Source organism: Lethenteron reissneri, chromosome 52, assembly GCF_015708825.2.
Source record: "Lethenteron reissneri isolate LAM-NWPU_2019-01 chromosome 52, ASM1570882v1, whole genome shotgun sequence".
Lineage (NCBI taxonomy): Eukaryota > Metazoa > Chordata > Hyperoartia > Petromyzontiformes > Petromyzontidae > Lethenteron > Lethenteron reissneri.
The window spans coordinates 6,761,669-6,821,637 of record NC_083830.1 but is presented as its reverse complement, the minus strand read 5'-3'; the positions used below and the strand labels follow the sequence as shown (position 1 = coordinate 6,821,637).

The 59,969-nt window shown below is 51.5% G+C and overlaps 1 protein-coding gene across 2 annotated transcripts; it reads left to right on the top strand.

Annotated features, from left to right (window-relative positions):
• Positions 1–4,092: 4,092 nt before the first annotated feature.
• LOC133355817 (interferon regulatory factor 8-like) lies at positions 4,093–40,792 on the top strand. 2 transcript variants are annotated; one of them, XM_061573214.1, is made up of 9 exons: positions 4,093–4,176; positions 5,269–5,324; positions 16,714–17,243; positions 20,015–20,204; positions 24,586–24,647; positions 34,534–34,600; positions 38,019–38,414; positions 39,083–39,195; positions 39,919–40,792. In XM_061573214.1, exons 3-9 carry the CDS (start codon positions 17,058–17,060, stop codon positions 40,069–40,071), a joined length of 1,167 nt encoding a protein of 388 aa, XP_061429198.1. In that variant the 5' UTR covers positions 4,093–4,176; positions 5,269–5,324; positions 16,714–17,057; the 3' UTR covers positions 40,072–40,792. The 2 variants fall into 2 exon arrangements, with proteins under 2 accessions (XP_061429198.1, XP_061429197.1); XM_061573213.1 differs by lacking the exon at positions 4,093–4,176 and adding an exon at positions 4,259–4,915.
• Positions 40,793–59,969: the final 19,177 nt, after the last annotated feature.

The following is a 59,969-nucleotide window of genomic DNA, read 5'->3' as shown; positions in this document are numbered from 1 at the left end:
TACGTCTGCACAGTGTCCCCATGTCTCAATTGTATGTCTACATGTACGCATAAGGGTTTTGTCTGCCTGCCTACCTGCTCGTCTGCATCTACGTCTCAATCTGCGTGTCTCGCTGCCTGTCCAACCTACCTGACCGTCTGCATCTTATTCAACACATTCCTGCGGAGGGAGCTGGTAGGAGCGTTGGGTTGCTCGGTCAATGGCCAGGGTTAACGGCGGCGTGGTGTATTCCGCAAATATTCCCGACTGTGAGGGCGGGCACAAGCCGGCGTGAGTAGGTTAAACGTTGAGTTTTATAAGGGCACCACAGGGTGACCAGTCCCTCCCCACCCAGCCCCACCCCTCCCACCACCCACCCAGCCCCACCCAGCCCCTCCCTACCCAGCCCCTCCCCACCCTCCCCACCCAGCCCCTCCCCACCCTCCCCTCCCCACCCAGCCCCTCCCTCCCCACCCAGCCCCTCCCTGCACGACGGACGGACACAATAATCCCCTGTGGGCTGGTGGAACCAGGAGGTTCCTACCAGTACAAAGGGTTTCGGGTTAGATCTTTGTCTTCTGTTGTGACGTAGGGGGCACGTGTTGATATATCCACTCGATGCCCTGTGTCTGAGGTCAATATTTGGTGCTGAGCAGTGCCGGACTAAGCTAGTGCGGGGCCTGTAGCAAATGTTATGAAGGGGCCCTAAATAAAAAAAAACACATAAATATTGAAACAATGTTTTGTCTTGCATCGTAAAGTAATTGTATTTTTTAATTTGCTATACAGCCAGATAATACGACAAATAGCTAACCTTAAATACCCAGTCGTTCATAAAAGTCGAAGGCGGTATAGTACTATAGTAATAGAGCAAGTGCAGAATCACTTAACCGGAATTGATAGCTTGAAAGCATTTAGCGCGGGGGCCTTGAAAGTGCGAGTTCGATGTAGCTACTTTACCGAAAGACCCAAAGAATATGAGTGAGTTACATGTTCGGTGAAAGGGTGGGTGAGTGAATGAGTGAGTGAGATAGTGAGTGAGTGAGTTACATGTTGGCTGAGATGGTGAGTGAGTGAATGAGTGAGTTAGATATTGGGTGAGAGTGTGGGTGAGTGAATGAGTGAGTGAGATGTTGGGTGAGTGAATGGGTGAGTTAGATGTTGGGTGAGATGGTGAGTGAGTGAATAAGTGAGTTAGGTGTTGGCTGAGATGGTGAGTGAGTGAATGAGTGAGTTAGATGTTGGCTGAGATGGTGAGTGAGTGAATGAGTGAGTTAGATGTTGGGTGAGAGTGTGGGTGAGTCAATGAGTGAGTTAGATGTTGGGTGAGATGGTGAGTGAGTGAATGAGTGAGTTAGATGTTGGCTGAGATGGTGAGTGAGTGAATGGGTGAGTTAGATGTTGGGTGAGTGAATGAGTGAGTTAGATGTTGGCTGAGATGGTGAGTGAGTGAATGGGTGAGTTAGATGTTGGGTGAGTGAATGAGTGAATTACATGTTGGGTGAGATGGTGAGTGAGTGAATGAGTGAGTTAGATGTTGGGTGAGAGTGTGGGTGAGTCAATGAGTGAGTTAGATGTTGGCTGAGATGGTGAGTGAGTTAGATGTTTGGTGAGAGTGTGGGTGAGTGAATGAGTGAGTTAGATGTTGGGTGAGATGGTGAGTGAGTGAATGAGTGAGTTATATATTGGCTGAGATGGTGAGTGAGTGAATGAGTGAGTTAGATGTTGGCTGAGATGGTGAGTGAGTGAGTGAATGAGTGAGTTAGATGTTGGGTGAGTGAATGAGTGAGTTAGATGTTGAGTGAGATGGTGAGTGAGTGAATGAGTGAGTTAGATGTTGGGTGAGTGTGTGGGTGAGTGAATGAGTGAGTGAGATGTTGGGTGAGATGGTGAGTGAGTGAATGAGTGAATTAGATGTTGGGTGAGTGAATGAGTGAGATGTTGGGTGAGATGGTGAGTGAGTGAATGAATGAAATGTTGGGTGAGATGGTGAGTGAGTGAATGAGTGAGTTAGATTTTGGGTGAGTGTGTGGGTGAGTGAATGAGTGAGTGAGATGTTGGGTGAGATGGTGAGTGAGTGAATGAGTTAGATGTTAGGTGAGACGGTAGGTGAGTGAATGAGTGAGGGAGATTTTGGCCAGCACCACGCCCGGCCGCCTTTGTCTCCCCAGTGGCGATGTTCACCCACCGCACCAGGTACTCATTTGAGGCTGAGTCGTCCTGGGGAAGGAGGCCCAGGACCGGTGCAGATAATCGTCACTGGCGTTGGTCCAGAACCTAACACACAAACACACGCACACACACGCATGCACGCACGTACCGGTCACGAAGCATGCGGAAATTTGACTCCGCCTGTTGTAAAGTTTCACTCTGACGCCCTAAATTTGCATTCACTTCCTCCATTTCGTCTATTTGTACGTATGTAGGGTGTGTGTGTGTAGATGTGCGTGTGTAGATGTGTGTGTGTGTAGAGGTGTGTGTGTAGAGGTGACAAAGACCCCCGTGTAGCCTTAAGAGACTGTAGGGGCAAGTGGTGTTAGCGAGCACTTATGAAGGCCGGTACGGCACACGAGGGGGTGGGTGGCCAGCACCACGCCCGGCCGCCTTTGTCTCCCCCAGTGGCGATGTTAACTACGCACCAGGTACTCATTTTAGGCCGAGTCGACCTAGGGGAGGCCCAGGACCGGTTCAGATAATCGTCACTGGTGTGCCGTGCCGGCCTTCATAGGTGCTACTCGCTAACAGCACTTGCCCCAGCAGTCTGTTTAAGGCTATACGGGGGACCTTTGTCTTTGTTATATGAACGAAGAGCGGTGGCGCAGTGGTTAGCGCAATGCACTCCTAACCCAGCGAGCCAAGTTCGATTCCCGCTCACGACCGCCAACGCAATCGGCGACGATCATCTCTGAACCGGTCCTGGGACGCGCCTCCAGGTCGACTCAGCCTCAAATGAGTACCTCGGGGAGACAAAGGCGGCCGGGCGTGGTGCTATCGCCCTCGTTGCGCCGTACCCGGGCCCTTAATAGGCGCTCGCTAACAGAGCACTTGCCCTGACAGTTTGCAAAGGCTACGCTTATCGGGGGACCTTTGTCTTTGGGGCGGTGAAGCCTCGACAATAATTTGTCGACATTGGCCTTCAAATGAGTTAAAGAGTCCGGCGGGGGACTGTCTGTTTGCTTAAACGCGTTAATATTATAGTCTATGGTTCTTTCGGTAAAGTCACGTAGATAGAAAATATAAAAAACAATAAAGTAAGAAAAATAAAGTGACAAAAAAATAACAATGAAATAACAAGAATAAAGTGACTAAAAAATAACAATAAAATAAGAAAAATAAAGTGATTAAAAATTACAATAAAATAAGAAAAATAAAGTGACTAAAAATTACAATAAAATAAGAACATTTAAGTGAATAAAAATAACTATAACATAAGAAAAATAAAGTGATTAAAAATAACAATAAAGTACGAAATCTAAAGTGATTAAAAAATTACAATAAAATAATAAAAGTAAAGTGACAAAAAAAATCACGCCGTTTCGTCCGCTTGTTTTGCGATCGAAACGTCGTGATATTTATTATTATTTTTTATTCACTTTATTTTTATTATTTTAATATTATTTTTTCTATCGATGCGACTTGAAAGAAAGAACCAGAGAAAATGAATCCCTGCAGTCACGAAAGTTCTAAGTCACGTCAATATATTTAAATCCTTGATCGTTTCTGCGTAGATTAAACATCGGCCGTACTATAGGATTTGGAGAAAGGGGGGGGGGGTGTAAAACGTCCGCGTGCCCGACTCCTTTGCCTGATAACGACCGCTGGTGTTGCGATCGAAACGTCGTGAATTATTTCATTTTATTTCTGTGACTTTACCGAAAGAATCAAAGAGTATAGAGTAGGGGGGGGGAAGAGATCAAATTGTGACAGATTGATGCGTGTCAGTCATCTCAATGGGTGGCCCCTCACTCACAGGCGCGCTCGCTAAAAACTTCCACTTGCCCGCAGCATCCTGCGCAGGCTACCTGGGGCACCTTTGCCTTTGTAACCTCCTCCTCCACCTCCACCTCCTCCTCCACCTCCACCTCCACCCCCCCAACACTCCCCACGACCCTGCTCAGTTTCCTGACAACGTCCACAAGTGCAGGCGTGGCGACTCGGAGCCACCCCCAATCACCACCACACCTGTACAGGTGCCAGGTGTGTGTGTGTGTGTTTTATTAGTGCAGTGCCTTGTCTCTCTGTGTGTGTCTCTCTCTCTGTGTGTGTTTGTGTGCTTTATTAGTGCCTTGTCTCTGTGTGTGTGTGTGTCTCTCTCTCTGTGTGTGTTTGTGTGCTTTATTAGTGCCTTGTCTCTGTGTGTGTGTTTGTCTCTCACTGTGTGTCTCTCTCACTGTGTGTGTTTTATTAGAGCAGTGTCTTGTCTCTCTGTGTGTGTCTCTCTCTCTGTGTGTGTTTGTGTGCTTTATTAGTGCCTTGTCTCTGTGTGTGTTTGTCTCTCACTGTGTGTCTCTCTCACTGTGTGTGTTTTATTAGTGCAGTGCCTTGTCTCTCTGTGTGTCTCTGCCTCTCTCACTGTGTGTGTTTGTGTATTTTATTAGTGCAGTGTCTTGTCTCTCTGTGTGTGTCTCTCTCTCTGTGTGTGTTTGTGTGCTTTATTAGTGCCTTGTCTCTGTGTGTGTGTTTGTCTCTCACTGTGTGTCTCTCTCACTGTGTGTGTTTTATTAGTGCAGTGCCTTGTCTCTCTGTGTGTCTCTCCCTCTCTCACTGTGTGTGTTTGTGTGTTTTATTAGTGCAGTGTCTTGTCTCTCTGTGTGTCTCTCTGTGTGTGTGTTTTATTACAGCAGTGCCTTGTCTCTGTGTGTGTCTCTCTCTCTCTGTGTGTCTCGACACACGAACGCAGATCTACGCTTACATCGACAGATATATATACACTCTGGTGTGTTTACCAAACACACACTCACTCACACACACACACACTCACGTGTGTTTACCACGCACACACTCGCTCACACACACTCACACACACACACTCACGTGTGTTTACCACACACACACTCACACACACACACTCACGTGTGTTTACCACACACTCACGTGTGTTTACCACGCACACACTCGCTCACACACACTCACACACACTCACGTGTGTTTACCACACACTCACGTGTGTTTACCACACACACACACTCACACACGTGTGTTTACCACACACACACACCACCGAATTGGGTGTGTGTGGGGTAACAGCATAACCAACCACGAGTGGCGTTTTGTCGTCTTTCGTCTCAGCCGAGTGGGTCCAGGAAGACTTCGCCTTGACTGCACAAGCCACATTACTGTGCAAGGTGTGTTTTACCACACACACACTCACGTGTGTTTACCACACACTCACACACTCACGTGTGTTTACCACACTCACACACTCACTCACGTGTGTTTACCACACTCACACACACTCACGTGTGTTTCCCACACACACACACTCACTCACGTGTTTACCACACACACACTCACGTGTGTTTACCACACACACACTCACACACGTGTGTTTACCACACACACTCACGTGTGTTTACCACACACACACTCACGTGTGTTTACCACACTCACTCACTCACGTGTTTACCACACACACACTCACGTGTGTTTACCACACACACACTCACGTGTGTTTACCACACACACACACTCACTCACGTGTGTTTACCACACTCACACTCACGTGTGTTTACCACACTCACACACTCACTCACGTGTGTTTACCACACACACACTCACGTGTGTTTACCACACACACACTCACACACGTGTGTTTACCACACACACACTCACTCACGTGTGTTTACCACACACACACTCACTCACGTGTGTTTACCACACACACACACTCACTCACGTGTGTTTACCACACACACACACTCACGTATGTTTACCACACACACACACACTCACTCACGTGTGTTTACCACACACACACTCACGTGTGTTTACCACACTCACACACTCACTCACGTGTGTTTACCACACACACACACTCACTCACGTGTGTTTACCACACACACACACTCACTCACGTGTGTTTACCACACACACTCACTCACTCACGTGTGTTTACCACACACACACACACTCACGTGTGTTTACCACACACACTCACTCACTCACGTGTGTTTACCACACACACACACTCACTCACATGTGTTTACCACACTCACACTCACTCACGTGTGTTTACCACACACACACTCACTCACGTGTGTTACCACACACACACTCACTCACGTGTGTTTACCACACACACACTCACTCACGTGTGTTTACCACACACACACACACTCACTCACGTGTGTTTACCACACACACACACTCACTCACGTATGTTTACCACACACACACACACTCACTCACGTGTGTTTACCACACACACACTCACGTGTGTTTACCACACTCACACACTCACTCACGTGTGTTTACCACACACACACACTCACTCACGTGTGTTTACCACACACACACACTCACTCACGTGTGTTTACCACACACACTCACTCACGTGTGTTTACCACACACACACACTCACTCACGTGTGTTTACACACACACACACACTCACTCACGTGTGTTTACCACACTCACACTCACTCACGTGTTTACCACACTCACACACACTCACTCACGTGTGTTTACCACACACTCACACACGTGTGTTTACCACACTCACACACACTCACTCACGTGTGTTTACCACACACTCACTCACATGTGTTTACCACACACTCACACACTCACTCACGTGTGTTTACCACACTCACACACACTCACTCACGTGTGTTTACCACACACTCACTCACTCACGTGTGTTTACCACACACACACTCACACGCGTGTGTTTACCACACTCACACACACTCACTCACATGTGTTTACCACACTCACACTCACTCACGTGTTTACCACACACTCACTCACGTGTGTTTACCACACTCACACACACTCACGTGTTTACCACACACTCACTCACGTGTGTTTACCACACTCACACTCACTCACGTGTTTACCACACTCACTCACGTGTTTACCACACACTCACTCACGTGTGTTTACCACACACACACTCACGTGTTTACCACACTCACACTCACTCACGTGTTTACCACACTCACACACACTCACGTGTTTACCACACACTCACTCACGTGTGTTTACCACACACACACTCACTCACGTGTGTTTACCACACTCACACTCACTCACGTGTTTACCACACACTCACTCACGTGTGTTTACCACACACACTCACACACGTGTGTTTACCACACTCACACACTCACTCACGTGTGTTTACCACACTCACACTCACTCACGTGTGTTTACCACACTCACACTCACTCACGTGTGTTACCACACTCACACTCACTCACGTGTTTACCACACACTCACTCACGTGTGTTTACCACACTCACACACACTCACGTGTTTACCACACACTCACTCACGTGTGTTTACCACACTCACACTCACTCACGTGTTTACCACACTCACTCACGTGTTTACCACACACTCACTCACGTGTGTTTACCACACACACACTCACGTGTTTACCACACTCACACTCACTCACGTGTTTACCACACTCACACACACTCACGTGTTTACCACACACTCACTCACGTGTGGTTTACCACAACACACTCACTCACGTGTGTTTACCACACTCACACTCACTCACGTGTTTACCACACCTCACTCACGTGTGTTTACCCACACACACACTCCACACGTGTGTTTACCACACTCACACACTCACTCACGTGTGTTTACCACACTCACACTCACTCACGTGTGTTTACCACACTCACACTCACTCACGTGTGTTACCACACTCACACTCACTCACGTGTGTTACCACACTCACACTCACTCACGTGTGTTTACCACACACACACACACTCACTCACGTGTGTTTACCACACACACACTCTCACGTGTGTTTACCACACACACACTCTCACGTGTGTTTACCACACTCACACACACTCACGTGTGTTACCACACACACACACACTCACTCACGTGTGTTTACCACACACACACACTCACGTGTGTTTACCACACTCACACACACTCACGTGTGTTACCACACACACACACTCTCACGTGTGTTTACCACACTCACACACACTCACGTGTGTTTACCACACTCACACACACTCACGTGTGTTACCACACTCACACACTCTCACGTGTGTTTACCACACTCACACACTCTCACGTGTGTTTACCACACTCACACACACACTCACGTGTGTTACCACACTCACACACACTCACGTGTGTTACCACACTCACACACTCTCACGTGTGTTTACCACACTCACACACACTCACGTGTGTTTACCACACTCACACACACTCACGTGTGTTACCACACTCACACACTCTCACGTGTGTTTACCACACTCACACACACTCACGTGTGTTTACCACACACACACACACTCACGTGTGTTTACCACACTCACACACACTCACGTGTGTTACCACACTCACACACACTCACGTGTGTTTACCACACACACACACTCACGTGTGTTTACCACACACACACTCTCACGTGTGTTTACCACACTCACACACACTCACGTGTGTTTACCACACTCACACACACTCACGTGTGTTTACCACACACACACTCTCACGTGTGTTTACCACACTCACACACACTCACGTGTGTTTACCACACACACACTCACTCACGTGTTTACCACACACTCACTCACTCACTCACGTGTGTTTACCACACTCACACACACTCACGTGTGTTTACCACACTCACACACACTCACGTGTGTTTACCACACTCACACTCACTCACGTGTTTACCACACACTCACTCACTCACGTGTCTTTACCACACACACACACTCACTCACGTGTGTTTACCACACACTCACTCACGTGTGTTACCACACTCACACTCACTCACGTGTGTTTACCACACTCACACTCACTCACGTGTGTTTACCACACACACACACACTCACTCACGTGTGTTTACCACACACACACTCTCACGTGTTTACCACACACACACTCTCACGTGTGTTTACCACACTCACACACACTCACGTGTGTTACCACACACACACTCACTCACGTGTGTTTACCACACACACACACTCACGTGTGTTTACCACACTCACACACACTCACGTGTGTTTACCACACACACACACTCTCACGTGTGTTTACCACACTCACACACACTCACGTGTGTTTACCACACTCACACACACTCACGTGTGTTACCACACTCACACACTCTCACGTGTGTTTACCACACTCACACACTCTCACGTGTGTTTACCACACTCACACACACACTCACGTGTGTTACCACCCTCACACACACTCACGTGTGTTACCACACTCACACACTCTCACGTGTGTTTACCACACTCACACACACTCACGTGTGTTTACCACACTCACACACACTCACGTGTGTTACCACACTCACACACTCTCACGTGTGTTTACCACACTCACACACACTCACGTGTGTTTACCACACACACACACACTCACGTGTTTACCACACTCACACACACTCACGTGTGTTACCACACTCACACACACTCACGTGTGTTTACCACACACACACACTCACGTGTGTTTACCACACACACACTCTCACGTGTGTTTACCACACTCACACACACTCACGTGTGTTTACCACACTCACACACACTCACGTGTGTTTACCACACACACACTCTCACGTGTGTTTACCACACTCACACACACTCACGTGTGTTTACCACACACACACTCACTCACGTGTTTACCACACACTCACTCACTCACTCACGTGTGTTTACCACACTCACACACACTCACGTGTGTTTACCACACTCACACACACTCACGTGTGTTTACCACACTCACACTCACTCACGTGTTTACCACACACTCACTCACGTGTCTTTACCACACACACACACTCACTCACGTGTTTACCACACACTCACTCACGTGTGTTTACCACACTCACACACACTCACGTGTGTTTACCACACACACACTCACTCACGCGTGTTTACCACTCACTCACTCACGTGTGTTTACCACACTCACACACACTCACGTGTGTTTACCACACACTCACTCACTCACACACGTGTGTTTACCACACACACACTCACTCACGTGTGTTACCACACACTCACACACTCACGTGTGTTTACCACACTCAAACACACTCACGTGTGTTTACCACACACACACTCACTCACGTGTGTTACCACACACTCACACACTCACGTGTGTTTACCACACTCACACACTCACGTGTGTTTACCACACACTCACACACTCACGTGTGTTTACCACACTCAAACACACTCACGTGTGTTTACCACACACACACTCACTCACGTGTGTTTACCACACTCACACTCACTCACGTGTGTTTACCACACTCACACTCACTCACACACTCACATGTGTTTACCACACTCACACTCACACACATGTGTTTACCACACTCACACACATGTGTTTACCACACTCACGTGTGTTTACCACACACACACACTCACTCACGTGTGTTTACCACACACTCACTCACACACACGTGTGTTTACCACACACACACACTCACTCACGTGTGTTTACCACACACTCACTCACACACACGTGTGTTTACCACACACACTCACTCACGTGTGTTTACCACACACTCACTCACACACACGTGTGTTTACCACACTCTTCTATCGCTGCTGCTACGACGCCTCCCAGACAATGGGTTTCACTGTTCGCGTGAACCTCCACTCGTGAGATTCACATCCTCGTCTTGTGTCGGAGCACTCGGGGTTCGAGCGGATACTCACAACCCTGTGTTCAACCACCACAACCACAACCACCACACTGTGTTCCACCACCACCACAACCACACTGTGTTCAACCACCACCACAACAACCACAACCACACTGTGTTCAACCACCACCACAACAACCACCACAACCACAACCACCACCACCACCACAACCACACTGTGTTCAATAACCACCACCACCACCACACTGTGTTCCACCACCACAACCACCACCACCACACTGTGTTCAACCAACACCACAACCACCACCACCACAACCACCACCACAACCACCACCACCACCACACTGTGTTCAATAACCACCACCACCACACTGTGTTCCACCACCACCACAACCACCACCACACTGTGCACAACCACCACCACAACCACCACCACCACCACAACCATCACCACAACCACCACCACACTGTGTTCAACCACCACAACCACCACCACAACCACACTGTGTTCAACCACCACCACAACCACCACAACCACCACCACAACCACCACCACAACCACCACCACAACCACACTCTGTTCAACCACCACCACCACCACACAGTGTTCAACCACCACCACACTGCAGGTCACAATAACCACTCACTCACTCACCCATCCACTCACCACACTGCGGGTCACATAACCACTCACTCACTCACTCACCCATCCACTCACCACACTGCAGGTCACAATAACCACACACCCACTCACCCATCCACTCACCACACTGCAGGTCACAATATCCACTCACTCACTCACCCACTCACCCATCCACCCTCTCACCACTCTGCACGTCCACCCCACGCCTCTCTCTCCCTGCTTCTTCCTTCGCAACCGCTCACCTCCAGAATCCCCTTCTCCCGACACCACCATCACTCGTCTTCGTGTCTTCCCCCCCCAAGCTCTTAGAACAATCACCCGTTGACACGTGCTACACCCTCCTTATTCACGACTTCGATGACAGCGCTGTTCTGCCCTGGGCTGTTCGACGTCTTTGGCCTCAACAAAGTTCACGTTGCCTACACAGTGCTGTGTATATACGTCTGCCCGGTGCTGATATTGACACAACGCACCGGGTGCTGCTCATTTGAGGCCGAGTCAACCCACGAGAGGCCCAGCCCAGCACTGCCATTGGTGGTCGTGAGTAGGGGTTCGTAGCGCAGTGCGCTAACCACTGCGCCACAGCTGCGCATACTGACTCCTTATATAGCTACACACCCTGTACTATAGAGTCAGTAGTTTCTACTCACTCTATAGTAGTATCTACTGACTCTATATACAGCAAAACCTCGGAGATCGAACGCACCAGAACTCGAACAAATCGGTGTTCGAACGATATTTCCGAACATTTTTTTGTCCCGGAAACCGAACGAAACTCGGAGGTCAAACGGGCAATTTTGAAAAGAGCTGTACGGCTGAGACGCGTATGGCCCAGCGTGCATGACGCTTGCCCAGACAAAGGGGAATCCCCTTCCAAACAATAACACCGCCACCACCACCACCTCCTCACCACCTTCCACTCAAGCCAACAACTCTTCTTACTACAGGTAAAGTTCAATGTTAATTTATTTAATTTATTCCATATATTCATTTATTCCATTTATTGTGTTTCTTTTTTTATTTTATGCATGTAATTACTGTAAACTTCGCGTACAAATGCTTTATAACGAGAGATTTCTTGTGTCTGGAACCAATGTAATTTACATTAATTCTTATGGGGGAAATTAATTCGGTGTTCGAACAAATCGGTGTTCGAATGGCCTTCTGGAACGATTTAAGTTCGATCTCTGGGGTACCACTGTACCTACACAACCTATATACAGGATGTTTCAAACAAATTGACCCAATTTCAAAGCGGTATATTTCACGATGGCAACATTTTAGAATTACAGAAAAAGTTACAAACGGTTTAATGAGTCATCACGTTTTACTAACTATTTTATAAATGCTCTATGTGCCCTCCACCTGCTGTACGGACAACATCGAGACGACAGTTGAATTCGTCGAAAACGCCTCTCTTCTCTCACGTGTTCCCTCTGAGTTGCGTGGTCGCCCTGTGCTCTTCCCCTTACACAAACAGCCTGCTTCCTCAAATTGTCGGTACCAACGACAAATGCTCTTTGACATTGGCGGATCAAGGCCAAAACGCCGTTGAAACGCACGCTGCACCGCAATTACGGATTCAGTCTCGCTGAACTGCAGAATGCAAAACGCCTTGTGTGTTGCGGGGTCACCATCTTGCGAATGACTGAGGCTAGGGGCTGTTTGTGCGCTGGGAGAGGCATCTAGCGGTGATCGTTTAAAAATCTATGCCCCGCCCTCTCTCTATGCCCTGCCCTCTCTCTATGCCCCGCCCTCTCTATGCCCCGCCCTTTCAAGTGGTAAGAGTTTCATTCATGGGCGGTTCGTGGTTGCAGAGATATAGCGATTTCAAATGGGGTCCGTCTTTTTCAAACACCCTGTACTATAGAGTCAGTAGTTTCTACTCACTCTATAGTAGTATCTACTGACTCTATATATGCCTACGCACCCTACATACAATAGTCAGTAGATATCTACCGACTGACTCTGCACACAATAGAGTCAGTGGATATCTCGCTGTATTTTGTGGCCATGTATATTTCTCTTAACCTTTTTCATTCAGGCCTTGTGAAGGGCTCTCATCATTTAGTTGACAAACAAACGTGCAAACGGAACGCCGGGCTTCAATACTAGGCTGGTTCATTGAGGGATGTCTTCGCCAGGCAGAAATTTTCAATAAATATGTAATAATACTCTCGGAGACGGCTTGTGGAATCGGTCCTTTTATTTACTTATCTCAGTTCACAAGCACTCCCCGTTGCTGGCAGGCAACGGGGAGTGGGCAGACAGATCGCAAGAGACGCACCGCCACGCGGCACTCGGAGCCCCACTCGCGCGTGGCCCCTCTCTCTCTTCGTTCCTCGTCTGACCACGTGTCCCTCGGCTCTTCCCTTATTTAACGCCTGGGTCACGTGGTACGCTCCAGCCAATCCTTAATAGCCTGCGCTGAATGTTCCAGATTCCCCATCAACTCCCGGGACCACGCCCCTGACTTGTCTTCCCATTGGCTGAGGCCAAGACCAGCAGAACCAATCATCCTAGCTGACATCCCTCGATCACGCCAGGGCTATGCTCCCAGGCTCTCCCCCCATTGGCTGTAGAGCAGGACCGGCAGAGCCGATCACCACGTGAGCCGGACATAGGCTCTCATTACAAATATAATAATTAACCTGATATTATTTTTGTTTACAATGTTTATCTACGATCAGACACGAACAACCATTTGTATTTTTCCGCCAAAAAAACCCACAACAATTGTTGACGACTTGATTCAACTTCATCAGGTGTTACTGCTCCAGTAAAATTACTGTAGCTATTACACCTGATGACGGAGGCTTGTGTTGCTTCCGAAACGTCGTGATTTAATTTAGTTTTTCTCATTTATTATTATTTTAATATTATTATTATTTTACCTACGTGACTTTACCGAAAGAACCTAAGAGTATGAATCCTTGCAGTCACGAAAGCTTCAAATCTAGAATTGATTCAACTTCTTATATTTAAAGACGTTCCCGTCTGGAAACTTTCTCAATTTAAAGATTTCGTAATTTTTTGTATGAGAAAGAACAAAAATGCAATGAACTTAATACTCTACGAGAGGAGTTTAACACGCGGGCTTGAGGTTGTAGCTCTTATCTTTTATCGTTTTAGAATTAATCAGATTTGAACATCACAAAATGCGTATTTTTTCATTCAAAACCGCTAGAATCCAAAATATAAAAAAAAAACAAAAGATACAACAATGGTCCTCTCTTAAATTTTATTTGCTGTTTAACGCTCCACCAAACGTAAACCACACGCACAGACACGTTTATGGGGCACTTAAACTCGAGATTTGTGGCTTTTAAAACATCTCGGATTTTCAGATCGTTCCTGTTGTCTGTGTCCTAAAAGCCACCTGACGTACCAGATTTCATCTTTATACCTCGTCGGGAAGTACCCTAGGGGTTTCTGAGACACACATACAGATTGAAGTCGTCATTGATATCGATATATGACGAACAGCAGTAGCAAATCGTCGTCACCGTCACCACCATCACCACCTCGCTCCACTAACTAAGACCTTGGCAGGAGCTTCCTGACGAAAAGCCACGTGAGACTGAGTGAGGCTCTTTGCTGCGTTAAAAAGTCTCACTAATGAACTCAGCCGCATCGAACCTCACAAAAATTATATTCCGGGCCTACCTTGGCTCCTCCCACCCTCAACCAGTATATATACAAATACTGTTTTCTTGGAATTTCTCTCACTTGATACAGCTATCGTGCTGTGACGGTTCCACCTGAAGACGGAAGCTTGTGTTGCCTCCGAAACGTCGTGATTTTTATTTTATTTTTATTTTACTTTTATTAATTTTAATTTTTTACCTACGTGACTTTACCGAAAAAAACCTAAGAATATCTAAAACTCTCTATGTTCAATGTTACCAGCTAAGGCCCGCTGAGCTCAACGAAGTGGCTAATCATCATCATGATCATCATCACCACGTGGAAATGTATAGCAGCCAAATACTCTGAACGCACGTTTCTATAACAACAACTTAGTGGCGGGGACGTCACCACGGTTGCCTGTGCCAGGATAGGTGTCGAAGGCTCGCCGATGGGCACGAGGTCACAGGACAGACCCAGGTTGCCCATGGGTTGATTGACTGAGATGACTGGCAGATGCACCACCGGTGCCCACCGACTGTGCCACACACACACACCAAGACAAATATCCCCCATATAGCCTGTAACAGACTGTTGGGGCAAGTGCTGTTTGCGAATAGCATCTATGAAGTCCGATACGGCACACGAGTGGGTGGGAGCCAGTACCACGCCCGGCCGCCTTTGTCTCCCTAGCGGTGATGTTTACACACCACACCAGGTACTCATTTGAGGCTGAGTTGACCTAGGAGAGGCCCAGGACCGGTTCAGATAATCGCTATCACTCGTGTTGGCCGTGAGCGGGAATCGAACTCGTGTCGCCGGGTTCATAGCGCAGTGCGCTAACTGCTGCACTATCGTTCCCCACGTGTATGTAATGGGTTCCGGAGACACTTGTAGAGGTAGCTTCTTTATTACAATACAACACTCCAACACTCCTGATACTCTGTTACAGCCTAGGTACACAGCCTAGCGACACAGCCTAGATACACAGCCTAGGTACACAGCCTAGATACACAGCCTAGGTAGACAGCCTAGGTACACAGCCTATGGACACAGCCTCGGAACACAGCCTACTCTGGCTACGCTCTGGGGTCCTCCGGCTACAATTACCCTAGGGGAGGCTAATCTGACCCGACCCAGTCAAGGTGCGGGTCTGGACTCTGGCTTCCTCGGAACTCGCCCTTACAGGGACGTAGAGCCGGGAGTCGCAGAGTCCCACCACTGGCCCTCACAGCGTCCCGGCCCTTACAAGGACAAGTGGGACGAGGGGGTCCAGGGTCCTACTCTGGCTGGTCTTGGGTCTTGAGCTGCGACTGCCCTTTTATGCCTCGTCCCCAACGAGGGGTGGGGTTGTGGGCGCCCCCAGATATCCCACAGAGCACACACAGCCCCCCCCCCCCCCCCGTTGGTGGCGCCAAGGGGCTTAACTGTCTGGGGTGCCTGGGATCCTAGCGCCTGGCGCCAAGGCTTATCTGCCTAGGATCCCAGAGCCCCCAGCAGCCCCTCCCCTCTTATGGCACTACATATACACCACACACACATACACACACACACCATCATACACTACACAGACCACTTGCCAGCATCGCACGCTCAACCTGTGCTCGGGGTGTGGAGCGCAGGCGACAGCAGGCGGCGTGGTGCTGCTGGTGGTGCTGCTGCTGGTGGTGCTGGTGGTGCTGTTGGTGGATCTGCTGGTGGTGCTGGTGCTGGATCTGCTGGTGGTTCTGCTGGTGGTGCTGGTGGTGGATTTGCTGGTGGTGCTGCTGGTGGTGCTGCTGGTGGTGCTGCTGGTGATTCTGCTGGTGGTGCTGCTGGTTCTGCTGGTGGATCTGCTGGTGGTGCTGGTGGTGCTGCTGGTTCTGCTGGTGGTGGATCTGCTGGTGGTGCTGCTGGTGGTGGTTCTGCTGCTGGTGGTGCTGGTGGTGCTGCTGCTGGTGCTGCTGGTGGTGCTGGTGCTGGTGCCATGCAGAGGACACACGCGGCTGGCTGTGCCGCCTACCGCCTGCGCCACTGGATCACGGACCAGGTGGACGGCGGCAAGTACCCGGGCCTGGCGTGGGAGGACGAGGCGCGCAGCACGTTCCGCATCCCGTGGAAGCACGCGAGCAAGAAGGAGTACAGGCACGAGGAGGATGCCGCCGTCTTCAAGGTGGGGGGCGTGAGAGGGGGGGGGGGGGGCGGGGGCCGGCGGGGGGGGGGGGGCGAGAGGGGGGGGGGGGCGAGAGGGGGGGGCGGGAGGGGGGGCCACGGTGGCGTGGATGTTAAGTTGATGTGAACTAGCTCGCCTGGTATGAAGGAGGTTGTGGGTGTCTCTTTCCTCTCGTCCCCCCCTCTCGTGCCCCACTCACCCCCCGCTCATCTCCCACGTGTCTCCCCTCTCACCACCCACGTGTCTCCCCACTCACCCCCTCTCACCCCCCCTCTCACCCCCCACGTGTCTCCCCTCTCACCCCCCACTCACCCCCCCTCCCACCCCCCCTCCCACTCCCCCTCTCACCCCCCCTCTCACCCCCCACTCACCCCCCACTCACGCCCCCTCTCACCCCCCTCTCACCCCCCTCTCACTCTCATCTCATCCCCCCTCTCACCCCCCCACTCACCCCCCACTCCCCCCCTCTCACCCCCCTCTCACTCCTCACTCACCCCCCTCTTCACCCCCTCTCACCCCCCACTCACCCCCCACTCACCCCCCACTCACCCCCTCTCACCCCCCCACTCACCCCCCTCTCACCCCCACTCACCCCCCCTCTCACCCCCCTCTCACCCCCACTCAACCCCCTCTCACCCCTCCTCTCACCCCCATCTCACCCCCTCTCAACCCCCCTCTCACCCCCCACTCACCCCCCTCTCCTCTCCTCTCATCCCCTCTCACCCCCCCCCCACTCCCCCCCACTCACCCCCCACTCACCCCCCACTCACCCCCCACTCACCCCCACTCATCCCCCTATCACCCCCCCTCTCACCCCCCCTCACCCCCCTCTCACCCCCCACTCACCCCCTCTCACCCCCTCTCACTCCCCACTCACCCCCCTCTCACCCCCCTCTCACCCCACACTCACCCCCCTCTCACCCCCCTCTCACTCCCCACTCACCCCCCTCTCACCCCCCTCTCACCCCACACGCACCCCCCCTCTCACCCCCCCTCACGCCCCACTCACCCCCTCTCATCCCCTCTCAACCCTCCACTCATCCCCCTCTCCCCCCCTCTCACCCCCCCTCACACCCCCCCTCACACCCCGCTCACCCCCCACTCACCCCCCCTCACCCCCCTCTCACCCCATCTCAACACCCCACCTCTCAACCCCCCTCTATCACCCCCACTCACCGCCCTCTCACCCCCCCTCACCCCACTGCACCCCCACTCACCCCCCACTCACCCCCCTCTCACCCCCCACTCACCCCCCTCTCACCCCCCACTCACCCCCTCTCACCCCTCCTCTCACCCCCATCTCACCCCCCTCTCACCCCCCTCTCAGCCCCCACTCACCCCCCTCTCACTCTCCTCTCATCCCCCCCACTCCTCCCCACTCACCCCCCACTCACCCCCCTCTCACCCCCTCTCACCCCCCACTCACCCCCTCTCACCCCCACTCACCCCCCTCTCACCCCCCTCTCACTCCCCACTCACCCCCCTCTCACCCCCCTCGTCACCCCACACTCACCCCCCTCTCACCCCCCTCTCACCCTCCACTCATCCCCCTCTCACCCCCCCTTCACCCCCCACTCACCCCCCTCTCACCCCCCACTCACCCCCCTCTCACCCCCCTCTCACTCCCCACTCACCCCCTTCGTCACCCCCCTCCTCACCCCCTCACTCACCCCCCTTCTCACCCCCTCTCACCCCCACTCATCTCACCCTCACACTCACTCCCTCTCCCCCCTCTCATCCCTCACACCCCTCCTCAACCCCCTCCACTCTCCTCTCATCCCCCCTCTCACCCCCCACTCACCCCCTCTTCCCCGCCCTCTCAACCCCCCACTCATCCCCCTCCTCACCCCTCCTCTCACCCCCCTCATCACCCCCTCTCACCCCCCGCTCACCTTCCAACGTGCCTCCCCTCTCACCCCCCTCTCACCCCCACCCCACCTCCTCCCTCCCCACCCCCCCTCCCACCCCCCTCCACCTCTCACCCACCACTCACGCCCCTCACCCCCCACTCACCCCCCAACTCACCCCCCACTCACCCCCCACTCACCCACCACCTCAAGCTCACCCCCACTCACCCTCCACTCACCCCCCTCTCACCCCCCCTCTTCACCCCCCACGCAACCCCCCTCTCACCCCCCAATCACCCCCTCTCACCCCCCACTCACCCCCCACTCACCCCCCCTCCACCCCCCTTCTCATCCCCCCTCTCACCCCCCCCTCTCACCCCTCTCACCCCCACTCACCCCCCCCCTTTCACCCCCCCTCTCACCTTCCCACGTGTCTCCCCTCTCACCCCCCCTCCTCACCCCCCCCACCCTCCTCCCTCCCACCCCCCCTCCCACCCCCCCTCTCACCCCCCACTCACTCCCCTCACACCCCCACTCACCCCCCCACTCACCCCCCCACTCACCCCCCACTCACCCCCCACTCACCCCTTCTCTCGCCCCCTCTCCCCGCCCCTCCCTCCCACCCCCCCTTCCACCCCTCCTCCCTCCAACCCCCCCTCTCACCCTCCACTCATCCCCCACGTGTCTCCCCCCTCTCACCCCCCCCTCTCACCCCCCACTCACCCCCCTCACCCCCCCTCTCACACCCCTCTCACCCCCCACTCACCCCCCACTCACCCCTCTCACCCCCACTCACCCCCCTCTCACCTCCACTCACCCCCCACTCACCCCACTCTCACCCCCCACTCTCACCCCCACTCACTCCCCTCACCCCCCCTCTCACCCCCCCCCTCTCACCCCCCCCCCCCCCCCCGCCCTCTGCAGGCGTGGGCCATCTTCAAGGGCAAGTACCGAGCGGGCGAGGACCGTGCGGACGCGAGCACGTGGAAGACGCGTCTGCGCTGCGCCCTCAACAAGAGCCCCGACTTCCAGGAGCTGAGCGACCGCAGCCAGACGGCGAGCGGCGACGCGTTCAAGGTGTACCGCATCCTGCCCGAGGAGAGCACCACGCGATGTGAGTGTGTCTCTCTGTGTGTGTGTCTCTGTGTGTGTCTCTGTGTGTGTCTCTGTGTGACTCTGTGTGTGTCTGTGTGTCTCTGTGTGTGTCTCTGTGTGCCTCTTTGTGTGTCTGTGTGTCTCTCTGTGTGTCTCTGTGTGTGTCTCTGTGTGTGTCTCGGAGTGTGTCTCTGTGTGTGTGTGTCTCTGTGTGTGTCTGTGTGTGTGTGTCTGTGTGTGTCTCGCTGTCCTTGTGTGTCTCTGTGTATGTCTGTGTGTCTCACTATCAGTAATGTGTCTCTGTGTGTCTCTGTGTGTCTCACTGTCAGTAGTGTGTCTCTGTGTGTCTCTGTGTGTCTCACTGTCAGCAGTGTGTCTCTGTGTGTCTCACTGTCAGTAGTGTGTCTCTGTGTGTCTCTGTGTGTCTCACCGTCAGTAGTGTGTCTCTGTGTGTCTCTGTGTGTCTGTGTGTCTCACTACCAGCAGTGTGTATATGTGTGTCTCTGTGTGTGTCTGTGTGTCTCACTGTCAGCAGTGTGTCTCTGTGTGTCTCTATGTGACTTTGTGTGTCTCGCTGTCAGTAGTGTGTATCTGTGTCTCTGTGTGTCTCTGTGTGTCTCACTGTCAGCAGTGTGTCTCTGTGTGTCTCTGTGTGTCTCGCTGTCAGTAGTGTGTCTCTGTGTGTCTCTGTGTGTCTCTCTGTGTGTCTCTGTGTGTCTCACTGTCAGTAGTGTATCTCTGCGTGTCTCTGTGTGTCTCTGTGTGTCTCTGTCAGTAGTGTGTCTCTGTGTGTCTCTGTGTGTCTCTCTGTGTGTCTATGTGTGTCTCACTGTCAGTAGTGTGTCTCTGCGTGTCTCTGTGTCTCTCTGTGTGTCTCTGTGTGTGTCTCACTGTCAGTAGTGTGTATCTGTGTGTCTCTGTGTGTCTCTGTGTGTCTCACTGTCAGCAGTCTGTCTCTGCGTGTCTCTGGGGTGCCACGGTGCTGATATGGTGAAACCGGTCTTGAGTGTTTCTTTGCGTTGCCGCACAGCGCCGTCGAACGTGATCGCTCCCAAAAGAAATGTGTCCGTGTTGATCGGATGCGAAAATTAGTTTTTAATATGTATCTGTTTACTTTAAATGTCTTCATGTTGAGAGACAAATATGGGAGACATTGCTGATCTGTTTCGTGTTCCGATACCAAGGACACTGTGGTGGCTAGGAGATGTTAACTCCCTCGCCTGGTACACAGGAGGTCGTGGGTTCGATCCCGACCCTGATGCCTGCTGCTATAAATTAGGAGTTTGCGTGTCTCTCTCATCATCATCACGGTGGCTAGAAGATGTTAACTCCCTCGCCTGGTACGCAGGAGGTAGTGGGTTCGATCCCGACCCCGACGCCTGCTGCTGTATATTTGGAGTTTGCGTGTCTCTCTCTTTCATCATCATCACGGAGGCTAGGAGATGTTAACTACCTCGCCTGGTGTACAAGAGGTCGTGGGTTCGATCCCGACCCTGACACCTGCTGTATATTTGGAGTTTGCGTGTCTCTCTCTCTCATCATCATCACGGTGGCGAAGAGATGTTAACTCCCTCGCCTGGTACACAGGAGGTCGTGGGTTCGATCCCGACCCCGACGTCTGCTGCTGTATATTTGGAGTTTGCGTGTCTCTCTCTCTCTAATCATAATCACGGTGGCTAGGAGATGTTAACTCCCTCGCCTGGTGTACAGGAGGTCGTGGGTTCGATCCCGACCCTGACGCCTGCTGCTGTATATTTGGAGTTTGCGTGTCTCTCTCTTTCATCATCATCACGGTGGCTAGGAGATGTTAACTCCCTCGCCTGGTATACAGGAGGTCGTGGGTTCGATCCCGACCCTGATGCCTGCTGCTGTATATTTGGAGTTTGCGTGTCTCTCTCTCATCATCATCACGGTGGCTAGGAGATGTTAACTCCCTCGCCTGGTACACAGGAGGTCGTGGGTTCGATCCCGACCCCGACGACTGCTGCTATAAATTTGGAGTTTGCGTGTCTCTCTCATCATCATCACGGTGGCTAGAAGATGTTAACTCCCTCGCCTGGTACGCAGGAGGTCGTGGGTTCGATCCCGACCCCGACGCCTGCTGCTGTATATTTGGAGTTTGCGTGTCTCTCTCTTTCATCATCATCACCGTGGCTAGGAGATGTTAACTACCTCGCCTGGTGTACAAGAGGTCGTGGGTTCGATCCCGACCCTGACACCTGCTGTATATTTGGAGTTTGCGTGTCTCTCTCTCTCATCATCATCACGGTGGCGAGGAGATGTTAACTCCCTCGCCTGGTACACAGGAGGCCGTGGGTTCGATCCCGACCCCGACGACTGCTGCTGCATATTGGAATTTGCGTGTCTCTCTCTCTCTCTCATCATCATCACGGTGGCTAGGAGATGTTAACTCCCTCGCCTGGTGTACAGGAGGTCGTGGGTTCGATCCCGACCCTGACGCCTGCTGCGGTATATTTGGAGTTTGCGTGTCTCTCTCTCTCATCATGATCACGGTGGCTAGGAGATGTTAACTACCTCGCCTGCTATACAGGAGGTCGTGGGTTCGATCCCGACCCCGACGCCTGCTGCTGTATATTGGAATTTGCGTGTCTCTCTCTTTCATCATCATCACGGTGGCTAGGAGATGTTAACTACCTCGCCTGGTATACAGGAGGTCGTGGGTTCGATCCCGACCCCGACGCCTGCTGCTGTATATTGGAATTTGCGTGTCTCTCTCTTTCATCATCATCACGGTGGCTAGAAGATGTTAACTCCCTCGCCTGGTATACAGGAGGTCGTGGGTTCGATCCCGACCCCGACGACTGCTGCTATAAATTTGGAGTTTGCGTGTCTCTCTCATCATCATCACGGTGGCTAGAAGATGTTAACTCCCTCGCCTGGTACACAGGAGGTCGTGGGTTCGATCCCGACCCCGACGACTGCTGCTATAAATTTGGAGTTTGCGTGTCTCTCTCATCATCATCACGGTGGCTAGAAGATGTTAACTCCCTCGCCTGGTACGCAGGAGGTCGTGGGTTCGATCCCGACCCCGACGCCTGCTGCTGTATATTTGGAGTTTGCGTGTCTCTCTCTTTCATCATCATCACCGTGGCTAGGAGATGTTAACTACCTCGCCTGGTGTACAAGAGGTCGTGGGTTCGATCCCGACCCTGACACCTGCTGTATATTTGGAGTTTGCGTGTCTCTCTCTCTCATCATCATCACGGTGGCGAGGAGATGTTAACTCCCTCGCCTGGTACACAGGAGGCCGTGGGTTCGATCCCGACCCCGACGACTGCTGCTGCATATTGGAATTTGCGTGTCTCTCTCTCTCTTTCATCATCATCACGGTGGCTAGGAGATGTTAACTCCCTCGCCTGGTGTACAGGAGGTCGTGGGTTCGATCCCGACCCTGACGCCTGCTGCGGTATATTTGGAGTTTGCGTGTCTCTCTCTCTCATCATGATCACGGTGGCTAGGAGATGTTAACTACCTCGCCTGCTATACAGGAGGTCGTGGGTTCGATCCCGACCCCGACGCCTGCTGCTGTATATTGGAATTTGCGTGTCTCTCTCTTTCATCATCATCACGGTGGCTAGGAGATGTTAACTACCTCGCCTGGTATACAGGAGGTCGTGGGTTCGATCCCGACCCCGACGCCTGCTGCTGTATATTGGAATTTGCGTGTCTCTCTCTTTCATCATCATCACGGTGGCTAGAAGATGTTAACTCCCTCGCCTGGTATACAGGAGGTCGTGGGTTCGATCCCGACCCCGACGACTGCTGCTGTATATTGGAATTTGCGTGTCTCTCTCTCTCATCATCACGGTGGCTAGGAGATGTTAACTACCTCGCCTGGTACACAGGAGGTCGTGGGTTCGATCCCGACCCCGACGCCTGCTGCTGTATATTTGGAGTTTGCGTGTCTCTCTCTTTCATCATCAACACGGTGGCTAGGAGATGTTAACTACCTCGCCTGGTATGCAGGAGGTCGTGGGCTCGATCCCGACCCCGACGCCTGCTGCTGTATATTTGGAGTTTGCGTGTCTCTCTCTCATCATCACGGTGGTTAGGGGATGTTAACTCCTTCGCCTGGTGTGCAGGAGGTCGTGGGTTCGATCCCGACCCCGAAGCCTGCTGCTGTATATTGGAATTTGCGTGTCTCTCTCTGTCTCCCCGTGGTCTTGTGGATTTTTCTCCGGTTTTTCCGCCTCCACATTTAGGATGGGCGTGCGCTCAGAGTCTTTGGCCTCCACTCGAAATGTCCACGTGACGAGCCACTTTCTTGAGCTGTCATTTGTGGCCACGTCGCTTCTGAATAATGTTGCGACACCTCAGTGGGCCTTCACTTGGTGAAATGGAAATAGTTGATCGACGCTCCGTGACCGTTCTCTTCACAGGTGACTGTGCCCGTGACAGCGATGAGATCATGCCGCCAGAAGAACCTGAAGAGAACCAGGAGGTACAGGTGCTACATCATCATCGTCGTCAACATCATCGTCGTCATCAACATCGTAATCATCATTGTCGTAAACATCATCGTCGTAATAATCATCATCATCATCGTCGTCAACATCATCGTCGTCAACATCATCGTCGTCAACATCATCGTCGTCATCAACATCGTAATCATCATCGTCGTAAACATCATCGTCGTAATAATCATCATCATCATCGTCGTCAACGTCATCGTCGTCAACATCATCGTTGTCAACATCATCGTCGTCATCAACATCGTAATCATCATCGTCGTAAACATCATCGTCGTAATAATCATCATCATCATCGTCGTCAACATCAACATCGTCGTCAACATCAACATCATTTTCGTAATCATCGTTGTCGTCATCAGGACTCTTTTAGGAGGGTCCTGCTACGTGGGGGCGTGTGGGTGAGCGTGTGGGTGAGTTGGTGAGCGTGCAGGTGAGTTGGTGAGCGTGTAGGTGAGTTGGTGAGCATGTGGGTGAGTTGGTGAGCGTGTGGGTGAGTTGGTGAGCATGTGGGTGAGTTGGTGAGCGTGTGGGTGAGTTGGTGAGCGTGTGGGTGAGTTGGTGAGCGTGCGGGTGAGTTGGTGAGCGTGCAGGTGAGTTGGTGAGCGTGTAGGTGAGTTGGTGAGCATGTGGGTGAGTTGGTGAGCGTGTGGGTGAGTTGGTGAGCGTGTGGGTGAGTTGGTGAGCGTGTGGGTGAGTTGGTGAGCATGGGGGTGAGTTGGTGAGCATGTGGGTGAGTTGGTGAGCATGTGGGTGAGTTGGTGAGCGTGTGGGTGAGTTGGTGAGCGTGCGGGTGAGTTGGTGAGCATGTAGGTGAGTTGGTGAGCGTGTGGGTGAGTTGGTGAGCATGTGGGTGAGTTGGTGAGCGTGTGGGTGAGTTGGTGAGCGTGTGGGTGAGTTGGTGAGCGTGCGGGTGAGTTGGTGAGCATGCGGGTGAGTTGGTGAGCATGTGGGTGAGTTGGTGAGCATGTGGGTGAGTTGGTGAGCATGTGGGTGAGTTGGTGAGCGTGCGGGTGAGCATGGGGGTGAGTTGGTGAGCGTGTGGGTGAGTTGGTGAGCATGTGGGTGAGTTGGTGAGCGTGTGGGTGAGTTGGTGAGCATGTGGGTGAGTTGGTGAGCGTGCGGGTGAGTTGGTGAGCATGCGGGTGAGTTGGTGAGCGTGTGGGTGAGTTGGTGAGCGTGTGGGTGAGTTGGTGAGCGTGCGGGTGAGTTGGTGAGCGTGCGGGTGAGTTGGTGAGCGTGCGGGTGAGTTGGTGAGCATGTGGGTGAGTTGGTGAGCATGTGGGTGAGTTGGTGAGCATGCGGGTGAGTTGGTGAGCGTGCGGGTGAGTTGGTGAGCGTGCGGGTGAGTTGGTGAGCGTGCGTGTGAGTTGGTGAGCATGTGGGTGAGTTGGTGAGCGTGCGGGTGAGTTGGTGAGCGTGCGGGTGAGTTGGTGAGCGTGCGGGTGAGTTGGTGAGCGTGCGGGTGAGTTGGTGAGCGTGCGGGTGAGTTGGTGAGCGTGTGGGTGAGTTGGTGAGCATGTGGGTGAGTTGGTGAGCATGTGGGTGAGTTGGTGAGCATGTGGGTGAGTTGGTGAGCATGTGGGTGAGTTGGTGAGCATGTGGGTGAGTTGGTGAGCGTGCGGGTGAGTTGGTGAGCGTGCGGGTGAGTTGGTGAGCATGCGGGTGAGTTGGTGAGCATGTGGGTGAGTTGGTGAGCGTGTGGGTGAGTTGGTGAGCATGGGGTTGAGTTGGTGAGCGTGCGGGTGAGTTGGTGAGCAAGTGGGTGAGTTGGTGAGCGTGCGGGTGAGTTGGTGAGCATGTGGGTGAGTTGGTGAGCGTGCGGGTGAGTTGGTGAGCGTGTGGGTGAGTTGGTGAGCGTGCGGGTGAGTTGGTGAGCATGTGGGTGAGTTGGTGAGCATGGGGTTGAGTTGGTGAGCGTGCGGGTGAGTTGGTGAGCAAGTGGGTGAGTTGGTGAGCGTGTGGGTGAGTTGGTGAGCATGTGGGTGAGTTGGTGAGCGTGCGGGTGAGTTGGTGAGCGTGTGGGTGAGTTGGTGAGCGTGCGGGTGAGTTGGTGAGCGTGTGGGTGAGTTGGTGAGCAAGTGGGTGAGTTGGTGAGCGTGCGGGTGAGTTGGTGAGCGTGTGGGTGAGTTGGTGAGCGTGTGGGTGAGTAGGTGAGCGTGCGGGTGAGTTGGTGAGCATGTGGGTGAGTTGGTGAGCGTGCGGTGAGTTGGTGAGCGTGTGGGTGAGTTGGTGAGCATGCGGGTGAGTTGGTGAGCGTGTGGGTGAGTTGGTGAGCATGTGGGTGAGTTGGTGAGCATGTGGGTGAGTTGGTGAGCATGTGGGTGAGTTGGTGAGCGTGTGGGTGCGTTGGTGAGCGTGTGGGTGAGTTGGTGAGCGTGTGGGTGAGTTGGTGAGCATGTAGGTGAGTTGGTGAGCATGTGGGTGAGTTTGTGAGCGTGCGGGTGAGTTGGTGAGCGTGTGGGTGAGTTGGTGAGCGTGTGGGTGCGTTGGTGAACGTGTGGGTGAGTTGGTGAGAATGTAGGTGAGTTGGTGAGCATGTGGGTGAGTTGGTGAGCGTGCGGGTGAGTTGGTGAGCATGTGGGTGAGTTGGTGAGCATGTGGGTGAGTTGGTGAGCGTGTGGGTGCGTTGGTGAGCGTGTGGGTGAGTTGGTGAGCGTGTGGGTGAGTTGGTAAGCATGTGGGTGAGTTGGTGAGCGTGTGGGTGAGTTTGTGAGCATGTGGGTGAGTTGGTGAGCGTGCGGGTGAGTTGGTGAGCATGTGGGTGAGTTGGTGAGCATGTGGGTGAGTTGGTGAGCATGCGGGTGAGTTGGTGAGCATGTGGGTGAGTTGGTGAGCGTGCGGGTGAGTTGGTGAGCATGTGGGTGAGTTGGTGAGCGTGTGGGTGAGTTGGTGAGCGTGTGGGTGAGTTGGTGAGCATGCGGGTGAGTTGGTGAGCGTGTGGGCGAGTTGGTGAGCGTGTGGGTGAGTTGGTGAGCGTGTGGGTGAGTTGGTGAGCATGTGGGTGAGTTGGTGAGCGTGCGGGTGAGTTGGTGAGCATGTGGGTGAGTTGGTGAGCATGTGGGTGAGTTGGTGAGCATGCGGGTGAGTTGGTGAGCATGTGGGTGAGTTGGTGAGCGTGCGGGTGAGTTGGTGAGCATGTGGGTGAGTTGGTGAGCGTGTGGGTGAGTTGGTGAGCGTGCGGGTGAGTTGGTGAGCGTGTGGGTGAGTTGATGAGCGTGTGGGTGAGTTGGTGAGCGTGCGGGTGAGTTGGTGAGGCATGTGGGTGAGTTGGTGAGCGTGCGGGTGAGTTGGTGAGCGTGCGGGTGAGTTGGTGAGCATGTGGGTGAGTTGGTGAGCGTGCGGGTGAGTTGGTGAGCATGTGGGTGAGTTGGTGAGCATGTGGGTGAGTTGGTGAGCGTGCGGGTGAGTTGGTGAGCATGTGGGTGAGTTGGTGAGCATGCGGGTGAGTTGGTGAGCATGTGGGTGAGTTGGTGAGCGTGCGGGTGAGCATGCGGGTGAGTTGGTGAGCATGTGGGTGAGTTGGTGAGCATGCGGGTGAGTTGGTGAGCGTGCGGGTGAGTTGGTGAGCATGTGGGTGAGTTGGTGAGCATGTGGGTGAGTTAGTGAGCATGTGGGTGAGTTGGTGAGCGTGTGGGTGAGTTGGTGAGCATGCGGGTGAGTTGGTGAGCGTGCGGGTGAGTTGGTGAGCATGCGGGTGAGTTGGTGAGCATGTGGGTGAGTTGGTGAGCGTGCGGGTGAGTTGGTGAGCATGTGGGTGAGTTGGTGAGCATGCGGGTGAGTTGGTGAGCATGCGGGTGAGTTGGTGAGCGTGCGGGTGAGTTGGTGAGCGTGTGGGTGAGTTGGTGAGCATGCGGGTGAGTTGGTGAGCATGTGGGTGAGTTGGTGAGCATGTGGGTGAGTTGGTGAGCGTGCGGGTGAGCATGCGGGTGAGTTGGTGAGCATGTGGGTGAGTTGGTGAGCGTGCGGGTGAGTTGGTGAGCATGCGGGTGAGTTGGTGAGCGTGTGGGTGAGTTGGTGAGCATGTGGGTGAGTTGGTGAGCGTGTGGGTGAGTTGGTGAGCGTGTGGACGAGTTGGTGAGCGTGTGGTTGATTTGGTGAGCGTGTGGGTGAGTTGGTGAGCGTGTGGGTGCGTTGGTGAGCGTGTGGGTGAGTTGGTGAGCGTGTGGGTGAGTTGGTGAGCATGTGGGTGAGTTGGTGAGCGTGCAGGTGAGCATGCGGGTAAGTTGGTGAGCATGTGGGTGAGTTGGTGAGCGTGTGGTTGATTTGGTGAGCGTGTGGTTGATTTGGTGAGCGTGTGGGTGAGTTGGTGAGCGTGCGGGTGAGCATGCGGGTAAGTTGGTGAGCATGCGGGTGAGTTGGTGAGCGTGTGGGCGAGTTGGTGAGCGTGTGGTTGATTTGGTGAGCGTGTGGGTGAGTTGGTGAGCGTGTGGGTGCGTTGGTGAGCGTGTGGGTGAGTTGGTGAGCGTGTGGGTGAGTTGGTGAGCGTGTGGGTGAGTTGGTGAGCATGCGGGTGAGTTGGTGAGCATGCGGGTGAGTTGGTGAGCATGTGGGTGAGTTGGTGAGCATGTGGGTGAGTTTGTGAGCGTGCGGGTGAGTTGGTGAGCATGTGGGTGAGTTGGTGAGCGTGCAGGTGAGCATGCGGGTGAGTTGGTGAGCATGTGGGTGAGTTGGTGAGCATGTGGGTGAGTTGGTGAGCGTGCGGGTGAGTTGGTGAGCATGCGGGTAAGTTGGTGAGCATGTGGGTGAGTTAGTGAGCATGTGGGTGAGTTGGTGAGCGTGTGGGCTAGCGTGCAGGTGAGTTGGTGAGCGTGTGGGTGATTTGGTGAGCATGCGGGTGAGTTGGTGAGCGTGCGGGTGAGTTGGTGAGCGTGTGGGTGAGTTGGTGAGCGTGTGGGTGAGTTGGTGAGCGTGCGGGTGAGTTGGTGAGCGTGCGGGTGAGTTGGTGAGCGTGTGGGTGAGTTGGTGAGCGTGTGGGTGAGTTGGTGAGCATGCGGGTGAGTTGGTGAGCATGTGGGTGAGTTGGTGAGCGTGTGGGTGAGTTGGTGAGCATGTGGGTGAGCTGGTGAGCATGCGGGTGAGTTGGTGAGCGTGCGGGTGAGTTGGTGAGCGTGCGGGTGAGTTGGTGAGCGTGCGGGTGATTTGGTGAGCGTGCGGGTGAGTTGGTTAGCGTGCGGGTGAGTTGGTGAGCGTGCGGGTGAGTTGGTGAGCATGCGGGTGAGTTGGTGAGCGTGCGGGTGAGTTGGTGAGCGTGCGGGTGAGTTGGTGAGCGTGCGGGTGAGTTGGTGAGCGTGCGGGTGAGTTGGTGAGCGTTTGGGTGAGTTGGTGAGCATGCGGGTGAGTTGGTGAGCGTGCGGGTGAGTTGGTGAGCGTGCGGGTGAGTTGGTGAGCGTGTGGTGTCGCGTGCGGCTGAGTGCGACGTGGGGCTGTCAAGGCCTGCGTCCCGGGTGGGTTTGTGAAACGCCCTCCGGTCCAAAGTTCGCTGGCGTGGGGGGGGGGTGAGCCCAGGACTCGTCACAATTTCGGGGAACTCGTAAAAGAACTCAACACGACGAGACGGGCGCGCGGGGCGAGGGCAACACGGGAGAGACTCGCTCTGACGAGTCTCTCGGCTCTTCTCCAGGAGGGTCGTGTCTGGCGAATCGTTTTCTAATTCGGCTAAATTTTGACCGCGGGCGCCGGGACACACATTGGCCTACTCTTCCTCGACTGACGTCACGGCATCTTTAGCGTCCACGATGAGCGACGCGGAGGGGCGCGTCGTGTGGTTAGTCCACAGTCGGCAGTATTGGGACATTCCACATTCCTATGGCGGGGAGTTGGGGGCGGAGTCTATCCAAGGCACAATCACCGTTGGCATCCCCGCAAAGTGGTAGCCATTTTTCGATTTAAAGCTTTCGTGACTGCAGGGATTCATCTTCTTGGTTTTTTCGGTAAAGTCACGTAGAAGGGAAATAATAAAAATAAAACATTATTTCCATTTTCTTGGTTCTTTCGGTGAAGTCACGTAGAATGGAAATAATAAAAATAAAACATTACTTCCATTTTCTTGGTTCTTTCGGTAAAGTCACGTAGAATGGAAATTATAAAAATAAAACATTATTTCCATTTTCTTGGTTCTTTCGGTAAAGTCACGTAGAATGGAAATAATAAAAATAAAACATTATTTCCATTTTCTTGGTTCTTTCGGTGAAGTCACGTAGAATGGAAATAATAAAAATAAAACATTATTTCCATTTTCTTGGTTCTTTCGGTGAAGTCACGTAGAATGGAAATAATAAAAATAAAACATTATTTCCATTTTCTTGGTTCTTTCGGTAAAGTCACGTAGAATGGAAATAATAAAAATAAAACATTATTTCCATTTTCTTGGTTCTTTCGGTGAAGTCACGTAGAATGGAAATAATAAAAATAAAACATTATTTCCATTTTCTTGGTTCCTTCGGTGAAGTCACGTAGAATGGAAATAATAAAAATAAAACATTATTTCCATTTTCTTGGTTCTTTCGGTAAAGTCACGTAGAATGGAAATAATAAAAATAAAACATTATTTCCATTTTCTTGGTTCTTTCGGTGAAGTCACGTAGAATGGAAATAATAAAAATAAAACATTATTTCCATTTTCTTGGTTCTTTCGGTAAAGTCACGTAGAATGGAAATAATAAAAATAAAACATTATTTCCATTTTCTTGGTTCTTTCGGTAAAGTCACGTAGAATGGAAATAATAAAAATAAAACATTATTTCCATTTTCTTGGTTCTTTCGGTAAAGTCACGTAGAATGGAAATAATAAAAATAAAACATTATTTCCATTTTCTTGGTTCTTTCGGTAAAGTCACGTAGAATGGAAATAATAAAAATAAAACATTATTTCTATTTTCTTGGTTCTTTCGGTAAAGTCACGTAGAATGGAAATAATAAAAATAAAACATTATTTCCATTTTCTTGGTTCTTTCGGTAAAGTCACGTAGAATGGAAATAATAAAAATAAAACATTATTTCAATTTTCTTGGTTCTTTCGGTGAAGTCACGTAGAATGGAAATAATAAAAATAAAACATTATTTCCATTTTCTTGGTTCTTTCGGTAAAGTCACGTAGAATGGAAATAATAAAAATAAAACATTATTTCCATTTTCTTGGTTCTTTCGGTAAAGTCACGTAGAATGGAAATAATAAAAATAAAACATTATTTCCATTTCTTGGTTCTTTCGGTAAAGTCACGTAGAATGGAAATAATAAAATAAAACATTATTTCCATTTTCTTGGTTCTTTCGGTAAAGTCACGTAGAATGGAAATAATAAAATAAAACATTATTTCCATTTTCTTGGTTCTTTCGGTAAAGTCACGTAGAATGGAAATAATAAAAATAAAACATTATTTCCATTTTCTTGGTTCTTTCGGTAAAGTCACGTAGAATGGAAATAATAAAAATAAAACATTATTTCCATTTTCTTGGTTCTTTCGGTAAAGTCACGTAGAATGGAAATAATAAAAATAAAACATTATTTCCATTTTCTTGGTTCTTTCGGTGAAGTCACGTAGAATGGAAATAATAAAAATAAAACATTATTTCCATTTTCTTGGTTCTTTCGGTAAAGTCACGTAGAATGGAAATAATAAAAATAAAACATTATTTCCATTTTCTTGGTTCTTTCGGTGAAGTCACGTAGAATGGAAATAATAAAAATAAAACATTATTTCCATTTTCTTGGTTCTTTCGGTAAAGTCACGTAGAATGGAAATAATAAAAATAAAACATTATTTCCATTTTCTTGGTTCTTTCGGTAAAGTCACGTAGAATGGAAATAATAAAAATAAAACATTATTTCCATTTTCTTGGTTCTTTCGGTAAAGTCACGTAGAATGGAAATAATAAAAATAAAACATTATTTCCATTTTCTTGGTTCTTTCGGTGAAGTCACGTAGAATGGAAATAATAAAAATAAAACATTATTTCCATTTTCTTGGTTCTTTCGGTAAAGTCATGTAGAATGGAAATAATAAAAATAAAACATTATTTCCATTTTCTTGGTTCTTTCGGTAAAGTCACGTAGAATGGAAATAATAAAAATAAAACATTATTTCCATTTTCTTGGTTCTTTCGGTAAAGTCACGTAGAATGGAAATAATAAAAATAAAACATTATTTCCATTTTCTTGGTTCTTTCGGTAAAGTCACGTAGAATGGAAATAATAAAAATAAACATTATTTCCATTTTCTTGGTTCTTTCGGTGAAGTCACGTAGAATGGAAATAATAAAAATAAAACATTATTTCCATTTTCTTGGTTCTTTCGGTAAAGTCACGTAGAATGGAAATAATAAAAATAAAACATTATTTCCATTTTCTTGGTTCTTTCGGTAAAGTCACGTAGAAGGGAAGTGACTTTACCGAAAGAACCAAGAAGATGTTAGCTATTTTATCGACCCCGGACGGACGACGACGATGACGACGATGATGATGATGGGGAGTCAACCACCCAAACCAGGAAGAGGGGAGAAAAAAAGGTGGACGTTGAGACCACGTGGAGACGTGGGGGGGGGGGGGGGGGGTCAGGCGAAATTTCCGAGATTTATTGATGCTTTCAGTACGGAACCACTGACACCCACACACACAATGCACGCAGGTAAAGATACAGATCCCCCGTATAGCCTCGAACGAACTGTGGAGGCAAGTGGTTTTAATGAGCGCTCGTGAATCAAGGCCAACACGGCACAGTGCAAGTGGCAAGTGGGGTGGGCTGACCAACACCCACGCTCGACCGCCTTTAACTCCTAAGTGGCGATGTTTAGACAAGAAAAATTAACCCGTAAAAACAACGTTTTTCACCATAAATCCTTTATATGCGTGGCGGCTAGAGTCCACTCGTCCTCTGGCTTGAGATGGCTGCCACCTATGGGTCAGATGATTGCCTGCCACCATTAAGCAATTGGTAATTAAATAAATAAAAATTTCCTAAAAAGTGTACAATTTTGGAAAAAAATTTTCACGAAAATAAATTGTCTCGCACAACGAGTCTGTGTGCAAAATGTCAGCTCGATTGGATCACGGGAAGTGGGTTAAAAACGACCGAAAGATTTGCACGGTCGTAAGCACGCAAGCAAGCAAGTGAACTTAATATAAAGGATTTAAAAATGGGTCTCTGTGCGAGTCTATGGGTCTCAACGTGAGTCTATAGATCTGTGTGTGAGACTGGGTCTCTTGAGTGAGTCTAGGGATCTGTGTGTGAGTCTGTGGGTCTCTGTGTGAGTCTACGGGTCTCTATGCAGGTCTATGGGTATCTGCGTGAGAGTCTATGAGTCTGTGTGTGAGACTGTGGGTCTCTGGATGAGTCTGTGGCTCTGTGCGAGTCTCTGTGAGACTCTGTGAGACTCTGTGTGAGTCTGTATGAGTTGTTGTGTGAGTTTGTGGCTCTCTGAGTGAGTCTGTGGCTCTGTGCGAGTCTGTGGCTCTGTGCGGGTCTGTGGCTGTCTGAGTGAGTCTATGGCTCTCTGAGTGAGTCTATGGCTCTCTGAGTGAGTCTGTGGCTCTCTGAGTGAGTCTGTGGCTCTCTGTGTGAGTCTGTGGCTCTCTGTGTGAGTCTGTGGCTCTCTGTGTGAGTCTGTGGCTCTCTGAATGAGTCTAAGACCACACTCCGGGCGACTGCATCTTCCGCGGGATCTGGCGGAGGGCAGCGAGCGGTGGCCGTGACGACGACGATGAGACACACGTCGACGTCTCGAGCGCGTTTCGTCAGTCCCACCGCTCCACTCCGTAGTGGTGTTTGACGCGCGGCGTACCAACGCGTGGCCGCCGTGCGGGTCACACGTCTGGGTCACACGTGCGCGTCACACGTGCGCGTCCCGTCTGACTTACAGGTGTCCATGGCAGTGATGGAATCGGCGCCCTGGTGTTACAGCCCTGAAATGCTGCTCGACTTCCCAGGTAATGATGAATCACGCACGCACGCACCGACACAAAGATCTCCCCGTGCCTCCACCGTGTAGCCTGTAGCAAGGAGCACCTATGAAGGCACGGCACACGAAAGGGGTGGGTGGCCAGCACCACGCCCAGCCGCCTTTGTCTCCCCAATGTTTTCGCACCGCTCGAGGTACTAATTTAGGGCTGAAGCCGACCCAGGCAAGGCCCAGGATCAGTTCAGATGATCGCCACTCTGTGTGTCTACGAATGTTGAACTTCTTTTGCACCGTACATAGCCAACCGTGATAATCGTATGTGGGTCGCCGGGTTCGTAGCGCAGCGCGCAAACAGCTACGCACGCTGCAAACCTACGCGCCCCCTGCATGAAAACAAGAAAGCGTTCATCGTATTCATATTCATCACAGATAAAGTTGGGCGTTTTATTCATTATTATAATACAGTGGTACCCCGGAAATCGAACTCAATTCGTTCCAGAAGGCCATTCGAACACCGATTTGTTCGAAAACCGAATTAATTTCCCCCATAAGAATTCATGTAAATGACATGAATTGGTTCCAGACACAAGAAATCTCTTATCATAAAGCATTTTTTACGCGAAGTTTACAGTAATTACATGCATACAATCATACAAAAAAACAAGAAACACAATAAATAAATGGAATAAATGAACAAATATATGGAATAAATGAAATAAATTAACATTGAACTTTACCTGTAGTAAGGAGAGTTGTTGGCTTGAGTGGAAGGTGGTGAAGAGGTGGTTGGTGGTGGCGGTGTTATTGTTTGGAAGGGGAGTCCCCTTTGTCTGGGCAAGCGTCATGCACGCTGGCCATACGCGTCTCAGCCGTACAGCTCCTTTCAAGATTGCCCGTTCGACCTCCGAATTTCGTTCGGTTTCCGGGGCAAAAAAATGTTCGGAAATATCGTTCGAACACCGATTTGTTCGAGTTCTGGTGCGTTCCATCTCCTAGGTTCTACTGTATTGTATTAGGATCCGTAATAATGTCACGATTCGTGATATTATTATTATATTAATTTCCCATCGATTGGCAACATAAAAATTAAAAGAGCGCTCTCAGTTTCATTCTCACAGGGCCTCTACTCTGAAATACGCTTTTTTTCGTACTTGATGAAATGCCTAGATAGTACGCATTGCGGGAAGTTCTTTTAACATCATTCTTTGGGTAGTAGTAGGTTTTTACCCTTTCAACTGGTACAGAAAACTGACACCTTTATACAAGGCATCATGTTTGCAATAACCACAACACAAGCAGTCAAAATGCAAACAAAAAGAAACAACTCTGATGATGATCAGAGTTGTTTCTTCTTGTTATCATCATCAGAGTTGTTTCTTTTTGTTTGCATTTTGACTGCTTGTGTTGTGGTTATTGCAAACATGATGCCTTGTATAAAGGTGTCAGTTTTTGTACCAGTTGAAAGGGTAAAAACCTACTACTATATTTTGTCACTGGTAAAGGAGGTCTCATAGTATAAATTCTTACCCCGAGCTCTCAATACTCTGATAGTGCGCTGTCTTTGAGTTGTACGCCTTTTGGCGTCATCTGGTCCAACACCAATGGAGACTAGGCTCTAAGAAAAGCTGTCTCGGGTGTGGACCAATCAACTTCAAGGACAGTGCATATCATTATCATCATCAGAGTTGCTTCTTTTTGTTTGCATTTTGACTGCTTGTGTTGTGGTTATTGCAAACATGATGCCTTGTATATAGGTGTCACTTTTTGTACCAGTTGAAAGGGTAAAACCTACTACTATATTTTGCCACTGGTAAAGGAGATGTCTCATAGTGTACATCATTCTCTGGGGTTTAAAGAACATTCCAGAGACACAATTGCATTGATAGTAGCAGCAGTTGAAAAAGTTCGAGCAAATTTTAAATGAGCCGTGTGGTCAGTCCTCTGAAGTTGGTTCGCTCCGACCTCTTTTTAAATCCTTTATATTAAGTTCACTTGCTTGCTTAGGACCGTGCAAATCTTTCGGTCGTTTTTTAACCCACTTCCCGTGATCCAATCGAGCTGACATTTTGCACACAGACTCGTTGTGCGTGACAATTAATGTTCGTGGCATTTTTTCCCCAAAATTTTACACTTTTTAGGACAAAAATTTAATATTTAATTACCAATTGCTTAATGGTGGCAGGCAATCATCTGACCCATAGGTGGCAGCCATCTCAAGCCAGAGGACGAGAGGACTCTAGCCGCCACGCATATAAAGGATTTATAGTGAAAAACTTTGTTTTTACGGGTTTTACTTGTTTCTTTTTAACGTCTTCTTCTGCCATTTCAACTCGACGCTTCTTCGTCACACGGAGAATCCCGTGTGGCCAGTTTAGCCGGCTAGTTTCCGGTGTGTTGGAGAGTAAAACCCACGGCATTTACAATTGTGACAACGTTCACAATTGTGAGTTTTCTCTCCGGCACACAACCGGTGTGCTGAACTAGGAACTAATTTGCACGTCAGTTTAACTCATAGCCTTTCGCGACCAAAATCATCCATAATATAGGTTTTTTTTGGGGATAGATGGCGTAAATATAAATGTGTCGTTAAACCTGCCACCACCCGTCACGGCCAATTAGTAAGGTTTGTCACGTAAACGGAACGCGCCGATTCGTTACCAGTACAGCACAAAATTTCGACTTAAAGCTTTCGTGACTGCAGGGATTCATCTTCTTGGTTCTTTCGGTAAAGTCACGTAGAATGGAAATAATAAAATAATAAAAATAAAACATAATAAAATAAAATAAAAATTTCACGACGTTTCGGCCACAACGCCGAAACGTCGTGAAAAAATATATATATTTTAGTATGTTTTATTTTTTATTATTTTATTATTTCCATTCTACGTGACTTTACCGAAAGAACCAAGAAGATGAGTACAGCACTAACCGTTGTGTTGGAGAGCAAATCCACAACATTTACAGTCTCCAACACAGCGGTGTTGCTGTACTCGTAACGAATTGGCATTTTCTGTTGACGTGACAACCCTTACTATCTTCTTGGTTCTTTCGGTAAGTCACGTAGAATGGAAATAATAAAATAAACAAAATTCAACATAATAAAATAATTCTCACGACGTTTCATTGTTTTATTATTTTATTATTTCCATTATACGTGACTTTACCGAAAGAACCAAGAAGATGAATCCCTGCAGTCACGAAAGCTTTAAATCGAAACCCTTCTTAGTTGGCTGCGTCGGGGTTGGTGGTTGCGGGTTTAACGACACCTTTACATTTATTACGATCTAACCCAAAAAAACTCTTACGCATTATTGGCACATTTCGTGTCCGGGTGGTGGCGGATTTTAACGACACGTTTACATCGGTCGCGATAGCTTACCGCGTCTTAAAACGACCTTTCTTCCTCCTCCTCTGACCCACTCCCTCCCCGCCACCGCCACCACCAGGCTACTACATCATCGACGTGCGGTTCTTCTACAAGGGCGCGCTGGTGAGCGAGCAGTGGGCCTCGCGCTTGTGCCGCGTGGGCCACCGCGCGCCGGCGGTGCACGACCCCAGCGTGTACGGCCCCAGCGACGCCGCTCAGCTCCTCTTCCCGCCGCCGGCGTCGGCCCTCGCCGCTCCGGGCGACGCGAGGCAGCGGGCCCACACGGAGACTCTGCTCGCCAACGTGGAGCGCGGCGTGCTGCTGAGCGTGACGGGAGAAGGCCTCTTCGCCCAGCGCCTCTGCCGGGCGCAAGTCTTCTGGTCGGGCCCCTGCGCCGAGACGCCGCCCGGAGCCCCCAACAAGATGGAGAGGGGCCCCCCTGTGCAGCTGTTCAACACGCGGCAGTTCATGGAAGGTGCGTGTGGCGAACAAAGGACGCCAATGGGGGAAGTTGGAGACAGTCGCCCTCCCTGCGACGGCAGAGGAGCGACGCTCACGGCAGCGAGCGGAGCGCCGGGCAGATAAGATGCGGAGCAGGGAGGGCGACGGGTCATCGTGGCTGGGGTCATCATCGCTGGGGTCATCGTCGCTGGGGTCATTGTGGCTGGGGTCATCGTGGCCGGGGTCATCATCGCTGGGGTCATCGTTGCTGGGGTCATCGTCGCTGGGGTCATCGTGGCTGGGGTCATTGTGGCTGGGGTCATCGTGGCTGGGGTCATCGTCGCCGGGGTCATCGTGGCCGGGGTCATCGTCGCCGGGGTCATCATCACCGGGGGCATCGTGGCTGGGGTCATCGTCACCGGGGTCATCGTTGCTGGGGTCATCGTGGCTGGGGTCATCGTGGTTGGGGTCATCGTCGCTGGGGGCATCGTCGCCGGGGTCATCGTGGCCGGGGTCATCGTGGCTGGGGTCATCATGGCCGGGGTCATCGTCGCAGCCATCAACACCTCCACTCGCTCCCGGGGTTGTCTGTGCTCGACCACCCAAATGTGAAATTGTTGCCGTTTGCTCTGCGTCTCGCACATCAGGCGTACGAAAGCAGAGAGAGAGAGAGTTGTTGTTGTTGTTTGCTCTTGTTGCCAGAAATGAATCAGTACGTGACCTGGCACGGTCCGTCACCGCAGTTCGTCACCACCATCTGCTTCGGCGAGGAATTCCCCGACATGGACGGCGCGAAGAAATACGTCACCGTGCAGGTGAGGCGTGGTGTGCCGTGGTGAGGCGTGGTGAGGCGTGGTGAGGCGTGGTGAGCTGCGGTGAACCGTGGTGAGGCTGGGATTGTTGACCCAGAGGAGTCAAATCCCCGCTCTCGTCTTCGCGAGGCTCCTGCCCGACCCTGACCTCCCACGGTGGTGGGTGGGAGCCGGTCATTGCCCTGCGTGAGTTACACCTGGGTCGCAGTGACGGATTATCTGAGTAGCAACAGTAGCGGCATATGCTACGGGCCCCGCACGAAATGCTTTCAAGCTATCAATTCCGGTATCAGTGATTCTTCTGCACTTCCTCTATTACTATAGTACTATACTGCCTTCAGCTGTTACCAACGACTGGGTGTTTAAGGTCAACGATTTGTCGTATCTGGTTGTATAGCAAATGAAAAAATACAATTACTTTACTGTGCAAGTAAAAAATTGGTGTTTTAATATTTTCGTGATTTTTTTTTATTTAGGGCCCCTTTATAACATTTGCTACAGGCCCCGCATTAGCTTCATCCGGTACTGCTGGGTCGGGTATTAAACAACAACAACAAAACACAACACGTGGATTGGTCACGTGACACCAACGCCCTCGGCCCCACCTCTCCCATGAGCCTCTCCCTCCACGTTCCGATAGAACCGGTTAGCGCTTTGACCGGTAACCCCTTTGCCACGTTCGGCCGGAACCGGTGACCGATTGGGATGCGTCGTCGTGGGCTCCAGGTGGAGGCGCGCTTCGCGAGGCTGCTCTACGAGAAGGCCAAGGCGGAGGGCGCCTGCTCCCTGCGTGAGTTCGAGATCTCTGCTCCCAACAAGGAGGACGAGATCCTGGACATCATCAAGAGTCTGTGCGACAGCATCGCCATCTCCTCCTAGCGCCGCAGTTTCCTCTCTCGCCCTCCCTCCCTCCCTCCTCATCGCTCCATTCTTCTACCTTCCTCCTCCCATCCTCCTCCCTCCTCCTCCCCCCTCCCCCCTCCATCATCCTCCCCCCTCCCCCCTCCAACATCTTCCTCCTCCAGCACCTGAACCGGTCCTGGGCCACCTAGGTCGATTCGGCCTAAAATGGGTAACTGGGGCGGCGCGTAGCGAACGTCGCCACTGGGGAGACAAAGGCGGCTCCCGGCGTGGTTTCTGGCCACCCACCCCCTCGTGTGCCGTGCCAACCTAACTCATCGGTGCTACTCCGCTAACAGCACTTGCCCCAACAGTCTGTTAAAGGCTACACACGGGGGAAGGGGGGTGGATCTTTACCTTCGATCCCAATCGAGTAACTTGCATGAAGTGAAATTTTGTTTTCCAACTCGGCACGCGATGGTGGCCCAACTCTTGCGAAGGGCGCCGCGGGGATCATTCAATGTTCCTCGCGAAGTGACGCGCAGGGGCCTCGCTCTTCACCACCACCACCACCACCCGCCACCACCGCCCGCCACCACGGCCAACCAGCCAGGGCTGTCACGTGAACAGAACGTGGCCAATTCGTCACGAGCACAGCACTAAGCGCTTGTGTGTCGGAGAGCCAAGACACAACCATTTATACTGGTAGGAACCTACTGGTTCCACCAGCCCACAGGGGATTATTGTGTCCGTCCGTCCATCGTGCAGGGAGGGGCTGGGTGGGGAGGGTGGGGCTGGGTGGGGAGGGGAGGGTGGGGCTTGGTGGGGAGGGGCTGGGTGGGGAGGGGGGGTGGAGCTGGGTGGGGAGGGGCTGGGTGGGGAGGGGCTGGGTGGGGAGGGTGGGGGGTGGGAGGGGTGGGGGCTGGGTGGGGAGGGGCTGGTCACCCCGTGGTGCCCTTATAAAATTCAACGTTTAACCTACTCACGCCGGCTTGTGCCCGCCCTCACAGTCGGCCATATTTGCGGAATACACCACGCCGCCGTTGACTCTGGCCATTGACCGAGCAACCCAACGTTCCTACCAGTTCCCTCCGCAGGAATGTGTTAATCTGAGTACGATGTTGTGGCTTGGCTCTCCAACACACAACCGGTTAGTGCTGTACTCGTGACGAATTGGCCACGTTCTGTTTACGTGACGACCCTTACTGGTTGGCTGTGTCGGGTGGTGACGGGCTTTGACGACACATTTATACATTTACGCGATCTAACCCAAAGAAATCCCCCAGCTCTCTATTGTGGATGATATTGGTCGCGAAAGCCTCTACGTCTTAACAAAGTGGCTATACTGCCCTCTTGAAAGATCTCACACACCTACCCCGCCATAGGAATGTGTAATTTCCATTTGGACCAGGAAACTGCTGATTTTTAAAAAATATATATATAGAGCACGTGCTTTACGTGTAAACACGTGTCGTGAATTATAACTCAAAATACGTTCTTAAGTGCATGATGAACTATCCACATCCTTACCGGCTTGTGATGACCTTGGCTACTATCACCCGAGACTCGTGATTTTATGATCGTGTAAATTATCGGATGATGATGATGATGATTTTAACATGTTTTGCTAAATTATTGAATGATGCTGATGATGGTGATTTCTCTCGTGACTCTCATCAGGCTCAGGCAGGTTTCACTTCCCTGTTAAATAAAAAAAAATTCACCCTCGTGAGTCGATTGACGTGTTATGGTGATGATTGATTGAATGATTGCATCGTGATCATACTAATAAACATACCGATGATGCTGAAGATACTGATGACGGTCAAATTATTGCACGATAGTGATGATGTTACTGATAATGATTTAATTTTTGGATGAGGATTGAATTATTGGATCTTTGGATGGATGATGATGATTTTGATGTTTGAATCTTTGGATTATGATGATGCTGATAGGTGAGTTATTTGCCGCTGATAATTATTACGACGGAGTGGTTGGCCACAGCACCCACGCCCGGCCGCCTTTGTCTCCCCAGTGGCCATGTTGACACACCGCACCAATAACTCATTTGAGGCTGAGTCGACCTAGAGGATGTCCGGGACCGGTTAAAATATTCGCCACTGTTATTGGTCGTGAGCGGGAAACGAACTCGGGTCGCCGGGTTCGTAGCGCAGCGCACTAACCACTACGCTACCACTCCCCACGTGACATACAAAGACAAAGATCCCCCATATAGCCTTAGACTTGCGGCAAGTGTTGTTAGCGAGCACCTATGAAGGCAGACACGGCACAGCGGGGGGTGGGTGGCCAGCAACCACGCCCGGCCGCCTTTGTCTCTCCGAGTGGCGATGTTTACACATCGCACCGGGTACTCATTTGAGACTGAGTCGACCTAGGGGAGGCCCACGACCGGTTCAGATACCCGTCACCGATGTTTGCCGTGAGCGGGAATCGAACCTGGGTCGTCAGGTTTTTAGCGCTAACCGCTACACTACCGCTCCCCACAACACGCATACAAAGATAAAAAGTTCCCCCGTATAGCCTTGACAGACTGTAGGGGCAAGTGCTGTTAGCGAGCACCTATGAAGGCCAGAACGATACACGAGGGGGTGGGTGGCCAGCACCACGCCCGACCGCCTTTGTCTCTCCAGTGGCAATGTTTACACACCGCACCAGGTACTCATTTGAGGCTGAGTCGACCTAACAACACGCATACAGACACACACACTCCGAATAGATTCACCCCTTGATCTTTGCGCGGCTTGCCTAAATAAATAAAACTACAAACGAAATTTCGATTTAAAGCTTTCGTGACTGCAGGGATTCATCTTCTTGGTTTTTTCGGTAAAAAATTAAAATAAATATTAATATATTTTTTATGTTGTATTTTTATTACTTCATTATTTCCCTTTTACGTGATTTTACCGAAAAAGCCAAGAAGATCAACCCAACACTATAACTCTTTGGTTCTTTCGGTAAGTCACGTAGGTAGATACATTTTTTTCCGCCTGAGCACGACCGCTTGTGCTGCGATCGAAACGTCGTGATGTATATATTTTTGTTGTTTTATTTTATTTTTCTACCTACGTGACTTTACCGATAGAAACCAAAGAGCGTGGATTCCTGCAGCCACGAAAGCTTCAAATCAAGATTCACCCCCAACACCCTCCGTGCGAGTGACACCACCCGGTGCGTGTGGCCTTCATGAACAAAAAAAAACCCCCATAAGTGACATTTTGGGCGATGCCACGTTGCCATATAAAAATAAAGGAGCCATAAATCCGCGTTCTTCGTCGCAAGGCCCACAGGCTACTGACGGCCTCCTGGGGCCTTTAGCGCGGCCCCTGATACGCGGCTCCCGACACAGCGAGTGCCGGATGAAGAAGCGAGTGCAGGGCCTGGAGCAAATGTTATGAAGGGGCCCTAAATTTTAATAAAAAACAAACACGTAAATATTAAAGCACGCACATTTTTTTACTTGCGTAGTAAAGTAATTGTATTTTTTTGCATGTTGCTATACAGTCAGATGATACGAACAAATCGCTAATCTTAGACACCCGGTCGTTCGTAAAAGCTGAAGGCGGTATAGTACTATAGTAATAGAGCAAGTGCAGAAGAATCACTGAACCGGAATTGAGAGCTTGAAAGCATTTAGCGCGGGGCCCTTTAATGTGTGGGGCCCGTAGCTACTACATATGTGTAGTAGCTACTACATATGTGTAGTAGCTACTACATATGTGTAGTAGCTACTACACGAGTAGTAGCTACTACACATATGTAGCTACTACACGAGTAGCAACTACTACACGTGTAGTAGCTACTACACGTGTAGTAGTAGCTACTACATATGTAGCTACTACACGAGTAGCAACTACTACACGTGTAGTAGCTACTACACGTGTAGTAGCTACTACACATATGTAGCTACTACACGAGTAGCAGCTACTACACGTGTAGTAGCTACTACACGTGTAGTAGTAGCTACTACATATGTAGCTACTACTAAACGTGTAGTAGCTACTGCACGTGTAGCTACTACACGTGTATCTACTGCACGCGCAGCTACTACACGTGCAGCTACTACACGTGTAGTAGCTACTACACGTGTTGTAGCTACTAGATATGTAGCTACACTTGTGCTACTGGGATAATGCGGCACTGGACACAAAACAAACGTTGACACCTCCACCATCATCATAATCGTCGTGGCCGCTGTCAAACCCCCAATGGTTTCAAAATAATGCGTGGGGGGCACCCTCAAACACTGCCTTGGCGTCTCATCGGCCAAAGTGCCCCTCCCCACGATCCTCTGCAAACGAGTGGAGAACACCGGCACGAGTAGATGAGTGAGGCTTCACACAGCGCGTCGAGACGTGAAAATCCGCGCGCGTCATCTCCGTGTTGGGCGGTTGCTGATACATTCCCGGAGCTGACCTAGAGGCGACCCACCCCCACCCCTCCACCCCCACCGCACATTTCACCGATTCCCACTTCTGCTCTCGAAGCGCCGCGGGCGACCTCGAGAAGCGACTCGGAGACCGCCCTCTGCAGAGCGACACGTACCGCAGCTCTCAGCGTGACAGCTGCCCATGGAGCACACGCGTAACATGCCACGCTACTCATCCACCCACACACACCCACCCACACACCCACGCACCCACACACACGCAAGCGCCACGCTACCCACCACCCACCCACACGCGCCACGCACGCGCCGCGCACTCAACCACGCACCCACGCTACCCACACGCACCCACCCACGCTACCCACCCACACACCCACACGAACGCGCCACGTCACCCACCCACGCACCCACCCACACGCGCCACGCACGCACCCACACGCACCCACACGCGCCACGCACGCACGCACCCACGCACCCACCCACGCACCCACCCACCCACGCACCAACGCACCCACGCACCTACCAACCATGCACCCACACGCACCCACGCACCCACCCACACGCGCCACGCCACGCTGCCCACCCACCCACCCACGCACCCACCCACCCACGCACCCACCCACCCACGCACCCACCCACGCACCCACACACCCACCCACGCTTCTCTAAACTTGCTCCGGGTCGTGCAGAGTCGTCGTTGCGTGGCTGCCCTCAAGCTGATCGATGGTCGCTCGGCGCGCGTCGCGGTCGTTGCTCGACTCATTCACTCAGAAGATCGGTGACCACTTCCCACGTCGCTCATTCGCCTTCCTCTTCCTTCCACTCCTTCCCCCCCTCCCTCCCCCTCCCTCCCCCCACCCCCCACCCCACCCCACCCCACCCTGTCGTCATTCCGAAGTGTTCCTCTGTCACGGTCGCTCATTCCTCAAACCCTCGCGCGACGCTCCTGTCATCTGAATCATTTCGTCAATTTGTTCATTTCTTTAACACTGTCAAGCGCCTCGAGTGAAGGTACCAGGGTTGACCCAACGTTGACCCAACGTTGACCCAACGTTGACCCAACCTTGACCCAACGTTGACCCAACGTTGACCCAACGTTGACCAAACGTTGCCCCAACGTTGACACAACGTTAATGGAACGTTGACCCAACGTTGACTTAAAGTTGCTCCCAACGTTTGTTCCAACGTTGACCTAATGTTCGCCCAACGTTTACTCAACGTTGACCCAACGTTGACCCAACGTTAACCCAACGTTGACCCAACGTTGACCCAACGTTGCCCCAACGTTGACACAACGTTGCTCCCAACGTTTGTTCCAACGTTGACCAAATGTTCGCTCAACGTTGCCCCAACGTTGACCCAACGTTAACCCAACGTTAACCCAACGTTGCCCCAACGTTGACCCAACGTCAGCCCCACGTTGACACACCGTTGCCATTCTTACCGGGACAACAGCAGCTTCCTGCTGCCTCGACTCGCGATTTGACATCGGACCAATTCGCGGCGAAGATCCCTCGAGTGACGCCGATTGTTGTTGTTATTTTTGTTATTGTTGTTGTTCATCTTCTTGGTTCTTTCGGTAAAGTCACGTAGAATGGAAATAATAAAATAATAAAAATAAAACATAATAAAATAATTCTCACAACGTTTCGGCCACAACGCAAGCAACCGTCCTCAGGTGGAGAACAGGTCTGTCGAGGAGACAGAGTCTGAATGACACACTCCAGGCTTGGAGCGACTATTGTGTGTCATTCAGACTCTGTCTCCTCGACAGACCTGTTCTCCACCTGAGGACGGCTGCTGGCGTTGTGGCCGAAACGTCGTGAGAATTATTTTATTATGTTTTATTTTTATATTTTATTATTTCCATTCTACGTGACTTTACCGAAAGAACCAAGAAGATGAATCCCTGCAGTCACGAAAGCTTTAAATTATTGTTGTTGTTGTTGATGACCTCACTGGGGCGTCAGCGCACGCGTTGCCCCGACCAACCTCAGGTTGTACGCGCGTCTGGCAGGACCGCAGCGCGAGAAGTGAAACCGGCGAGTAAAGGCGCGGCGCTGCAACGGCTCGCCCACGGCACCCTGCTGGTGGAAGAGCCTCAAGCCCGACTGGCCCTCGGGAGGGCAGCTCGAGTGTCAGCAGCCAAAGGCGGAACTGCTGGTGTTAGTCAGAACCACCACCACCACCATCATCATACCTGCTGGTGTTAGTAAGAGTCACCACCAACACATGGTGATGTTAGTCAGAACCACCACCACCACCACCACACCTGCTGATGTTAGTCAGAACCACCACCACCACCACAATCACACCTGCTGATGTTAGTCAGAACCACCACCACCACCACACCTGCTGATGTTAGTCAGAACCACCACCACCACCATCATCATCATACCTGCTGGTGTTAGTCAGAACCACCACCACACATGCTGATGTTAGTAAGACTCACCACCACCATCATCATCATCATAGCTGCTGGTGTTAGTCAGAACCACCACCAACACATGCTGATGTTAGTAAGACTCACCACCACCACCACCACAATCACACCTGCTGATGGGGGTAGAGAGTGAGGTAAGAGGGGGGAGGTAGGAGAGTGCGTGGGAGAGAGGGGGGGTAGAGTGAGGTGAGAGGGGGGGGGGTAGAGTGAGGTGAGAGGGGGGGGGTAGAGGTAGGTGAGTGCGTGGGAGAGAGGGGGGGTAGAATGAGGTGAGAGGGGGGAGGTAGGTGAGTGCGTGGGAGAGAGGGGGTAGAGAGTGAGGTGAGAGGGGAGAGGTAGGAGAGTGCGTGGGAGAGAGGGGGGGAGGGTAGAGAGTGAGGTGAGAGGTAGGAGAGTGCGTGGGAGGGGGGGAGTAGAGTGAGGTGAGAGAGAGGGGAGAGGTAGGTGAGTGCGTGGGAGACAGGGGGGGAGGGTAGAGAGTGAGGTGAGAGGTAGGTGAGTGCGTGGGAGGGGGGGGTGGTAGAGTGAGGTGAGAGAGAGGGGAGAGGTAGGTGAGTGCGTGGGAGAGAGAGGGGGGGGTAGAGTGAGGTGAGAGGGGAGAGGTAGGTGAGTGCGTGGGAGGGGGGGTGGTAAAGTGAGGTGAGAGAGAGGGGAGAGGTAGGTGAGTGCGTGGGAGAGAGAGGGGGGGGGTAGAGTGAGGTGAGAGGAGGGGGGGTAGAGGTAGGTGAGTGCGTGGGAGGTAGGTGAGTGATTGACGTCACCGCACGGCTCTCATCGGCGTCACGACGACTGCTCCCTCGTGGTAACGGGAAGGAAACGGGTCGCGTGGGATGCTGAAAGTGCCCGTGTAGGTCTCTACGGTCTGCTGAGCCGGCGTGCGTGTGGTTCGGAGTGATCGCGCGTGTCACCATCAGAGTGGTCGAGGCAATGTTCCCTTGCCCCCTGCAACTTTGCCTATTTACACACGAGCGGATCGAGGGGGGGCTCCCCCCCCTCTCCTCTTGTCCGTGGAGATGGAGCGAAATGTTTGCGTGAGACGGACACAATCACCTCGCGTGCATCTTCTTCCGACGGCAGCGGCGTGCGCGAGCCATTGCGGGGCTGCGCCTTTAACTTACACTCACTTACGCCCACTCACACAAAGACAAAGACCCCCTAGTTGGGGCAAGTGCTGTTAGCGAGTAGTACCTATGAAGGCCGGCACGGCACACGAGGGGGTGAGTGGCCAGCACCACGCCCGGCCGCCTTTGTCTTCCTCGCGCCGTTACCCGTTTGAGGCTGAGTCGACCTAAGGGAGGGTCCATGATCCCGGTTCAGATAATCGTCACTGGCGGTGTTGGCTGTGAGTTGAACTCGGTTCGCCGGGTTCGTAGCGCAGCGCGCTAACAGCTGCACCACCCCTCCCACTACCCCCGCTCACAAAGACAAAGATCCCCCGTGAAGCCTAAACAGACGGTCGGGGCAAGTGCTGTTAGCTGGCACCTCCGAAAGGCCGGCACGTCACGCAGACGGACACACACACACACCACCAACACACACACACACACCACCAAACACACACACACACCACCAAACACATACACACCACCAACACACACACACACACACCACCAACACACACACACACCACCAAACACACTCACACACACACACCACCAAACACTCTCACACACACACACCACCAAACACATACATACACCACTAAACACACTCACACACACACCACTAAACAAACACACACACACCACCAAACAAACACACACACACCACCAAACACACACACACACCACCAACACACACACACACCACCAACACACACACACACCACCAAACACACACACACACACCACCAACACACACACACACCACCAAACACACACACACCACCAAACACACACACACACGCAACCAAACACACACACACCATCAACACACACACACACCACCAACACACACACACCACCAAACACACACACCACCAAACACACACACACACCACCAAACACACACACACACGCAACCAAACACACACACACCATCAACACACACACACCACCAACACACACACACCACCAAACACACACACCACCAAACACACACACACACCACCAAACACACACACACACGCAACCAAACACACACACACCATCAACACACACACACACCACCAACACACACACACCACCAAACACACACACCACCAAACACACACACACACCACCAAACACACACACACACGCAACCAAACACACACACACCATCAACACACACACACACCACCAACACACACACACCACCAAACACACACACACACCACCAACACACACACACACCACCAAACACTCTCACACACACACACCACCAAACACTCACACACACACACCACCAACACTCTCACACACACACACCACCAACTCACACACACTACCAAACACACACACACACACCACCAAACACACACACACCACCAAACACACACACACTACCAAACACACACACACACACACCACCAACACACACACACACACACCACCAAACACACACACACACACCACCACACACACACACGACACACACACACACCACCAAACACACACACACACCACCACACACACACACACCACCAAACACACACACACTACCAAACACACACACACCACCAAACACACACACACACCACCACACTCACACCACCAAACACACACACACCACCAAACACACACACACACCACCACACACACACACACCACCAAACACACACACACCACCAAACACACACACACACCACCAAACACACACACACCACCAAACACACACACACACCACCAAACACACACACACCACCAAACACACACACACTACCAAACACACACACACCACCAACACACACACACCACCAAACACACACACACTACCAAACACACACACACACACACCCACCAAACACACACACACACCACCACACACACACACACCACCAAACACACACACACACCACCAAACACACACACACCACCAAACACACACACACACCACCAAACACACACACACCACCAAACACACACACACACCACCAAACACACACACACCACCAAACACACACACCCCACCAAACACACACACACACACACCACCACCAAACACACACACACCACCAACACACACACACACCACCAAACACACACACACACCACCACACACACACACGACACACACACACCACCAAACACACACACACTACCAAACACACACACACACACCACCAAACACACACACACCACCACACACACACACGACACACACACACCACCAAACACACACACACACGACACCCCACCAAACACACACACACCACCAAACACACACACACGACACCCCACCAAACACACACAGCCTCCACGAATGGCCGCTCTATCCTGAAGCTTCCTCTGCTGGGAAGTTCTTCCAAATTTCATGGCGGAGTTGATCAAAAGCCCGTGTATTCTTCCGGAGTCTCGTTCTGCTCATCACACAACACACACAACACACACACAGCACACACACAACACACACACAGCACACACACAGCACACACACATACACAACACACAGCACACAAAACACACACACACAGCATACACACAACACACACACAACACACACACACACAGCACAAACACACCACACACACAACACACAGCACACACAGCACACACACAGCACACACACACACACCACACACACCACACACACACAGCACACACACACAACACACACACAACACACACAGCACACAACACACACACACAGCACACACACACAGCACACACACCACACACACACAACACACACAGCACACACACAGCACACACACACAACACACACCACACACAATACACACACCACACACAACACACACAATACACACAGCACACACACAACACACACACAACACACACAGCACACGAACAACACAAGGGTAACGCCGATTTGCTTCGCTTTTTTATCGACCGTGGGGGGCTCATCGTGGGGGGCACGTCGTGGGGGTTTTTTTCGGGGGGGGGGGGCGAGGTGGGGTGGGGGTGCCGTTGGCCGAACGTTGCGCCAACGTCGAGCCCGACGTTTCGCCCCCACACCCACCCACGCACCACCTCTCGATGTCCGACTCCAAAGGATGCCGGTTGCGATCGCGTCCTCGCTGTGTGGGGGTGAAACAACACGGGACGAGCCGCTGGTGCTGCCCGGAGCAGCTTGTCGACAAATATGTGCGTGCGCGTGGGTCCGCGTGCGTGCGCGTATGTGTGTGTGCGTGCGTGTGTGTGGGTCCGCGTCCGCGTGTGTGTGCGCGTGCGTGCGCGTGTGTGTGCGCGCATGCGTCCGCGTGCATGCGCGCGTGTGTGTGTGTGGGTCCGCGTCCGCGTGTGTGTGCGCGTGCGTGCGCGTGTGTGTGCGCGCGTGCGTCCGCGTGCATGCGCGTGTGTGTGTGTGGGTCCGCGTCCGCGTGTGCGTCCGCGTGCGTGCGAGTGTGTGTCCGCGTGTGTGTGCGCTCGTCCGTGCGCGTGCGTGTGCGCGTGCTTTAACGGCTGCCCCAGCGACGGCGTCGTGGTTCGCGCTTCATCGCTCGATAGGTCGGCTCGATCTCCAGGCGCGGCAGTCGAGACTACGGCGCAAGTGGCACCTGGGGGGTGGGGGGGGGAGGGTCTGTCCCAATCCCGTGACCTCCCGCCAGCGGGGCGCACCTAGCCTGGCACAAGCGCCGTGGTGACGTCGTCAATGTTAAACGGCGGCGGTGGTGGTGGTTGTTGTTGTTGTTGTGGTCAAAGCGTGGCGACTCTCACGCTCTTCCGAGCCGTCTGGGTCAAAGTTTTTATTCTAAATTTTCAAAGTTCATGTATTAGGTATAGCCCTGTGAGCCATTCGGCTCTTGAATCGGGTGCAACCGCAACAAACAAAAACAATGTCGAGCAGCGCAGATGGAAGCTTCTAGTGGGGCTCTCCGCCTACCCCCTCCCCTCGTGTGAATCAGCCTCTTCCTGCGACAGGCGGCCTCAGCGGGCAATTGCAGGGCTGCGCCTGCGACCTCGTCAACTCATCGATTAAGTCTGGATTTGAAGCTATCGTGACTGCGAGGATTCATATTCGTAGTTTTTTTCGGTAAAGTCACCACGTAGGTAAAAAAAGAAATTAAAATTAATAAAAATAAAAATAAAATAAAAACAAGTATAACCCGTAAAAACAAAGTTTTTCACTATAAATCCTTTATATGCGTGGCGGCTAGAGTCCTCTCGTCCTCTGGCTTGAGATGGCTGCCACTTATGGGTCAGATGATTGCATTGCACCATTAAGCAATTGGTAATTGAATGTAATATTTTTGTCCTATAAAGTGTTAAATTTTGGAAAAAAATTTTCACGAACATTAATTGTCACGCACAACGAGTCTGTGTGGAAAATGTCAGCTCGATTGGATCACGGGAAGTGGGTTAAAAAACGACCGAAAGATTTGCACGGTCCTAAGCAAGCAAGCAAGCACGCGAACTTAATATAAAGGATTTAAAAATCACGACGTTTTGGAGGCAACACAAGTCTCCGTCATCAGGGTGGGACCGTCACAGCCAGATTTGCTGCATCAAGTGAGACAAGGAATACAAGATGCAAGCCCTTAAATACAAGTTGAGGGGGGAGGAGAGAGGGGGAGGGGTGGAGCTTATCAGAATGTGGTAGCCAATGAATGGAACGTATCGGGAGGGGGCTGGGGCTAAAAGAAGGTACAAATTGATCGTGGGCATCGTAGCGTTTATGCGCAAGTAACTAGTGTTGCATACGCTAACGTATTGGCCAAGTGATACCGCTGCTGCTGCTGCTGATGCTGCTGCTGCTGATGATGATGTGAAAGCTCACGGGATGTTACTTCCTGGAACGACACCGGAATTCGCTGTTCGCGTGACCCCCTTCTCTCTCTGTGAGCGAACGGACGAGCAGTGACGGGCTTGAAAGGTGCGGCCATGCAACGTGCCTGGCGCGTGGGCGAACGCACGAACGGCACGGCGGCAGCCCTATGGGGCCGTCCATAAATGACGTCACGCGATTTGGGACGATTTTTGACCCCCCCCCCATCCCACCTCGTCACACGGCGTCGCAAAAAGTCAGAACCCCCCCCCTCAAATATGACTTCACAAAGCTCTGCCCCCCACCCCAAAAGCCTCTCTGTCTCTGTCTGTTTCTCTCTCTATGTGTCTCTCTGTCTCTCTCTGTGTGTCTCTCTGTCTCTCTCTGTGTGTCTCTGTGTCTCTCTCTCTGTCTCTTTCTGTGTCTCTCTGTCTCTCTCTGTCTCTCTCTGTGTCTCTCTCTGTGTGTCTATTTGTGTGTCTCTCTCTCTCTCTGTCTCTCTCTGTGTCTCTGTCTCTCTCTGTCTCTGCTGGCTGAAGCACCTCTCATCGTGGCCAGCAGCAGTGATAGCAGCAGTGGCAGCAGTGGCAGCAGCAGCAGCGGCGGCAGCAGCGGCAGCAGCAACAGCAACAGCAGCCGGAGCAGCAGCAGCGGCAGCAGCAACAGCAGCAACAGTATTAGCAGCAGCAGTGGCAGCAGCAGTGGCAACTGCAGTAGCAGCAGCGGCAGCAGCAGCGGCAGCAGCAGCGGCAGCAGCAGTGGCAACAGCAGCAGCAGTGGCAGCAGCAGCAGTGGCAGCAGCAGTAGCAACAGCAGCAGCAGTGGCAGTAGCAACAGCAGCAGCGGCAGCAGCAGCGGCAGCAGCAGCGGCAGCAGCAGTGGCAACAGCAGCAGCAGTAGCAACAGCAGCAGCAGTGGCAGTAGCAGCAGCAACAGCAGCAGCAGCAACAGCACCAGCAGCAGCAGCGGCAGCAGCAGCGGCAGTAGTAGAGCAGCAGCAGCAGGAGATCTCCACATCGGCATCGAGCTGGCGAATCATCGCCCTGTCTGCGACTGCTGTCAACGTGTCCCAGGGATTGAACCAGCAGATGGCAGCAGTTCACTGCCGAGTTGAACTTAAACTTTGAAAACGAAACTTTCTAATTTTGAGGGTTTACCAGGTAAGGTCCCGCGGCTGAGCTGTACAGCTCTTTCTTTATTACCACAAACGACCTGGCGATGCGCAAATGATGGAGCGAAGTTGATTCTAAAGGTGGAGGGAAGAAACCGGAGGACCCGGAGAAAAATCCACGCGACAACGGGGGAAGAGAGAGACACGAAAACTCCAAATATACAGCAGCAGCCGTCAGGGTCGGAGATCGAACCCACGACCTCCTGTAATACCTAGCGAGGTAGTTAACATCTCCTAGCCACCGTGATGATGAGAGAGACACGCAAACTCCAAATATACAGCAGCAGGCGTCAGCAGGGTCGGGATAGAACCCACGACCTCCTGTATACCAGGGGAGGTAGTAAACATCTCCTAGCCACCGTGATGATGATGAGAGAAAGACACGCAAACTTCAAATACACAGCAGCAGACGTCAGGGTCGGGATCGAAACCTCGACCTCCTGCGCACCAGGCGAGGTAGTTAACATCTCCTAGCCACCGTGATGATGATGAGAGAAAGACACGCAAACTTCAAATACACAGCAGCAGACGTCAGGGTCGGGATTGAACCCACGACATCCTGTATACCAGGCGAGGTAGTTAACATCTCCTAGCCACCGTGATGATGATGAGAGAGAGAGGCACGCAAACTCCAAATATACAGCAGCAGGCGTCAGGGTCGGGATAGAACCCACGACCTCCTGTATACCAGGCGAGGTAGTTAACATCTCCTAGCCACCGTGATGATGATGAGAGAGAGAGACGCAAACTCCAAATACACAGCAGCAGACGTCAGGGTCGGGATAGAACCAACGACCTCCTGTAGACCAGGCGAGGTAGTTAACATCTCCTAGCCACCGTGATGATGATGAGAGAGAGACACGCAAACTTCAAATACACAGCAGCAGACGTCAGGGTCGGGATAGAACCAACGACCTCCTGTAGACCAGGCGAGGTAGTTAACATCTTCTAGCCGCCGTGATGATGATGAGAGAAAGACACGCAAACTTCAAATACACAGCAGCAGACGTCAGGGTCGGGATTGAACCCACGACCTCCTGTATACCAGGCGAGGTAGTTAACATCTCCTAGCCACCGTGATGATGATGAGAGAGAGAGGCACGCAAACTCCAAATATACAGCAGCAGACGTCAGGGTCGGGATTGAACCCACGACCTCCTGTATACCAGGCGAGGTAGTTAACATCTTTTAGCCACCGTGATGATGATGAGAGAGAGAGACGCAAACTCCAAATATACAGCAGCAGGCGTCAGCAGGGTCGGGATCGAACCCACGACCTCCTGCATACCAGGGGAGGTAGTAAACATCTCCTAGCCACCGTGATGATGATGAGAGAAAGACACGCAAACTTCAAATACACAGCAGCAGACGTCAGGGTCGGGATCGAAACCTCGACCTCCTGCGCACCAGGCGAGGTAGTTAACATCTCCTAGCCACCGTGATGATGATGAGAGAAAGACACGCAAACTCCAAATATACAGCAGCAAGCGTCAGCAGAGTGGGGATCGAACGCACACATCCCATCAGCACGCCAAGCATTTCCTTTCGGGAGGCGAATACGTCCGGCAGCATTCTGTCAACACGTGCAACGCAGCAGCCCGGCTTCGAGCATTCAACGTCTCATCAGCGGTGCCCCCCATTGCCCGAGACAGTGCGATGGTGGTGGCGTCAGCGCGTAACCATCACAGTGAAGTGTTCCCTCCATCTCACCGTGCGTGTGGTGTGGTGTTGTAGCGGTAGCAGTAGTTGTAGCAGGCGTAACATCGCCAAAAACTTGGCCGTGGCATTGTTTATGGCGCGGTGGAGAAGTGTGGGTTTTATCACTTGAAGGCGTTTGTTCCTCTTCAGGAACGCATCCACCGCCGTAAAACGAGGACTAGCCGTAGAATGATGTTACCTTAATGAGATGTTTCCGTAATAGGCGGGGTTTTTATATTTTTTATTGGGGTAAGATCACGATAATATAAACTGTGTCGTTAGAACAGCCGTCACACCCGACACGGCCAATCAGTGAGGTTTGTCACGTACAACAGCACGTGCCAATCCGTTGCTGGTTCAGCGTGTTGGAGAGTGAACCCACAACAACATTTACAATTCGAGTACGACGTTTCGCCGGTTATTACAACCAGCTTCATCAGGCGACAGCCAGATTCATGAGATGTTTACATATCGCCTTTACCGAAGCCCTTTCCAGCAATTTTACACTTTAAATCTTGATTTGAAGCTTTCGTGACTGTAGGAATTCATATCCTTTGGGTCTTTCGTTAAAGTTACGTAGATAGGTTCACGTTGATAGGTTATTTTTTGTAATTTTTTGTTATTTTCTTTGAACCTATCTGCGTGGCTTTACAGAAAGACCCAAAGAATATGCACTTGTACATAGCACGACAATAATTTAAAAATGAAGAATTGAGTTATTGTAAGTGGCGGTGTGTGGGTGTCTGTTTTGTGGGGAGCGGTGGTGCAGCGGTTAGCGCTACGCTGCGCTACGAACCCGGCGACACGGGTTCGATTCTCGCTCACGGCCAACACCGGTGACGATTATCTGAATCGGTCATGGGCCTCCCCTAGGTCGACTCAGCCTAAAATGAGTACCTGGTGCGGTGTGTGAACATCGCCACTGGGGAGACAAAGGCGGTCGGGCGTGGTTCTGGCCACCCACCCCCTCGTGTACCTTTCCGGCCTTTATAGGTGCTCGCTGACAGCACTTGCCCCTACATTCTGTTAAGGCTATACGGGGGATCTTCATATTTTTGTATTGATAAGGAGGAGGGGATTTGGGATAGTTAAACACAAAGGGAGGGGCGGTGTGTGTGTGTGGGGGGGGGGTGATTTCGAAGCCCCCAGGAAAAATAACGAAGTCTCACCCGGGTCGATTCTGAAAAAATAAGTTAATGCCTGGTTAGGATGGGTATGGTTTAGTGGTTGTATTTGTGTGTGTGTGTGCTTGGGTGATATGTTCACCATTCTTGTACTTACTTGATTTGAAGCTTCCGTGACTGCATTGGTTACTCTTTGGTTCTTTCGGTAAAGTCACGTGGAAAGAAAATAAATTAAATTAAATAGAATACGGCGTTTCTATTGCAACACAGGCAATCGTCATCAGGTAGAAAACTAACCTAGTGAACTTAGAAACACAATGCAATGCAACACAGAGAGCCGGCTAACACAACAGTCAACACGCCACCTGGTTGATTAACGCTCTTCCAAAGATTTCTAGATTTGAGAGAGAGACAAAACACAGACACGGAGACACACAGACAGAAACACAGGCAGATAGAGAGACACACACACAGACACCCACCCAGACACTTACACTCACAGACACCCAGACACTCACACACACACCCACCCTCACACTCACCCACCCAGACACTCACACACACCCAGACACAGACACACACACTCACACACGCTCACACAGACACACACACACACCCAGACACTCACACACCCAGACACTCACACACACCCACTCTCACACTCACCCACCCAGACACTCACACACACAGACACCCACCCAGACACTCACACTCACAGACACCCACCCAGACACACACAGACACACACTCACACACACAGACACCCAGACACACACACTCACACAGACACACACTCACCCACCCAGACACTCACACAGACACCCACCCAGACACTCACACACACAGACACCCACACACTCACACAGACACACACACAGACACCCACACAGACACCCACCCAGACATTCACACACACAGACACCCACACAGACACCCACCCAGACACACACACACACCCAGACACTCACACACCCAGACACACACAGACACACACTCACACACAGACATACAGACACACACTCACACACACAGACACACACTCACACACTCACACACACACTCACACACACAGACACCCACCTAGACACTCACACACTCACACACACAGACACCCAGACACTCACACACAGACACTCACACACACAGACACCCACCCAGACACTCACACACTCACACACACAGACACTCACACCCAGACACTCACACAAACACACACTCACACACACAGACACCCACCCAGCCACTCACACAGACTCACACACAGATATTCACACAGACGAACACTCACACACACAGACACCCACACAGACACCCACCCAGACACTCACACAAACACCCACCCAGACACTCCAACACACACACCCAGACACACACAGACACCCACACACACTCACCCACCCACACACTCACACCCACCCAGACACTCACACAGACACCCAGACACACACTCACACACAGAGACACCTCGTCATCGCGCGCGGAGTCACCAAGCAATGAGCGCCGTCTTTGTCTCTCTTCCTCAACTCGTGTTTTCCTCTCTTCGTCTCATCCTCCCGCGCCCCCCGCCGCCCCCTCGCCCCCCGGTGAACATCTGCGTACAACGTGCACGCGCGTACAACGTGCACGCGCGTCCAGCTACCCGGGGAGCGGTGGCGCAGTGGTTAGCGCGCCGCACCCCCCCCCCGCCTCTCCCCCCCACTTCGCTGCGAACCCAACCGGGCGGACCGAGGTTCGATTCCCACCCCGCACGGCCACCAACAGCGACCCGGTGACGATTAATCCGTCGACCACTGGGGAGACAAAGGCGGCCGGGCGTGGTGCTGGCCACCCAACCCCCCCCCCCCTATCATGTGCTACAGTGTCAGCCTTCATAGGTGGTGCTCGCTAACAGCACTTGCCACCAACGGCCTCTTAAGGCTACACGGGGGATCTTTGTCTTGTTTGTTGGTATTTGCACGGGTGGGTACGTACGGTGCGAAAAAAGTGCAACGCATTTCTCGAGGAGTGAGATCTCTTCGGGTCCTGTCCGATTGAACGTTGTAGCAGAAGCATTCATCTATCATCATCAACATCATCATCACCATCATCATCATCAATATCATCACGATCGTCATCACCAACATCATCACCATCAACACCATCATCATCACCATCAATATCATCACGATCGTCATCACCAACATCATCACCATCAACACCATCATCATCACCATCAATATCATCACGATCGTCATCACCAACATCATCACCATCAACACCATCATCATCATCAATATCATCACGATCGTCATCACCAACATCATCACCATCAACACCATCATCATCACCATCAATATCATCACGATCGTCATCACCAACATCATCACCATCAACACCATCATCATCACCATCAATATCATCACGATCGTCATCACCAACATCATCACCATCAACACCATCATCATCACCATCAATATCATCACGATCGTCATCACCAACATCATCACCATCAACACCATCATCATCACCATCAATATCATCACGATCGTCATCACCAACATCATCACCATCAACACCATCATCATCACCATCAATATCATCACGATCGTCATCACCAACATCATCACCATCAACACCATCATCATCACCATCATATCATCACGATCGTCATCACCAACATCATCACCATCAACACCATCATCATCACCATCAATATCATCACGATCGTCATCACCAACATCATCACCATCAACACCATCATCATCACCATCAATATCATCACGATCGTCATCACCAACATCATCACCATCAACACCATCATCATCACCATCAATATCATCACGATCGTCATCACCAACATCATCACCATCAACACCATCATCATCACCATCAATATCATCACGATCGTCATCACCAACATCATCACCATCAACACCATCATCATCACCATCAATATCATCACGATCGTCATCACCAACATCATCACCATCAACACCATCATCATCACCATCAATATCATCACGATCGTCATCACCAACATCATCACCATCAACACCATCATCATCACCATCAATATCATCACGATCGTCATCACCAACATCATCACCATCAACACCATCATCATCACCATCAATATCATCACGATCGTCATCACCAACATCATCACCATCAACACCATCATCATCACCATCAATATCATCACGATCGTCATCACCAACATCATCACCATCAACACCATCATCATCACCA

Bases quoted from the DNA above. Each gene is read 5' to 3' on its own strand.
- LOC133355817 (XM_061573214.1), top strand. From the start codon at position 17,058: ATGCAGAGGACACACGCGGCTGGCTGTGCCGCCTACCGCCTGCGCCAC. The intron at 24,648-34,533 runs GTACAGGTGCTA...TCTGACTTACAG, and splicing joins AACCTGAAGAGAACCAGGAG to GTGTCCATGGCAGTGATGGA. The intron at 39,196-39,918 runs GTGAGGCGTGGT...CGTGGGCTCCAG, and splicing joins AGAAATACGTCACCGTGCAG to GTGGAGGCGCGCTTCGCGAG.